Genomic DNA, 72,089 nt, shown 5'->3' on the forward strand with positions numbered 1-72,089 from the left:
AACTACCAGCCAAGCAAGCATTGACAGCATGGATAGGATAAATCACTATTAAGCTTGAGGCTTATCCCACTTGAGGGGCTTGACAACCTCCCAGGTGAAGTCTGGGTCATCCCTTCCAAAGTGTCCATATGCAGCTGTCTTCAAGAACCTGTTGCCTCCCCTCTTGAGGTCTAGGTTGATGGTCATCATTTCAGGTCTAAAGTCGAAGTTCTCTTCCACAATCCTGAGAATCTCTTTGTCAGGAATCTTTCCAGTTCCGTAGGTGTCCACAAAGACGGACAAAGGCTCAGGCAAAGCAATGGCATAGGAGACCTGCACGATACACCTGCGAGCAAGACCATTTGCTACAAGACTCTTGGCCGCCTGCCTAACCATATAAGCACCACTCCTGTCCACCTTTGTTGGGTCCTTCCCTGAAAAAGCACCACCACCATGGGCCCCCCAGCCACCATAGGTGTCTACTATGATCTTGCGTCCAGTTAGTCCTGCATCACCGTGTGGACCACCAATGACAAAACGCCCAGATGGGTTAAGGTGGAAGATGGTCTTCTCATCAAGGTACTTCTCAGGGATGACAGGTTTTATGACATGTTCCTTGAGGTCAGCGGCAATCTCGTCGTTTGTGACAGTTTCATCATGCTGGGTGGAGATGAGGGCAGTGTGGACACGGACTGGGACCATGGCACCATTTTCCTTGTAGTACTCAACAGTAACCTGCGTCTTGCCATCAGGTCTTACCCATGGGCAGATGCCATTCTTCCTAACCTCAGTAAGTCGAGCCCCAAGCTTGGTGGCAAGAACATGGCTCAATGGCATATACTCAGGGGTCTCATCAGTGGCATAACCAAAAACATGGCCTTGGTCACCAGCACCAATCTCTTCTGGACGCTTGGTGAAATGGCCACCAACACACTGAGTAATATCAGGGAACCGCTGCTCAATGTTTACTAGGACCTTGCATTTGTCAGCATCAAGACCAACATCATCTGAAACAAATCCAATGGCGCGACATGCCTCACGAACTATCTTCTCATAGTCTACCTTGGCCTTGGTGGTAATATCTCCCAAGACCATTACCATGTTGGTCTTTGTGCACGTGTCACAGGAAACCTTGCTGTCAGGATCCTGCTCAAGACAGGCATCTAGCACGGCATCAGAGATCTGGTCACAGAGTTTGTCAGGGTGGCCCTCGTTCACAGATTCAGAGGTGAAGAGAAAAGTCTCCATTTCCTTGAGCTGCATATCACAAAGGCAGAAGACACCTTAATAATAAGGATGAAACGCAACCCCGTGAAATCTAAGCTTGCTTAGATGCATAAGCATATAGCACAGAGAACAAAAGCGAACATATTCTCGAGATAAATTTCTTCAAAGTTTAAGAGAAAAGCTTGCATAAGGGAAGAATCTATGAACAAGAAAATTTCTTTTTCATATCTTCAAATTCTGTAGTCCCAAAGGACCAATTAATGAATTACTGAGGGAACAAACACCTAATAGATTCTCATAGCAATGGAATAAGATAAAATCATGGCAGTGAGAAAGAAAATTACTCGAGAATTTTTCTCTAGATAGTGATCATCGTATCAAACAGGAATTTTTCTCTAGACTGCACTCACCTGTTCGAGTGTGAAGTTGAAAACAAAATAACAATAGAACGCATGATTTCTTTAATTAAATATTTATGTAAAATAAATTATTTATAATAATTCAAAACTTTTGATAAATTAATATTATTAAGTAGAAAACGAGAGAATATAAATCAATAAACGTACCATTGTTATTAGTTCAATATCTTTCAAAAAATTCACTTTAGATTTGAAATTTTTTTTATTAATATAATTTATTTTCTGATAGAAACTTATTTATTTCATATCAAACGTATATTATACTATTGATATTGTCACAAGTCCTAAAATATTTGATACTGCAAAATTAAAAAAAAAAAGACTCAATTGATTTTTTATAACTACTTCAATGTTTAAGTCAATATCCAATATATGATTCAGTGTAAATTACATCAAATATTAATAAAATTTTTTAAAATATTCTTTTATTATTATTATGAGTAATTTATTAAAATTTATTGTGTTTTTTCTATTATTAGAAGTTATAATATGTATGTATTAATTAATTATATTTATTATTTTTTGAAAACATTAATTATATTTAGTAATTCTAATAAATTTTTAGTATGCTTTTCCTTTTTTTTTTTTTACTCAAAGCATTACATGGCCCTCATAACATTCCAAGAGCAAATATTGACAACTGAAATAGAAATATTCACAAGCCAATTATTCGGTAATTTATACCTATAGCAGAATTTTGCAAGATGGTGAACCGCTTTAATAAATATGTTTTTCCAACTTAATCATGCACTTGTTTATCTTGCATGGATGTGGATAAGTTTACTTTCGCTTTACATGTGTTTAGTAAGTTCGAGAATTTTCATTGCCGTGGCCTGCTATTGTAGCTGCACATTTCAACATGGACTTACAAGATTTTTAGGCCATGAAAGTGAGAAATTATTAGATGTGTTTAGTGCACATGCACTGTCTCTCATAATAATGTGAGATTCATTCTTTATATTTTTAAGAATGATTCACTTTTCTATGTGTGAGAGTACTATTATTTTTTAATACTATCAGTGTATCTAATAAAGTTGTCCTCTTCCATGCCGTGTTGTGCCCTCAATGCCGTGTTGTGCCTTTCAATGCCATGTTTCAGAAAGGTAGAAGGAAAAAAAAAACATACATACATATATGAGGGTCAGGCATATCCAGGCCGTGAGAAATGGGCGCGCACGGCCTGGCCATGCGCCATGTATGAGCGGGGATTTTCTCCATGTTTTGGTCCAGACTCTTAACTCAGTCGACTCTAGTCTCTAGGTACTACTTAAGGCTAATTTTGCATCTGAAAGGGGTTTTTTGGCTGGTAAGAAACTTTGGAGAACACCATTGAAGAGAAAAATCTTTCTCAGGACCATTAACATGTTGGTCTTAGTGCATGTTTCAGAGGAAACCTTGCTGTCAGGATCTTCTTAAGACAGGCATCTAGCACCGCATCAGAGATCTGGTCACAGAGTTTATGGTGACCTTCGTTCACACATTCAGTGGTGAAGAGAAAAATCTCCATTCCCTAGAGCTGCATAGGCGGATGACGCATTTATAATAATGATGAAAACCAACTCCGTGAAATCTAAGCTTGCTTAGATGCATAAGAATACGGTATAGAAAACAGAAGCGAACATATTATCGACATAAATTTCTCCAAACTTTATGAGAACAGTTTACAAAAGGGAAGAATCTATGTACAAGAAAATTGCTTTTTCATATCTTCAAAGTCGACCAATTTACGAATTATTGAGGGAACAATCTTAGCAGTGGAATAAGATAAAATCATAGCAGTGAGAAAGAAAATTGCTCGAGCATTTCTGTAGAGAATGATCATATCAAAGAGGAATTATGAGAAAAATTATAAAGATTATTGATGCTTCAATACAAAAGAGAGTAATTTAAATTCTTAGAAGAGAAAAGATTTAGAAAGTGTTGTGGCAGAGCCACAACCCAAACAAAAAACAGAAGAGAGGGCGAAGAAAATAGAAGAAAGGGGGAAGAATGGATGAAGCCAGATCAGAGAACGAAGAAGAAGAAGAAGAAGAAGAGACAGCGAGATAAAGAGGGAGAGGGAAATAGAGAGAATTGAATTCTTTGTATTATTTGATTGATATCGAAATTACAACTCAATTTCTATATTTATACTAGCACAACTACAACAATGCTAACATTACCCTCCCCACGAAGATCATCCTTTGTCCTCAAGAATAAACTGAGATTGAAAAACAAAATTCGCAGTCTGCTACTCCATTTCCTCTTTTTTCATAATTGCTGAATCTGAACACTGCAACTTCAAGAAAGGCAACCTAGTCATTTTTCAAACACCCTCATGGCAGAGGTCCTACATTGACAAGATTCATCTTCCTCCTTCGCCTTCTCCACATTTCAAACCCAATGATCATTCAATTGCAATTCCAAATCACATCCGCCACAAGACTGATGGGTTCTTTCACAACTTCCTTTGACAGGTTCATTTCTTCCCTTATTAAGAACAAGCTCGTCAACAAGAAAATAATTCTGATGTAAATTTTCTCGGAGTAAAATCAAATTTATCGAACACTCCATAATTATTCTCAACAATTTCATCAGATTTAAGGGCAAAAATTATATTAATTTTTTTTTCAAGATTCTGTTCATCGACGTCCATGAATCCAGAATCAATATTAGTAGCTTCTTGAATCCCCAGCTTCTCTAACCCCAGAATTTGGTAAAGGCAAAATATCGATAGTTCCATTCACATTCGAATTGGGTTCCAAGATTACCTGAGGAACAGTTGGAAGCACAGGTTCCTTTCTCCTCGACTGCGAAGCTCCAGTCATCTCCAACAATTGATCAAATTTGCAATTCAATTCTTCTCGACTTTTTCGGTTCTTCTCCATTATCAAGTCCTCCAACCTCTTTGTACAACTCTCAAACTTGAAATGCATTTCCTGATTGAGATTACGCATTTCTTGTTTCACATCTTGAAACCTCTGCTCCAAAGATTGCAAGTGGTCCGCAAGAATCTGGATCCTAGGGTCCTCCATGTTTTGCTTTTTCTTCGCCAACTTCAAATTCGCAAACTCTGCGATCGTTGGATCTTGTTGATCTGACACCAATTGTTGTGGCAGAGCCGCAACCCAAAACAGAAAACAGAGGAAAGGGGGAAGGAAATAGAAGAAAGAGGGGAAGAAAGGAAGAAGGAGAAGAGACAAAAAGAGATGCACAGGAAGAGGAAAGGGCAAGAGAGAGAATTTAAAGAGAGATCGAATTCTTTGTATTATTTAACCGACATCCGAATTATTGGGCGTTTAGCTCGTGGAAATCAGTTATAGATGACTGATACATAATTAATATATTTAATAAAAAATTAAATTATAAATATATTTTTATTAAAAAAATAAAAAATATTAAATAAAATTTATAATAAAATTTTTAAAATTAAATAAAAATAATATAATAATTATTTTATTAAATTAATTTATAATTATAAAATTTATAAATATTAAAATAAAAAATTAGATCTTTAATTTATTTTTTTAATTTATAAATTTAAAAATTATTATAAATAAATAAATCTATATATTTTTAAAACTTATTTATAAGTTAAAATTATTATTGTTTTGTTTAAGATTTAAAAAAAAAATCATTTCAGTGCATTTGATTTAAAATTTTTTTTATTATTATAATTTACTATTTAATCCTATTAAAAGTATATCATTGATGGTGCTGAGTCTGGAGTACTTGACAGCTATAAATGAAAAGAATGTCTATGAGTCTTTGATAATTATTCTATACTCAAAGTCAATTTATAGTTTATGATGCGAGGAAAATTACATTACATATTAAATATTAGTAAAAGTTTATAAAATAATTTTTCATTATTATTATTAGTAATTTATTTAATTTTACAGTATTTTTCATTAATTAGCAGTTATTTTATTAATTTTAATAATTTTTAATGAGTTTTTTCAACTTATTTTTTAATTTTTTTATTTTTAAAGATTAGATTATCATGCATGTGTTTTTCTTGCACGGATGTGGATAAGTTTTACTTTGCATGTGCATAATTTTTTTATTTTTTAATATATAAATTATTTTTTATCAAATAAATTACTGAAAATACAGTTCTTGAGAGTTTTGAACAGAAATGAAAAACTATACAGAACCGAAAAATTATACAAAACCGATAAGAACTATGCCGAATTAAAATTATTTTGATACTTTGATTCGATTCTAATTTTTTACTAACAACTGAATCAGAACCGTATCAAAACTGAATTAGAACCATATTAAACTGTAATTAAATCAAAAACTAAATTTATACTTATATTTTTCTATGATTTTTTTAAATGTATTATATATTTTAATATAATTGTATATATTTATATATTTAACGAAATATAATCTAATATTATATTTTTTATATTTTTTAATAATTTTATTTATAAATATATTAAATTACTTTATAATTCTTAATTATAAATGTACTATGATAATTCATAATTATATTTATATCTTATAGTTAAATATTATATAATTAATAAATAATTAAAATATATACTTATATCATTATATTATAAAATATACTTAATTTTAAATTATATATGTACCTTATAGTTAAAAGTTATGTAATTTAAAAATAACTTAGAAATAATTAAAAGTTATATTATATGATATATTATGTATTAATAACTCAATTCAAAATTTAAATGTTAATTCAAAAATAACTTTTTAATAAAATAATTATATAAAATTATTTCAAAAATTAAAAACTAAATCTCAATTATACCAAATTGAATTGAAATCGAAAAGTCGAAAACCGTACCAAATTAAAAATAAAATAATTAAAAACTGAATTAAAATCATATTAAAATTTTAATTTAATTCCAATTCCTTAACAGACTCCAAATCGAACACTCCGAAAATAAATAGAGCCTATATATTATAAATAAATTAATATTAAGATTTTTTTACGAATGTAATAAAAAAATGTTAAAATTATTAACATCCTTTACAAAATATTAAAATAAAATTTTTCATATTTTAAAGAAAATTAAGGGAAAAAAAAAAAGTTTCAGTCGTTCAAATCCAAGATGGACTTCCATCTCAAATCCTTGTTCTCAATTGCCCTTTGCTCATATCTTCTCCTTGATATGTGTGGTGGGTTCGTTTGACTTCTTCTCCAAACGTCTCTTCTTTGCCTTAATTTCTTCTAGTTGTGTCTGCAGTGATAAGATGGAATAAGTTTAATCATATATTCCTTTCATCCACATCGCTTTCCATAATCTCCACCCATTTGAACTATCTCAATGTCGGATTGAGTCACTCATCAGACTTCCAAGAGAGGTAACACAGAGTCGCTCATCGGATGCAACGTCAGATTACTATATTTGCAAAATTAGGGCTGAACCAGTTGCCTATATCGTTCCAAGCACATGGGTCTAGCTTCTCTTCAATCAATTGACGAAAATGGGATGTTGTTTGGCTCTAGCTTCTCTTCAATCAATCCCTACTGCTCTTTTCCTCTTCTAATATAAGGCAAACATATAGGGAAATAGAATTGGTGAATTCAATATTGTAGTTTTAACCACTGTAAAAATTTACCTATATCTAAATTTATTATAAATTTAAAATATAAATATACAAATTTTAATTTTTACTGTATATATTGTATAAGCCGATCATCTTTTTATTTTATTTTATTTTTTAATTTCAATTAATTTGACTAAATTAAAGCATAAGTGAATTAATCAGAGGATAAAGGATATTTAACGTGGTATTTCCATTTGCTCTTAACGACATTATTGACGGTAGAATGTATTGGACAAAACAGAGTTTAATTGATATTTTTTAGTAAAGTGAGAGTGGAATCGCAAAAAATCTTTAAAATCTAGATTTTCTAGGTAATTTCCCCAAATAAAAAAGGCGTAGAGATTTCAATTGATGATGAGTGCACGTACAGCTAACACTTTTGCTCCGTGTAAAAATTTTGGTTTAAGGAAAGAGAATTGTACTCCAATGGTCCCCAAACCTTAGATCTACTGGGCCGCCTATTTCAGAAAATGGGTTGTGAAGATACACACACCAGGCATTCAATGAAGCTATGTTGATGTTCTCAACATACCCTAAAATTAAAATGCTTGTGCCCAACTGTAAAACCAAGGCGAAGGAAGCACCAAGAATATCTAACGTCTTGCCTTCCTTCACTGTGAACGGCTACAGTGGCTTGAAATTGGGCAGGTGAAATAAGCCTCCAGCTTCTGGTCTTCTTTAGTGGTGGTAGTGACTGAAGTCATTGAGGTGGCTCTAATTGTAATGCTCTGAATTTATAGATCGTATTCAGTATATTTCAATGAAAAACTAAATATTGAATATGGTATGTAAATTGGATTAAATAAGAGGTTAAATTGAAAATTTGAAAAAGATACATATGGACTTTGTTACAAAATTAATGAAGTTTCAGAGAGAAAATTAAAAAATTTCAACTTAGCATCTAATTGAGTTTAATTAAGATCATTAAGTGTGATTAATTAAGTTAATTAATCACTAATTAAAGGGGACCAATGGCAAAAAGACATATATAAAGAAATGATATATATATATATATAGACATATAAATGACAAAAATTGATGTCTTCTTCCTTCCATCCTTATCAGCCGAACCTCTCTCTCTCTTTTCCTTCATTTTCTTTCACCCAAACTCAAACACAAACCCTAATTCAATAATCTAAAATGATGTTTTGTGATGAAAATGAAGGAATTGATGATCAAAGCATGAAATCAAAATGAAAGTGAAGAAAGAATTCAATATTGGTGAGCTGATTCGAGGGGGCAGAATTGCTGGGGTGGAACCAAGGCTAAACACTGAATTGGCTTGAGAATTTTTTTTTTTTATGAAAAGTGGTTGCTATTGGGAGTAATTTGCTAAAACTAATGTAACACTCTCACTTTAGCTAGTCCGTGCATTCGACTATTCTGGTAACCAATGGCTGTTAAGAAAGTCAGAATGTCTGGAACTACATGTAAACTAGAGTGAGGAGTCATAAATAGACCAAATAATAGTAAGAAAAATTAAGAAAAAATTTTAGAAATGAAATACAATAAAGTTAAATGAGTTGATACCCCGGTGATGGGTGACCCTAACGGGAAGTTGTTGTCTTCACAGCTAGTATCCCTAAACCCAAGGGAAATTTCGTGAAATAATTTTTGAAACTTCAGAGAAGAGTTACGGAGCCCTAGGTAGCATTAGAATGCCAAGAAAATGCTTCTGGAATTTTATCAATAGTACAGACGATTTTGGCTCAATAAGCCAAACAGAGGACATTTTGATCATTTTTCCTTCAGAGACGATTTTTGACCAACTTGTTCATTTAGGTAAGTGAATTATATGACATAAAATGTGAGTAAATATTGATAGTAATTTAATAAAAATTGATTACAAGAGAAAGAAAAAGAAAAATGAATTTAAACTTAGTTATTACATAAGCATTATGTAAGCTTAATGTAATTAAAACCCGTTAGCTAATCAAAATTTAACAAACACATCTATAAGACATTAAATAAGAAAAAAGAAGTCAAAAATAGCAAAAAGCATTATGCTCTTCACCTTCAACCTCTTGACCGAACCTCCATGGCCATTTTTCTATACCATATTTTCAAGCTTTAAGCTTGAATTTTCTCTTTATCCATCCACCAAAATCTCTAAGCCCCTTTACTAAAATTTATCCCCACATCAAGAGGAACATTTTGATTATCAAAAAGTGAGGAAATTCCAAAGTTTCTACAAGTGCAAGAAGTGGTTAAAGTGAGGTTAGTGCTTACTCTCCCTTCCTTCCTTTATTAAACCATGAATTGAGGTCACGAGGAGTTGATATTGCATGAAAAAAATTAAGAAAACCATGGGTATTGGAAAGACCAAAAATTCGGTAGCCTTGATGACCATAAGAGTTTGATGAATTTTTGAATATAAACTTGCTTAATGATGATGATTGATGACTAAAAGTGTATTAGAAGTTGTATGGGAGGACTTTGTATGAATTAAGATATATTGAATTAGGGTTTTGATCATAAATTGAGGATTTTGTGGTATGCTTGAAATTAATCTTATTGAGGTGATTTGTTGACAATTATAAGTGCCTTAAATACCGATTGAAGTTTGGGAGTTGGGAGAAATTGAATTGGGAGTGTTGTTTATGAGTCCAGTGTGTTTAAATGAACATAAGTAGAGCTAGATAGCTCCAATTGGTGTGAGGCCAATTGGAGATGAAATTTAAGACCTTAAGACACATTTTTTGTGAAGAAGCCATGTTTAGAAAACTAACCTAAGTTGCCCTAATAATTGACCTAATCCGAGTAACATACATACTACCCTGGAAAATTGACCAAATGAACAATGTTTGTTCATTTGGTCATAATTTAATGTAGAAATATCCAAATTGTGGGAGCGAAAGTATGAAAAATATAAGTTTATATATTTGAATTCAAAATTTTTCTTCTAGGGTGTCATGCATCATGCAAGATTCATTGTTTATCTATTTGATTTTAATATTAAACAGTATATTAAAACTCTTTTAATATGTTTTTGGATCTACATTTTTCATTTAAGATTTTAGAATTAACAGATTAATTCATTAGAACCTTAGATTAGATCAAGAACAAGTGCACTAACCTTTTGATGCACTGCAGTTGTGTTTGGCACCTTTGGGATGCGCCTTGTCCCTCTAGCTTGTCCACACCAAGATCACCAATGGCAGCCCCTTGAACAGCTTCTCAAGCCTTTCCAATCAATTAGAAATTCAGGTTTTGCCTTTAGAGAGATTACAGATGCATACAGGACACTAGAAACGATTTCTAGTAATTTTAATTCAAGAGAATATTGGTTATTCTTTTTCAATTAATGAGAGATGAAGAAGAAGAGAGGGGAGAGGCTCTTTGGGTGGCGGCACAAAAGAAAAATAGCAGCTTGTAATTTTTCTTTTCATCATTTCCTTTATATAGCTAGGTCACCACTTAAAACCCTTGCCACATGTTACATTCTGATTAGCTCTTAGTTTCATTGACCTAATCACATTGTGCCAAGTGTCAAACTTAGATTTAATCTTGACTTTGATCATCTTACATGATTAAAAGACAATGGGCAAGCTTATGTGTAGTGCCACATGTCACCCTGTGAAATGACCAAAATATCATTGTGTCTTAATTTTGAGTTCTCAACCCAAAATAATTATTTCTCTTCTTCTAATCGATTTATATCAAATATAAATTAATTAATTAATCTCTATTTATTAATTTCTCATAATTAAATTCATACTTAAACTATACATCCAATAACCTAGATTTGGTTTCAAGCCATGCTAGGGACTTTGTAATCTAATTGCAAACCAAACCTATTTAATTAATCAATTAAACTCTTTAACTAATTAATTAAATCACATTTAACTTGGTGATTACTTGTGTATGTGTGTGACTCACTAGACTCATCACCAATTGGCAATGAGATATGATATCAACCTTTAATATCATCAGAACTCTTTCTTATCATAAATGATTTCTCTAAATCATTTTATGCACCTCATAGACCATGGTTAACACCTAGCATAGCATGCCATGGCCACCCAATTAGTAATAAGGTTTACTTTAAATGAACCTATAATCATATGTTACCATGCACTAGAATCTCTCTGTTACAAAATCCTAATTCTAGCTGGAGTCATGGTTTATGTTAAACCCCATTTGCTATGAATATTATGTTCTCTTTTAATTCCAGTTCTTGATTAAAAAGATTTTCTCATCAGAAACTCTTTTCTGATTAAATCTATCTATCATGGCCAAGAACTTGAAACATCAAGAACAATTAAATAAACATAGGATTTTATCCCTATTTACTTAGGGTAACAAATTCCATGTTGATCAACACCTACCTCCATATATAACTAGTAGAAGCCAACATATGCCCATATACCCATACACAGTACAAGTATGAAAGAAGTATCGAACTCAAACCACCTATATACAAGATAACTATGCTATCTCAGGTCTAAAGATTATATGCACTAATATGATTTATGACAATATATTGACAAGAGTAAACTCCATGTGGTTATCATAAATGTCATTGGTTTGGCCTACTTATCATGCATAAGTGCCTATCATGTTTATTATATGGCATGAGATTCACCATTCCATCTTATTTATATCTCATATAAATACATTGGGAACAAACATAAATACAATCTTTCTGGATAAGTCATGTTCTGTGTGAAGTATCCTCGATTGTGAACCAATTTATAATACTTTGTGCTAGAAATACTGTTACTCATATTCTTAACAACTTAAGAATAGAATTTCTAACAAAATATCAATGGACCTTTTCTATTACACATAAATATATTATGTAAACGGAAAAGTGAAAATATCTTTTAATTAATAAAACATGTACAAGATACATACTAAATAATATGCTCTAGGGCATACTACTAACAATCTCCCACTAGCATTAGAGCCATTCATTACAATACCTTAGACACATCTTCTCAAGATGTCGGTTTAACTGTGCTTGTGACAAAGGCTTAGTGAATGGATCAGCTGGATTTTCAGCTGATGCTATTTTCTGCATGACTACATCGCCTTACCCAACTATCTCTCTGATAATGTGGTAGTGCCTTTCCATGTGTTTAGATTTCTGGTGAGACCGGGGTTCCTAATATCCAAACAGCCTCTTTTGCAGCGTCTGACGCAGCAATGTACTCCTCCTTAGTAGTGGAATCAGCAATCATACTCTGTTTGGAACTCTTTCAACTGACTGCACTTCCATTACAAATGAACACAAACCCAGAGTTAGACTTTTTATCATCAATATCTGATTGGAAATCAGAACCATCCAATTGCAAGTCACCATTTCCATAAATCAAGAATAAATCCTTACTTCTTCTCAAGTGCTCAAAGATGTTCTTGACAGCTATCCAGTTTTCCAAACTTGGATTGGGTTAATACCTGCTAGTCAAACTAACAACATATGTAATATATGGCCTAGTACACAATATTACATACATCAAACTTCCAATAGCCGAAGCATATGGAATCTTGGCCATTTTATCTCTTCTTTGGAGACATCTCTTTAGAAAGGTGGATACAATGTCTCACTAGTGACAATCCTCTCTTGGAATCAAGCATGTTAAACCTCTTTAACACCTTTTCCAAGTATAGACTTTGGGATAAACCAATTATTCTTTTCACTCTATCTCTATAGATGCGAATCCCAAGAATATAGGTTGCCTCTCCTAAGTCTTTCATGGAGAATGTATTTGACAACCATACCTTTACAGTTGTCAACATATCTGTGTCATTACCCATCAGCAGAATATCATCCACATATAAGACAAGGAAAGTGAACAACCCTATCACTAACCTTCTTATATATACATGGTTCATCCTCATTTTTGATAAAACCAAATGACTTAATGGCTTCATCAAAAAGGATGTTCAATCTCCTCGAAGCTTGTTTTTAACCCATAAATAGATCGCTTTAGGTTGCGCACTTTGGAACCATTTTAGGATTCAAAAACACCTAGGTTATTCTATGAAAATGTTTTCTTCAATGTATCCATTGAGAAAAGCTGTTTTGACATCCATCTGCCAAATCTCATAATCATAGTATGCAGCTACTGCTAATAGAATCCTAATTGATTTAACCATGGCAACAGGCGAGAAAGTCTCCTCATAGTCGATTCCTTGCCTTTGGCAAAACCTTTCACTACTAGCCTTGCTTTATAGGTCTTTACATTTCCATCAGAACCAATTTTCTTCTTAAAAACCCATTTGTTCCCTATAGGTACAATACCTTTAGGTGGGTCAACAAGATCCCAAACTTGATTCTTATACATGGAATCAATTTCGGATTTCATAGCATCAATCCATTTTGAAGAGTTTATATCTGATATAGCTTCTTCATAGGTAAGTAGATCATTTCCATGATCTACTTCTTCATGAGTAGACAAGTCTTGTTCTTCTTCATGAAGAAAATCATATCTCACTAGTGGATGAGATATCCTGGTTGATCTACGAGGAACAACTGTAGATCTTTCATCAATAGGTGTAGGTTGACTAGATGGATCTATATCCATCTGATCTATTGGTTGGTCAGAATTCTCCAATTCTAATTCTATTTGCCTTTCTTTGTTTCCTTCTTAAACAAACTGTTGTTCAAAAAATGTGACATATCTACTTACCACAACCTTTTGTGATGTAAGCAAATAAAAATAATATCCAAAACTATCTTTTGGATATCCAACAAATCGACCCTTTTCTGATCTGGTTTCTAATTTATCAGTGTTCAGCATTTTGATATAAGCTGGACAACCCCAAATCTTAACATGCTTAATACTTGATTTTCTTCCATGCCATATCTCATAAGGTGTGGAAGATACTGATTTTGATGGAATCCTATTCAAAATATACAAAGCTGATTCTAACGCAAATCCCCAAAAAGAGATTGGCATATCAGTATAGCTCATCATACTACGTACCATATCCAATAGGGTACGATTTCTCCTTTCAGATACACCATTCAGCTGTGGTGTTCCTGGAGGAGTCAGCTGGGAAATAATGCCACGCTCTTTAAAGTATTCATCAAAATCAGTACTCAAGTATTCACCTCCATGATCTGATCGAAGGGCTTTAATACTTTTTCTTGTTTAATTTTCTACGTCAGATTTAAATTCTTTGAACTTTTCAAAGGATTTATGTTTTGTATTTCATTAAATACAAATACCCAAACCTTGATTTATCATCAGTAAAGGTAATAAAATAATGTAAACCGCCTCTAGCCATTTCTTTAAATGGGCTACATACATCACTATCTATTAACTCCAAAATATTTTCAACTCTTAGTCCTTGTCCAAAAAAGGGTGGTCTAGTCATTTTGCCTTGAAGACAAGATTCACAAGTTGGAGTAAGTTCAGAACCCAATGAGGATAAAATCTCCATTTTCTCTAGCTTTGTAATCCTATCTTCTGCAACATGACCTAATCTTAAGCGCTAAACATATTTTGAATTTGAGTTGATTTTCATCATGACATTGCATTCTTTTAGATTGCTATACTCTGGGCGGTTCCTTTTCTAGTGCCCATCCTGCTGGCAGGGGAAACACTTTCCTTTGCCTCCATCAGCTTTAGTCTTCCCCTTCTGTTTAGCTATCTTCTTGGAAGGACCAGGAATTTGAGGTTTCTTTTTATTATTGCCCTTCTTCTTGTTGGACTTTCCAGCAGAAGAAGATGCAATCAAAGCTACTTATTTTCCTTTATTGCCCGGCATATTCTTTTGGGCAATAACCAGCATGTTGAGTAAACCAGCCAAGGTGCATTCCTATTTAGTCATATGGAAATTTGTCACAAAATTCCCAAATGACTCAGGAAGGGACTGAAGGATCAAATCTGTCTGCAATTGGAAATCCATGTTAAAGTCAAGATGTTCCAACTGCTCAATCAGCCGAAGCATCTTGTGGACATAATCCCCAACATTCTGTCCCTCAGACATCCTTATGCGGAACAACTGTCTAGATATCTCATACCTAGCATTCTTGCTGTGCTCACCATACAACTCTTGTAGGTGAAGGAGGATCTCACTCACACTGTGCATGTTCTCATGCTGCTTCTGTAACTCATTAGTCATAGAAGCAAGCATGTAACACTTGGCTCTCATATCATGCTCCTTCCACTTGTCCAAAGTTTCATGTTCCTCTTGAGTAGCCTCTGAAGGTAAGGGACTAGGAACATTTGAGTCTAAAACATATCCTATATGTTCAAGGTTTAGGATAAGTTTCAAATTTCTTAGCTAATCAGATAGATTAGGTCCTGTCAACCTATTGCAATCAAATATGCTTGTAAGGATATTGGATAGTGGTGGTTGTGATGTGTTCATTATTATCAGAAAATTAACTATAGAAAATAACCAGATTAATTAGTAAATGTATCATGTAATTAACCAAAATGATTATGGTCTTTTAATCAAATTGGTCCTCCCACTAACTTGGCGAATCCTACACTTCCAAAATAGAAAACAGAAATCCTAGTTGGATGGATTTCTAGTGGATGATTGAATTCTTATAATCCTATTGATCATCCTCAGGTACATCCATTATTGGAATTACAATAAACTATAAGTAAGCAACTCCTTGCCCATCACATCTTATGTGAGGTTCAATCCTTTACCTAACTCCTAATGCTCAAAATCTCAGGTACATCCATTGTTGACTTATCTTGCATTAGTTAAGTTGATCTCATTGAGCTAGTAATTATGCAAATAATTTTAATGTCCTCAGGTACATCCAATATTGGCCACCAAACCATTTACATATTTATAACATCTCATGCTTAACAATTATTCTTAAGAAAATCTCTTAAATTAATTGCATCATATGCAAGTATTTAAAATTTTTTAAAATAATTGCCCCAATGGAGGGCCCATGTTATAATTACTTTAATTATACCATTTCCAACTTAATCATTTAATTGGAAGATTTTGTGGTTGTCCTAATTACTATTAAGGTCTCACTTTGCACATTATCCAATTACCATGCATATATCATATACTTGCATACATTTCATACATCTCATGCATTCACGAGTAATAAATATGGTATGATCATGGACTTTCTAAGGGATTCAATTCTGAGCCACCAAGAATTGAATCAAGGCATTCCTAGGTGCATTTCATTCATTCATATTATAAGAGTTGCTAAAGGAGTACATAATCAACACTTGATCTTGAATTCCTCCCACTGGTCTCACCAATGCGGTTGGCCTCCTTGACCTTCTTGCAATCCAATTACATAGTAATCCTTGGCATACCAAGGCGAATTTACAAGAACTAAATAAATGAAATTACAACCTAAAAATATTACAACCTTTATTATACATGCCACCAAAATAAATTAATTAATTTACAACCCAAAGAAATATAAAAGAAATTAATCAAATCACATTGGTCTTTTATTGTTCATGATCATCCATCATGCATATCACTATTTAACAATTAAATAAAACATACATACTTAAATTAAATTGAATATCTCATATTCAACTTAAAAATCCAGATTTGAATATGATTCAAACAAATTTAAAAATTCATATTTGAATCACATTCAAACAAATTTAAAAATTCAGATTTGAATCACATTCAAATAATTTTAAAAATTTAGATTTGAATTAAAATTTAATTGTATGATTAAAACTCCTAATTAAACACTTTAATTAGTCATAGGCCTAATTATGGGCCTTTGAAACCAAGCCCACAAACAAGCCCAAAGCCATGCGCATGGTTGGATGCACCAAACCATGTGCACCAGTGGAGTTTATCTCCATGCCGCCACCTATTCCTTGCAACCAGCAATGAATCAATCATCTCATGATCAAATCACACAATTAAATCATATAATCAACAATCTAAATGGCAAATATAGTGGCTCTGATACCAATTGTAGGAGTGAAAGCATGAAAAACATAAGTTTATATCATTAAATTCAAAATTTTTCTTCTAGGATGTCATGCATCATGCAAGATTCATTGTTTATCTATTTGATTTCAATGTTAAACAACATATTAAAACTCTTTTAATATATTTTTGGATCTACATTTGCCATCTAAGATTTTAGAATTAACAGATTAATTCATTAGAATCCTAGATTAGATCAAGAATAAGTGCACTAACCTTTTGATGCACTGCAGTTGTGTTTGGCACCTTTGGGATGCGCCTAGGATGCCAGATGTTGTCTCTCTAGCTTGTCCACACCAAGAACAATAATGGCAGCCCCTTGAACAGCTTCTCAAGCCTTTCCAATCAATTAGAAATTCAGGTTTTGCCTTTAGAGAGATTACAGATGCATACAGGATACTAGAAATAATTTCTAGTAATTTTAATTCAAGAGAATATTGGTTATTCTCTTTGAATTGGTGAGAGATGAAGAAGAAGAGAGGGGAGAGGCTCTTTGGGTGGCAGCACAAAAGAAAAACAGCAGCTTGTAATTTTTCTTTTCATCCTTTCCTTTATATAGCTAGGTCACCACTTAAAACTCTTGCCACATGTCACTTTCTGATTGGCTCTTAATTTAATTGACCTAATCACATTGTGCCAAGTGTCAAACTTAAATTTAATATTGACTTTGATCATCTTATATGATTAAAAGACAATTGGCAAGTTTATGTGCAGTGCCATGTGTCACCATCTCATGATGCCACATGTCATCCTATGAAATAGCCAAAATACTCTTGTGTCTCAATTTTGAGTTCTCAATCCAAAATAATTATTTCTCTTCTTCTAATCAATTTATATCAAATATAAATTAATTAATTAATCTCTATTAATTAATTTCTCATAATTAAATTCATATTTAAACACTTTAAATATAAATTTAACATAAACTATACATCCAATAACCTAGATTTAGTTTCAAGCCATGCTAGGGACTTTGCAATCTAATTGCAAACCAAACCTAATTAATTAATTAATTAAACTCTTTAACTAATTAATTAAATCACATTTAACTTGGTGATTACTTGTGCATGTGTGTGACTCACTAGACTCATCACTAATTGGATGTATAGTTTAAACTCACTAGAGATTAATTAATTAATCTCTATTAATTAATTTTTCATAATTAAATTCATATTTAAACACTTTAAATATAAATTTAACTTAAACTATATATTCAATAACCTAGATTTGGTTTCAAGTCATGCAAGGTGTAACACCCCAAATTTTTAAATTTATTATTTTGTGAGTAATATTAATATTTTATTTTATTTAAATTTTAGGAAATTATTTGAAATTTTTTGGATTTTAAAAATCGGGTTTGATTTCCCGAAAATATAAAACTTTGATGATTTTTAAAAATTAATTTAAAAACCACGTGGCAAAACTAAAATTATATTTGGAGTCTACGAATATTTTTGAGCTTTCTAGAATTTTTTAGAAATTTTTGGGCTTCGTTTTCGGTCCCAAGGCATAGTAAAAATTCAAAATTTTATATTCTGAATCGGACCGGCGGAATCGAACTGGACCGGATTGGATCGGACCGATCGAATCGGACCGGCCTTTCTTTTCTTCTTCTTTCTTTCCCCGCGCGTCCTGACCTCTCTCCCTCTCTCTCCTCCCTCCTCCCCAAGCCGCGCTGCCATTTCCCCAGCCTCCCCACCTCGCTGGCGCACCGCCTCAGTGCCTCCCCACGGCCGGCTGACGTCCCAGGCGGCCGAAAAACCCGCGCGAACTGCTCCCCTGTGAGTGCGCAACGCCTCACCTTCCCGGCCAAAATCCAGCCGATCCTGCCACCAATTGGGCCGGGTCTTGTGTCAAACACCATCTAAACCTCGAGAGCTTTCCATAGACACCAAGAACACCAAAATCCATCGAGCGGTTTGCCTAATTTTTATCCGGGAAGTTTTAGCCCATTTCGACTTTTGGGCTAGATTTCTCGCAAACCATGAACCCCACAAGAAAACCGAGAGTTCCAGAGTGCTCCACTCGTCGAGAGCTTCGCGGTAATATAAATTTCAAAATTTTTCGACACCATTTTTCGATGGGTCCCGCGAAACTTCGTAGTGTTTTTTCGAGCATTAAATGAGCTTAGAAAATTCCGTAAAAATTATATACTAACCCCCGTATTGTGGGCTTCGTGTAGATACCTTCAATTCGTGGAAATTCGACTATTACCCGGGTCTGTGAAATTCTAGCCAGACAGACCGGCTACCGAAAAAGTCTTGGAATTGAATCGAGATTTTGGCTATCCCACCATTGTCAGATGTTCCAAGCGCGTTTCCGGAGTCAGAATCGGCATAGGTAAACCCGAACCTTGCTTTTTCGTGATTTTCTAGTGCTTAAATTGGATTAAAAATTCATAAAATATTCGTGGTAGCTCAAAAAATTATGATTCTTTTTGCATTAGCATAGAAATATTGCTAAGGACCGCGGGGCAAAGTTTTAAAATTTTTAGCACTCATTTGGGTAGTTTTTGCAAGAGGGTTAAATTATGAGGACTAAACTGCAATTTTACATGTTGTGATTGATTACTGTTTGGATGGGCCCAGGAGGGGTTGTGTGATGTGATTGAGTTGTAGATATATTGTTTGTTGATATAGAAGTGTGTTTTAAGCCTTTTTACAGATTAGGTAGGTCTTTGGTATAGGGAAGACTTTGCCGGATTTTCTGCACGACTTAAGACGTATTTGGTCTTTGGTTTGTATTGAGTCAATTACATTAAATAATTATAATAAAATTGTCAGATGTGCCAGGACAGCCTTCCTCCTCCGCCCAGCCACCACAATGACTTCGATTGAGTCTGTGAGTAAAATATTAATTTTAATTGTTATTTTTATATTATTATATGTTCAAGCATGTCCATGCATCACTTATAAATATGTATCTATGTAGTTAAACACTAGGCACATTTTATGTTGCATTCATAATTGTTAAAGTGCCATGGATGTTGTTGTGGTAATTTGGAGCAGTGTGCGTGAGTTGGCATGCGTGTAGTGTGGTGTTGGCTATGGACAGGACGGATAGACACGGCTTGAGATCTTCGCTAGGACTCGATCCTTCGGGGTAGACACGGCTTGAGTTCTTCGCTGGGACCCCGATTTGGTTTATTAAGTGGAAGTCCAAGCTTGAGTTCTTCGCTGGCACAATTTGGATTAAGAGAGCTGTATAGGGGATCAGCTCCCATATATGTATTGTTTGACATTATCAGGTGTGTGAGTGCTCCAAATTACTTTTTTGCTATTATGATGTGAAAATATTGTTGATGTTGCATTTCACTCTACATGGTGCATTAGCTTTAGATAGTTATAGAGATCATGGTTAAAATTGATATTTTACTCTTTGAGTCGAACGCTCACTCCTGTTTATTATTTTTCCAGGCTACAGGAGGATATTTGTTGTGGTTAACCTACTTTTCTTCTTCGCAGGTCGTCTATTAATGTTTGTATAATTCTGTAAATTCCTACAATTTTTGCATGTATTAGAAATATTCATTTGATTTGGGTCTATAATATAATTACCATGTTGGACCTATAAACTTATTATTATATGCGTGCATGTTGGACTAGATGAGGGAGCTGAGCTCCCATTTATTTTTATGACATATGAGTATGTGGAGGGTGAGCTGAGCTCCCCAATTGATTGTATATTGTGTTTACAAGTCGGGTGAGTAAAAAACTCCCTGTTGAAATGTCCATTTTATGACCGGACTCTGTCTGGTTGAATTCTTGAAATTAAGCCCAAATGGGCCTTAGAGTTGGGTTGAGGAATAGTTAGGCTTACTATGGGCCTCAGGGGCTTTAGGCTGGCCCAGGTCCTAGTGCCGGTCCGGCCCATAGGTTGGGTCATGACACTAGGGACTTTGCAATCTAATTGCAAACCAAACCTATTTAAAGTGTTTAAACTCACTAGAGATTAATTAATTAATCTCTATTAATTAATTTCTCATAATTAAATTCATATTTAAATACTTTAAATATAAATTTAACTTAAACTATACATCTAATAACCTAGATTTGGTTTCAAGCCATGCTAGGGACTTTGCAATCTAATTGCAAACCAAACCTATTTAATTAATTAATTAAACTCTTTAACTAATTAATTAAATCACATTTAACTTGGTGATTACTTGTGTATGTGTGTGACTCACTAGACTCATCACTAATTGGCAATGAGATATAATATCAACCCTTAATATCATCAGAACTCTTTCTTATCATAAATAATTTCTCTAAATCAATTTATGCACCTCATTAACCATGATTAACACCTAGCATAGCATGACATAGCCACCCAATCAATAATAAGGTTTACCCTAAATGAACCTATAATCATATGTTACCATGCACTAGAATCTCTCTGTTACAAAATCCCAATTCTAGCTGGAGTCATGGTTTATGTCAAACTCCATTTGCTATGAATATTATGTTCTCTTTTAATTCCAGTTCTTGATTAAAAAGATTTTCTCATCAGAAACTATTTTCTGATTAAATCGATCTGTCCTGGCCAGGAACTTGAAACATCAAGAATAATTAAATGAACATAGGATTTTATCCCTATTTACTTAGGGTAACAGATTCCATCTTGATCAACACCTACCTCCATATATAACTAGTAGGAGCCAACACATGCCCATATACCCATACACAGTACAAGTATGAAAGCAGTATCAAACTTAAACTACCTATATATAAGATAACTGTGCTATCTCAGGTCTAAAGATTATATGCACTAATATGATTTATGACAATACATTGACAAGAGTAAACTCCATTTGCTTGTCATAAATGTCACTGGTTCGACTTACTTATCATGCATAAGTGCCTATCATGTTTGTTATATGGCATGAGACTCACCATTTCATCTTATTTATATCTCATATAAATACATTGGGAACAAACATGAATATAATCTTTCTGGATAAGTCATGTCCTGTGTAAAGTATCCTCGATTGTGAATCAATTTATGATACTTTGTGCTAGAAATACTGTCACTCATATTCTTAACAACTTAAGAATAGAATTTCTAACAAAATATCAATGGACCTTTTCTATTACACATAAATATATTATATAAACAGAAAAGTAAAAATGCCTTCTAATTAATAAAACATGTACAACATACATACTAAATGATATGCTCTAGGGCATACTACTAATACAAATGACCTGAATTTTATATCAATAGAAAGCTTAGACAATTTAGAACAACTTTCATGAAGAACATAAACTCAAATTCTGAACCTAACCAATTCAAATTGCTAGTCCAAGTTAGGACACCAAATCTGGCAGAACTAAATTGCCCAGAAATTCTGGGTACAGGTCAATCTGGCCAGTTGTGGTGAAATGGCCATAACTTGAGCTACAAAACTCTAAATAGAGTTATTCAAAAAGGAAATTAAAGAAGACACATAAAGGAACAATTTTGAAGAAAAGTTTGCCAAATTCTCACTGTAGCTTAGACCAATAGAACAGTAAACATAAGACATAAAAACTAAAATTTTGAAACTATTTTTAGGAGGCTTTGAATTGCAATTGGCAATCAGTGCCAACAAATTTAGAACCCAAAATGTGGTATAAATATGTATTAAACATTTGTGTACATATTATGAATTAAAAAGTCAACCTTTGAAGGGAAATGGTCAAGTAAATAGTAACTACCAAAAACTTAAGTTGCTAATCGGGTCAATGGTACCCCACTTAAAGGATTTAATGTATACCTAAATTATGAGAATAGGTAGATGGGATGTCTATTCTCATCACAAATAGAACTTATGAGACATTATTAATATAATTTGAAATGTGATATATAAATTACTATAAATGAAATATTAAAGGTGTAAATGATGTACAAATAATATTTGAGACTTGAGTTCCTTTTATGAATACAAATGAATATGTTTGAATCTAGGTACATATAAATGAAATTTGCTTGTATCTAGATACATGTAAATTGGTGTATAAATTAGATAAGAAATTGCAAGTAATAAATAGAGAGTGAGATTGATAAATAGTGAACTATATAAATGAATTATATTAATGTACGAATGAGATAGTAATTCTCATTATTGGAGAAAGGAAATATACTTTGAGTACAATGGGATATAAGGAAAATTGATGTGAATTGCGATCATATGAATGATCAAAATAAATATATAAATTATGATAAATACATGAATTATGTAGAATTATGTTTTAGAAATTTATATTTCTGCTAGAAATAAAAATTGAAATGTTATAAATTATAATTGGAACTTGTAATCAAATAATGAAATAATAAAACAAAATATATTAATACTTAATGGTACTATGTGCCCATGTATTGTCTAGATACGTGTATCAGATTGGATAGATTGGCATGCTGATAGGGTATTGTTTTAGCAGTACTGCGTAAGGCTTTATCCCTATATTCATGGCTTTATGTCCGCATTCATGGGTTTATGTCTGCACTCATAGCTTTATGCCCGCACTTATGGCTTTTATGCTCGATTATATGTTATCATGGCTTTTTAGCCATATTGACTGTATACATGGTTGACGTTTTGCGTCCCATGGTACGACGACCCGAGGCACCGCGGTGTCCAGTGCCAACGACCAGTTATCCAGTTTAGTTAGTCTGTCATAGGTTACCTGGGCAGTGTAAATTATTAAAATTATTTAAGAATATTAGTAATTAAAAAACATTAGAAAGTGTTGAATGAAATGAGAAAAAAGATTAGCAATATAAACATAACAGAATCAAATAGTACAAATGAAATTTTCAGAATTGTAGGAGCCGAAAATACAATACTCCTAGAATTAATTTGTATATCAAATATTATTACTGTATATACTCAGCATTTTCAAAAAGGGACAAAATAGAATATAAGATAGTTGATATTAGAAATATTATACCAAATTTAATTGATACCCGAGGATCTAAATTATACTTCAGTCTTTCATATTTGTATATATTATTTTCTTGTTATATTATTGCACCACTAAGCAGAAATGTTTAGCGCGATGGATTTGTTTCCTTCGCGCAGGTACTGAAGCTAAAACCCAATGGACTTTTGACAGGAATTTTGAGAGTCCAGATCTGCAGAAGTGTTCAAGTTGTCACCTCCTCAGCAATGCATGTAGATAGGAATCACAAAAGTTATTTTATGTATTTATAATTAGTTATTAGTTGTAATGTAAATTATGATATTGTAATTAATTTGTACATCATTTAAATTGTGAATTTATGAAATTAACTTGTAAATCATGTAAATTATAAAGTTTAAGAATTTTGATACATAAATTGAGTATGAATGGATATGTATGCAAATGAGTTGCAAGAATTGAATGTGTGATGAGATGATTATGAAAATAACTGATGAGATTTTATTGTGAAAATATTATTGAAATTTCAAGCAGGTAAATAGTGAAATACACCAAATGGTAATAGAAACAGCGGAAACTCTGTTGGTTTCTCCATAGAAAAATAATTGATATTAAAATGTAACGAGAACAAAATTTTTTAAAGGAATAAAATAAGATAAAATAGGATGCTCCGGCACCGAATGTAGCACACTTTGCTCGGCTACACTGTAGACGGATGAAGGGTGTTACAACTAAGTTGAGGTAAGTGCTTGTCTAAGCTTGTTAGCAAAATTTTTACTTTATGAACCATTGAATGGTAGCTGCCAGGATTAGTGAATCTAGTGAGCAGTCTGTATTAATTTGGTTATAAGTTGAGTTATAGAGCTCCAATTGAGATGTAATTTGTACCAAAATTTTCTTATGACATAGACCTATAATTTTTTTATTTTGACTCAGACTTAATTTTTAGGGTAAAGTGGTTAAAATTTTGGAGTAAATTGGTATTGCAAATATGAAATTTCCTGGAATTTAGCAATTCAGCCCTGTGATCTCCGTGCAGTAAACAGGGCATATCTCCCTCTATACATCTCTAATTGAGGTGCTACAAGATGATTTGGAAACTTAAGACATAAGCATAAAATTTTACTCTAGAGATGTTGCACAAATTCTGGGTGTAAAGTACTTGAATGTTCAGTGCAAACCTGAATTGAAAATCTGGAAACTTGGAATTCTCAGGACAATGCATCCATGAGCAATAGTTGGTAATTTAGCTATAACTCATAATATAGGCCTCCAAATTAGGTGATTCTTGAACCATTAAAAACTTAAAACATGTAGGAACATTTCTTATGAAAACTACTTTGATTGAATCTATAACACCCTCACTTTAAATAGTCCATACATTCTACTATTCCGGTAACTAATATTTATCCAGACAGCCAGAATATCTGAAACTATATTTAAACTAGAGTGAGAAGTCATAAAGAACTCAAATACTGATAAGAAAAATTAAGAAAAATTTTAAGAAATGAAATGAAAAGAGGTTAAATGAGCAGAAGCCACGGCGATGGGTAACTCTAAAGGGAAGCGGTTGCAAAGACAGTTATCGACCCTAGACCCGAGAGGAATCGTGTGAAATAATTTTTAGGACTCTAGTGAAGAGTTATTGAGGCTTAGATGACAATAGAATGCTAAGAAAATGCTAAAAAAAAAAATTTATAAATCGATACAGAAAAATTTACTCGGTAAGCAAAATGAAGGACATTTTGGTCATTTCACCTTTAGAGATGATTTTTTACCAACTTAGCCATTTAAGTAAGTGAGATATATAACAGAAAATATAAATAAATATTAATAAAAATAAACAAAAATAAGTAGGGAAGAGAGAAAAAGGAAATGAAACAAAATGAAATTAAAATGCAATTATGACATCATGCACAAGTAAGAATGATGTCATTAAAATTTTAAAACCAATCAAAATGAAACAAGACCATTAAAAAGGGATAAAAATAAAAGAAAATTCAATTGTCTTCTCCTTTTTTTTTTTTCAGCTGGCTGAAACTCGTTTAAGAGCTTTCCATCATTGATAAACTTGTAAGCTTCATTTTCTTCCTTATCTCACCCCAAAACTTCTAGTTGTCTTCACAAAAATTAATCCTTGCACCTTGAACAAGCACTAGGCAGCAAAAAGAAGTAGAAACAAAGAGATTTAGCACTTGGAATGGGCTCACTTCAAGGTTAGTGTCAATTCTTACATATCTCTCTACCTATGCATGCTTAGGACTTCAAATTGAGCTAGAAATTGTGCAAATTGAACAAAAATATGCATGTTAGGACACCCCTAAATTTTCGGCAGCCATGATTTGAACTTTAATTTGAATGAATAGTGTAAGATTGGTGACTTTGGAGATTAGGGTTTGAGCCAAGTTTAAGGTTTTGCTAAATTGATGATGAATTGTTATTCTACTGGTCATTAGTGACCATTTGAGGTGAATTAACCTTAATTTGGAGTGAATTGTGGCATTGAATGGTGAAATGGTTAAGCTGCCCTATGTGCCAGAAATTCTAGACTTGAGTCCAGTGAGTTTGGGCAGCAGTAAGTTGACTTGTATAGCTTAAATTGGTGTAAGGCTAATTGGAGGTGAAACTAGGGACACAATGCCACATTTCTCATGAAGAGATCCCGCTCAAAAAACTAACTTAAAGTGACCTAAAATTTGCCTAAATCTGGATAACCAAAATCTGGACATGGAAAAAATGACTAAATGAACAGTGTTTGTTCAAATGGCCATAACTTTGTGTAGAGAGGTCCAAATGACCTGAATCTTAAACCCATGGAAAGCTTAGACATAGAAGAACAACTTTCATAAAGAATAAAAACTCAAATTCTGACCATAACATATTCAAATTGCTAACTAAAATTAGCTCACTAAAACTACCAGAACCAAAATTTGCCCAGAAAATCTAGGAATGGACCAATCCGGCCAGTTATGGTAAAAATGCCATAACTTGAGCTACAAAACTCTAAATGGAGTGATTCAAAAAGGGAATTAAAGTAGACACATTAAGAAACAACTTTGATGAAGAAAGTTTAGTCAAATTTTCACTGTAGATTGATCCAATGAAACAGTAAACATAAGTAATGAAATCTGAAAATTTGAAATAACTTCTAATGAGCCTTGAATTGAAATTGGCAACCAATGCCAACAAATGAAAAATAAAAAATGTGGTATTATAGTGTAATTATAACTTATATACCTATTAATTATGAAAAAGTTAACATTTTTGCATAAATAGTAATGTGAATAGTAACCATTATAATATCAAATCCAAAGAACCAAAACTTAATTTTTGTTAATATGCCCTAGTATGCCTAGTATGATTGGTTTAAATAAGTTGACATGCCAATAGAATTTCGGTTGTAGTACTGTCTATGGCTTTATGCCATTTCGTGATTCATGGCTTTAGTGTCATTTTGTGATATTATGGCCTTTGACCATTTTGCTAATCTTTGACATACTTGGCTTTATGCCTGATTGCTATTATGACTTGTTAGCTGTTTTGTTAAAAATTTTCAACTTAGCATCTAATTGAATTTAATTAAGATCATTAAGTGTGATTAATTAAGTTAATTAATCACTAATTAAAGTGGACTAATGGTAAAGAGACATATGTAAAGAAGGGATAAATATCTAAACATATAAAATGATAAAAATTTGTGTCTTCTTTCTTCCATCCTTATCAACCGAACCTCTCTCTCTCTTTTCCTCTATTTTCTTTCACCCAAACTCATATACAAACCCTAATTCAACAATCTAAGATGATGTTTTGTGATGAAAATAAAGGAATTGATGATCAAAGCATAAAATCAAAGTAAAAGTGAAGAAAAAAATTCAAGATTGGTGAGCTGATTCAAGGAGGCAGAATTGTTGGGGTGGAACCAAGGCTAAACATAGAATTGGCTTGGGGATTTTTTTTTTTTTATGAAAAGTGGTTGCTATTGGGAGTAATTTGCTGGAACTAAGTTGAGGTAAGTGCTTTGTCTAAGCTTGTTAGCAAAATTTTTACTTTATAAACCATTGAATGGTGGCTGCCGGGATTAGTGAATCCAGTAAGCAGTCTGTACTAATTTGGCTATAAGTTGAGTTATAGAACTCCAATTGAGATGTAATTTGCACCAAAATTTTCTTAAAACATAGACCTATAATTTTTATGTTTTGAAATGGAGCTAATTTTTAGGGTAAAGTAGTTAAAATTTTAGAGTAATTTGGTATTGCAAATTTAAAATTTTCTGGAATTCAGCAATTCAGCCTTGTGACATTCGTGTAGTAAATAGGGCATATCTCCCTCAGTACATATCCAATTGAGGTGCTACAAGATGATTTGGAAACTTAAGACATAGGCCTAAAATTTTACTTTAGAGGTCTTGTACAAATTCTGAGGGTAAAATACTTGAATATTAAGTGCAAACCTGAATTGCAAATCTGGAGACCTGAAATTCTCAAGACAATGCATCCGTAAACAGTAGTTGGTAATTTAGCTATAACTCATAATATAGGCCTCCAAATTAGGTGATTCTTGAACCATTGGAAACTTAAAACATGTAGGAACATTTCTTATTGTGGGAACCCTTATATATTTATTATTTATTATTATTTTATTTTAATTAGCTTAACAATAATTTAATATATTTATAAAAAATATATATATTTTATTGGATAGTTTGCTTATTTATTTTTAGATATATATATTATTTTTGAAATTAAATATATATCTACAATCTGAACAACCCAGTTCAATAACAACTCTTATCTCATTCTACATCTAATAGAACTCTTGAAATATATATATATATATATATATATATATATATATATATATATATATATATATATACCCTAATCATCTCTTCTGCTAAACTTTGCTCTCAAAACCTGTTTGTCACCTCCTTTTTCTATCAATACTCTCAACAGGTATTTTTATTATCTTTTAAATTATTATTATATATGTACATATATATATATATATATATATATATATATATATATATATATATATATATATATATATATATATAAATTTACTATTTATAATCTGTGCGCAAAGAATCCCTAAATTTTTACTTCTCTATTCATCACATTCGATTCTGTTTTCAAGGTAAAAATTCTCATTCTTTATTCAATAATGGGTGAATTTGATTTTTATTTTCTTCCCTCGATTTGTTACCACTACTCTAGAAATTTATTTTTTTCTTTGATCATTGGTATTGAATTGGGTTGATCATGATTACTGTGAAATAATAACCTTCAATTTAGATTATAAATATATATATATATATATATTAAAATTATTTTATTTTATTATTATTTAATATTTTGCTTTTATATTTTGGATATGTAGGAGATTCAAATATTTATTCTGTTAGCTGAAATTTTCTCTCTTTTATTGAATCTAGCTATTATTTTGGAGGTTCAAGGTGAGTAGTAATTATAGTACATGGCACCGTTTTAGTCCCTTTTAAAATTTCTTAGCATTAAGTTTGTTATTAAATAAAATTTTAAATCAATATTTTAACAATTATTTTATATGTGATTTTCTAGAGTTTTATTTTATTATTGAATTTTATTTCGATTTTGATTAAATAATTAATTTTGTCAACTATCTCTGCATTAGACCCATTAGCATTCCGGGAACAGGCCTTTAATGTATTTATATTGATTGATATTTGACTATAAAATTTATTGATGGGTTATACTGAATTGATTTGAGATTGATTTGATTTTATTGACTCTCTGAAACTATTGAAATACACTATTGGAATTGCACTATCAGTTATTATTTGCTATCTGAAATTTTCTATTGATTTTGATTGATTTGTACAAATTGATTTTCTATTTTGAATTGGTACATGTGCCCAGTATCTGTTTTTGTTATCTGGCCCCGCCGTGTGGACTATCACGGTATTAGGTTGCATTGTCGAGCCATGCATCATTGCAGTTTATGGTTTGCATTAGTAACATATGCATTGATATCTGTGAAGGAGGAGGAAGGTATCTAATATCTGGTAGCGCGCTTACCATCTGGCCTTTGGTGATGTGGGATATCATCACCCTGGTGCACTGTACCATAAAATTTTTATTGAATGAATTTCTTTTATATATATGTTTTATGAAGTTATTTTATTAATGATTTTGACAGTATGAACATGATGTTATTGAATAGAAAATTTATTGTGAAATTAATCAAGCGTCTACCTATTCCTATTCCGTTGTGTGCTATAATTATCATTCACTGAGCATCTAGCTCAAACCACGTTTTCTTTGTCTGTTATCTGTTTCAGATCAGTAGAATTCTGCAGCTGATCCAAATATTCGGTCCATTTTCTGGAGAGGGACATCTTTGATTTGTTCTTATGGTATGCCCGAATTATGTTTTCTCGGGCTAATAATTAGTTTAGTTTATTGAACAGTTTAAGTTTTTATTGAAATCTGTAGAGACTCCGCAGTTTACCTATGGGATATTTATGATGTTTATTCAGCATTTTGTTTATTTGGATTTTGTCTATTTTTGGGATTAGTAAGTGACAATTTATTCATTCAAGATACTCTGATAAGGCTTGCATGATTTAAGAATACTTGAATTATGCGCCGGTCATGGTTCAGAATTTTGGGTCGTGACAAAGTTGGTATCAGAGCCCGATTGAGGTCTAGTAAACTTGCGGAGCATAGGATCCTTAACGTCTTTTCAGTTTATCATTGCTTTAGATGTCTGCGTCTCTCGTACCTTCTCACCTGTCTTAATTTGGCTCACATTTTCAAATTTAATGCTTGTTTATTAAAATGAATAGGTGCCTGGGTTTGTTAGACGTAAGAGGAGAACTAGGGCCAAGGGTCTTAATGGTGTAAACCTTGATCCAACAGGGGAGGTACCACCTCAAACTATTAATCAGACATCTGAACAGATGCTTATGGCTAAGACTGGGGCACAACCATTCCAATTAGCTACTTCAGCTCAAGCACCTAGGGCTGGTCAAGTTATTGTGGCAGATCTAGCAGCGGGATTGCATGCAGTGAATCGTGCTGTTAATACTATAGCTGAGTACCTTACAACTCAACCACAGCAACCAGTGGTTGGCTCTATTTCAGGCCCAGCTCAGGATAGGGCTCGATTCCTTGACTCTACAGACTTTCTCAAGCTAAAACCAAAGGAGTTCATTGAAGATGGCGCATTAGCTGATCCCTTAGATTTTCTAGATGACATAGAGAGGTGTTATGACACTATGGGTTGCAGTAGTGCTAGGATGGTGATGTTGGCAGGAAATCAGCTTAAGGGAGTTACTCGTGAGTGGTATATCTCTAAGAAGAATGGGCGACCTGAAGGTTCTATCCTCTGGCCTGAGTTTCACTCTTTTTTCTTGGAGCGATTTCTCCCTCCTAGTGTTCAAGAGGCTAAGGCTTTAGAGTTTGAAACCTTGAAGCAAGGTAAAATGACAGTTACAGAGTATGAGATGAAGTTTATCAAATTATCCCGCTTTGGTAAACACTTGATCCCAAATGAGGAGAAAAAGGCTCGTAGGTTTGAAAGGGGCTTACGAGACAGGCTAATTGATCGTGTAGCTCCTTTACGACTATCTAAATATGAGGAGGTGGTTGATCGGGCTAGACAGATGGAGATGTATGATGATGAACGTTGGGCTCGTGAGCAGCGCAAGCAATTTAAGAAAGATAGTCAAGGTAATCAATTTAACAGAGGACAGAGTCATCAGGGTTCTTATCAGGATAATAAGTAGGATTCTCAGTCTACAGTTGGGAATAGGGCACATCAATCTGGAGTTGGTCAGGGACGTGAGCAGAGGACACATGTAGGGAATGCTCGGTATAACCAGATTAGCACTGAGCCTATTACCACTCCTTGTCAGCATTGTGGTAAGCCACATAAGGGCACTTGTCATTAGGTCACTAGAGCATGCTTTGGTTGTGGACAGCTGGGACACCATAGACAGAACTGTCCTACTAGTGAGACAACTCAAGGTGCTGGTCAAGCAACACATTCTGCTCCCTCTCAAGTTCAACCAGTTTCACAGTATACTGGTAGAAGTCAGGGTTTTGGTGGTCGTGGTCAAGGTGGTAGAGGTTCTGGTGGTAGAGGATTTGCTCAAACTCAAGGACAGGCATCTGGTGGTAGAGGTCAAGCTAGGGTTTTTGCTTTGACTCAACAAGATGCTCAGTCGTCTAATGCAGTAGTGACAGGTACACTTCCTATTTGCTCATTTGATGCTAGAGTACTGGTTGATCCTGGTTCCAGTCACTCCTTTGTTTCTCCATACTTTTCCATGAGATTTAGTACACCACCTACTTTGTTAGAGTATCCTTTATCTGTATCAACAGCTATGGGGGATCCAATAGACACTGATATGGTGTATAGGGGATGTATAGTTCACATTGGAGATAGGGAATTAGCTGCAGATCTTATTTCTTTGGATATGTTTGAGTTTGATGTGATTTTAGGCATGGATTGGTTAGCCACTTATCACGTTTCATTGGATTGTCATAATAAAGTTGTACTCTTTAAAATTCCTGGAGAGGCAGAATTTCAATTTCAGGGAGATCACAGTATAGCCTCTAGTAATCTTATCTCCGTAGTGAGTGCTAGGTGATTATTGCGAAAGATGTGTAAAGAGTTTCTAGCTTATGTTAGAGATGTTCAGGTAGAAGGTGTAGGTTTGGAGAATGTTACAGTGGTTAAGGAGTTTCCTGATATGTTTCCAGAAGATTTATCAGGTTTACCCCCGGAGCGAGAGGTAGAGTTTGGTATAGACTTAGTTCCTGGAACTGAGCCCATATCTATGCCACCTTATCGTATGGCACCCGCAGAACTTAAGGAGTTGAAGGAGCAACTACAAGACCTACTAGATAAGGGGTTTATTCGCCCTAATGTTTCTCCATGGGGTGCTCCTGTGTTATTTGTACGGAAGAAGGATGGGTCTTTGAGAATGTGCATTGATTATAAGCAATTGAATAAGGTAACTGTGCGTAATAAGTATCCTCTTCCACGCATAGATGACCTATTTGACCAACTTCAAGGTGCAAAGTATTTTTCCAAGATTGATCTTCGTTCTGGGTATCATCAATTGAGGGTCAAGAAAGAAAACATACTCAAGACGGCCTTTAGGACTAGGTATGGACACTATGAATTTCTTGTAATGTCTTTTGGTCTTACCAATGCTCCGGCCACTTTTATGGATCTCATAAATAGAGTTTTCAAGCCTTTCTTAGATCAATTTGTTATAGTGTTCATCGATAACATTCTAGTGTACTCAAAGAGTAAGGAGGAACATGAGCAGCATTTGAGAATTGTCCTTCAGACCTTACAAGAACACAAACTATATGCCAAGTTCTCAAAATGTGACTTCTAGTTAGATAGTGTGGCTTTCCTAGGCCATACAGTATCGAAGGATGGGGTGTGCATTGATAAGAAGAAAGTTGAGGCAGTGCTTCATTGGCCTAGACCCACAACTGTGTCAGAGATTCGTAGTTTCTTGGGTTTAGCAGGGTATTATAGACGGTTTGTTCAAGACTTGTCTCGTATTGCAGCACCTTTAACTAAGTTGACACAGAAAAATGTGAAATTTCAGTGGTATGAGGCTTGTGAAAAAAGTTTTCAGGAGCTTAAGACTTGTTTAACTACAGCACCAGTGTTAGCCCTTCCATCCGGATCAGGGGGTTATGTAGTATATTGTGATGCTTCTAGGATTGGTTTAGGATGTGTTTTGATGCAACATGGATGGGTTATTGCATATGCTTCTCGTCGGTTGAAAAGGCACGAGCAGAATTATCCAACTCATGATTTGGAAATGGCTGCAGTAATTTTTGCTTTGAAAATCTGGAGGCACTATCTGTATGGTGAGACTTGTGAAATCTTCACTGATCACAAAAGTCTCAAATACATTTTTGACCAACGTGATCTTAATCTTAGGCAAAGGAGATGGGTAGAATTGATGAAGGATTATGATTGCACCATACAGTATCACCCTGGAAAAGCTAATGTAGTGGCTGATGCTCTAAGCAGGAAGTCTTCTGGTAGTTTAGCCCATATATCTACCAAGATGAGGCCTCTGATTGGTGAATTACATGGGTTGCTAGATCAGGAAGTAGAGTTTGAAATCATAGCTAGATCATTCTTAGCACATTTTCGAGTTAGGCCTATCTTAATTGATAGAATTAAGGCTGCTCAGAAGAGGGACTCTCAGCTATGTGTGATTATAGATAGTATTCATCAAGGCCAAGCTCAAGGGTTCATGTTAAATGATGGTGGAGTTCTTCGTTATGGCACTAGAATTTGTGTCCCCAATGTTGATGAGTTGAGAAGAGAAATCATGGAGTAGGCACACCATTCTGCTTACATAGTACACTCAGGTTCAACTAAGATGTATCGTGATTTAAGGGAGCATTATTGGTGGGGTGGCATGAAGAGGGATGTTGCAGACTTTGTTGCTAAACGTTTGACTTGTCAGCAGGTTAAGGCAGAACATCAGAGACCATCTGGGTTACTTCAGCCATTGCCTATTCCCGAGTGTAAGTGGGAGCATATTGCCATGGACTTTGTTGTGGGTTTACCTAGTACACGAGGTGGTTACAATGCAATCTGGGTGATAGTAAACAGAATGACAAAATCTGCTCATTTCCTTCCTGTGGAGACTACATATGACTTTGCTAAACTTGCACAGTTGTATATAAACAAGATTATTGTCTTCATGGAGTTCCAGTTTCCATTGTCTCTGATCATGGTACTCAGTTTACTTCTCGATTTTGGAAGAAATTCAAAGAAGCTTTAGGAACACGAGTAGACTTTAGTACTGCTTTTCACCCTCAGACGGATGGACAGTCAGAAAGGACCATACAGATATTAGAGGACATGCTTCGTGCATGCGTTATAGATTTTGGTGGTGGTTGGGATCATCATTTTCCTTTAGTGGAGTTTGCTTATAATAACAGTTATCAGGCAAGTATAGAGATGGCTCAATATGAGGCATTATATGGTCGAAAGTGTAGGTCACCAGTTTGTTGGGATGAAGTTGGAGAAAGAAGGCTTACTAGACCAGAGTTGATACAATTAACTTCAGAAAAGGTTCGACTAATTCGTGATCGACTTTTGACTGCTCAAAGTCGACAGAGAAGTTATGCCGACCCTAAGCATAAAGATGTAGAATTTATGATTGGTGATCATATATTTCTGAGAGTTTCCCCTATGAAAGGAATCATGAGGTTTGGGAAGAAAGGGAAGCTTAGCCCTCGTTTTATTGGTCCATTTGAAATTTTGGAGAGAATTGGAGCAGTTGCTTACCGTTTAGCCCTTCCACCTGGTTTTGCACATGTACATCCAGTTTTTCATATTTCTATGCTTAGGAAGTATGTACCAGATCCCTTTCATGTTTTACAACCTCAAACAATGCAATTTAGGAATGATATGTCATATGAGGAGCAACCAGTAAAGATTTTAGATCGACAAATTAGGAAACTCCGATCTAAGGAAGTGGCTTTGATCAAAGTCTTGTGGCATAATCACTCAAGTAGTGAGGCCACATGGGAGGCAGAATCTAAAATGCGAGCCAAATATCTTCACTTATTTGATTCTTCAGGTTAGAATTTTGTCTATTCAAATTCGGGGACCAAATTTTTTTAAGGGGGGAAGTATGTGGGAACCCATATATATTTATTATTTATTATTATTTTATTTTAATTAGCTTAACAATAATTTAATATATTTATAAAAAATATATATATTTTATTGGATGGTTTGCTTATTTATTTTTAGATATATATATTATTTTTGAAATTAAATATATATCTGCAATCTGAACAACCCACTTCAATAATAACTCTTATCCCATTCTACACTTAATAGAACTATTGAAATATATATATATACCCTAATCATCTCTTTTGCTAAACTTTACTCTCAAAACCTGTTTGTCACCTCATTTTTCTATTAATACTCTCAACAGGTATTTTCATTATCTTTTAAATTATTATTATTATTATTATTATTATTATTATTATTATTATTATTATTATATATAAATTTATTATTTATAATCTGATGTGCACAGAGAATCCCTAAATTTTTACTTCTCTAATCATCACCTTCGATTATGTTTTCAAGGTAAAAATTCTCATTCTTTATTCAATAATGGGTGAATTTGATTTTTATTTTCTTTCCTCGATTTGTTACAACTACTCTAGAAATTTATTTTTTTTTCTTTGATCATTGGTATTGAATTGGGTTGATCATGATTACTGTGAGATAATAACCTTCAATTTAGATTATATATATATATTAAAATTATTTTATTTTATTATTATTTAATATTTTACTTTTATATTTTGGATATGTAGGAGATTTAAATATTTATTCTGTCAGCTGAAATTTTCTCTCTTTTATTGAATCTAGCTATTATTTTGGAGGTTCAAGGTGAGTAGTAATTATAATACATGGCACCGTTTTAGTCCCTTTTAAAATTTCTTAGCATTAAGTTTGTTATTAAATAAAATTTTAAATCAATATTTTAACAATTATTTTATATGTGATTTTCTAGAGCTTTATTTTATTATTGAATTTTATTTCGATTTTGATTAAATAATTGATTTTGTCAACTATCTCTGCATTAGACCCATTAGGATTCTGGGAATAGGCCTTTAATGTATTTATATTGATTGATATTTGACTATAAAATTTATTGATGGGTTATACTGAATTGATTTGAGATTGATTTGATTTTATTGACTCTCTGAAACTATTGAAATACACTATTGAAATTGCACTATCAGTTATTATTTGCTATCTGAAATTTTTTATTGATTTTGATTGATTTGTACAAATTGATTTTTTATTTTGAATTGGTACCTGTGCCTAGTATCTGTTTCTGTTATCTGGCCACGCCGTGTGGACTATCACGGTATTAGGTTGCATTGTCAAGTCATGCATCATTGCAGTTTATGATTTGCATTAGTATCATATGCATTGATATCTGTGAAGGAGGAGGAATGTATCTAATATCTGGTAGCGCGCTTACCATTTGGCCTTTGGTGATGTGGGGTATCGTCACCCTGGTGCACTATACCATAAAATTTTTATTGAATGAATATTTTTTATATATATATTTTATGAAGTTATTTTATTAATGATTTTGACAGCATGAGCATGATGTTATTGAATAGAAAATTTATTGTGAAATTCATCAAGCGTTTGCCTGTTCTTATTCCGTTGTGTGCTATAATTATCATTCACTGAGCATCTAGCTCAAACCACGTTTTCTCTGTTTGTTATCTGTTTCAGATCAGTAGAATTCTGTAGCTGATCCAAATATTCGTTCCATTTTCTGGAGAGGGACAACTTTGATTTGTTCTCATGGTATGCCCGAATTCATGTTTTCTGGGACTAATAATTAGTTTAGTTTATTAAACAGTTTAAGTTTTTATTGAAATCTGTAGAGACTCCGCAGTTTACCTATAGGATATTTATGATGTTTATTCAGCATTTTGTTTATTTGGATTTGGTCTATTTTTGGGATTAGTGACAATATATCCATTCAAGATACTTTGATAAGGCTTGCATGATTTAAGAATACTTGAATTATGCGCCGGTCACGGTTCAGAATTTTGGGTTGTGACACTTATGAAGACTACTTTGATGGAATCTGTCTTTAAAACGGTCAAATAGGCCTATGAACAAGAACCATGAATTCTTATTGTAGCTAGACCTGGTCAAATAAAAGCTGAACAGTATGTAGAAAAATAAGCAAAACTTGAGATCTAGACCTTGAAATGGAGTGATTCTTAATTTAAATGAAAGATAAGACACCAAGCTACAAATTGTGTGAAGACCATAGCAGCAAATTCTTTATTTGTAAATGATTCATTTTGTATAAGTTATATAAATAACTAATGATGGAAAAGTTGTATCTAAGTAAATGATATGATATGTAAAGTTTGTATTTTGTTTATGTGATATATGATGGAATAGTCATATGCAATTGAGATATAATTCTTATTACAGATTATGAAAATTATAGGTAATGCTCTAGTTCAGCTGTTATGCCGTCAAATTAGGGGTTATTACACTAATAATGAAAATTAGGCATTCTTCAATTGTTGGGAACTGAATGGAAGGCGAAATGTTGAGAATTCGAGCCATAATTTCTTTCGTTGGATCAACAATAGAAGTAGAACCAGAAGTGTTGCAGGAAAGTGACAAGCCATAGAAGAAGTGAGTGGGAGGATAACAAATAGCAGAGGATAATAATGTTAATTTTGGGATAATTCAGTCCATTTAAAAAATTACAAAGATTTGTTTGATTATAATTTTTTTTTCAGGTGCTAAAATTACTATTAGGTATAATATTAAAGGTCAAAATATGGGCAATAACAAATTAATATTATTCAAAAGGAAGCTTGAAATTTGTTGCCCTAGCTTTAATTTTCCTAGTCAAATCTTCCATGCCTAACTAAAGTTAAGGTCTTCTCCTACCATATATTCCCATCCTGTACTTTTCAAACTAACTTAACAATTGTTTATCATGGCATCATAATCAATTTTAATTACCATCTTATTAACACTTGAGTTTCTCATTTTTTATAAAATAGTAAATTTAGTTCTTGACGTTAGTTCATCCGTCCTTTTTTTTTTTTAAATATATTCCAGAGGCATTCCAACAATCAAACAATTCATATGGAAATTTTTTTTTTCCTGATAATACCTTCTATCCCTTTGTCCCCCTTCTCTCCCTCTCGCTTTTCTCTCTCTCTCTCTCTCTCTCTCTCTCTCTCTCTCTCTCTCCCTTTCCATCTCAGTTGTTGTTTCTGCCCCTCCATTCCTAAACTCCAAAATCCAATACATTAATTAAATATATTAGTTAAAAAGTAATAAAAAATAATTTAAAATTAAATTTAATAAATTTTAATTATTAAAACACTAAAATAATAATTTTTTTAAAATTAATTTTTTTCAATAACATCTAAAATAACTTTTCTTTTTCTTGAAAAACAATTTTAGTCCTCTAACCTCAATGTCAAACGAACACAAAGAAATCCACCATCCACCGGAATAAAACATAGCCCATTCTTCCCATTCAACCCTTATCATCTTTACTTTGCTTTCAATGGACATCCTTCCCAGCAACCTTGCCTATGTCGACCAACTAAGTAGGGAACGAGACTCACTAAGTTGAGAAACCGTTGGATTTTGGGATATGACTAAGTGTGCGATACCAGTACTCATGTTAGCCCAACCACGGAGGCACCATTGGCAAGCCTAATGACACATTCAGGACAGTAATGAAAAAGAAGAGAAAGTGTGAAGTTAAAACGAGGCCTCACGATATTGTAGACATATCCCATGGCAAGGCGAGAGAAGATGGAGTTAAGAAAGCAAGTAATGATCGCACTTCTTATGTAAGATTAAAGTTGTCCCTTATTAAAAGCAATTAAGGAGGATTAAAAAAGGTGGAGAAAGAGAGAACTATGATAAGCGAAAGGCAAGCATATGAGATGACAAAAATGAGAATGGATGGAATTTGGTGGCTTTATGTCCATCTACAAGAAGAGAGAAAGGATGTTTCATGGAGGATTTGAAAATTAATGGATAAAGAAAAATGCAGTTGATTTGTTGTATAGCGTGCAATGTGTATACATATAAAACGAAGAAAGTGGAAAGGACAAGAAACAAAAGTAGTTGTCAATGAGGTGCTTTTCAAGGGTATTCCGCTCTTTTTCCACTAATCTAATGATAAATTGGCTCTAAAATGGATGTGGGTACTAATATATCGACGAAACCAAATACTAGGCTCAATTTGTTTTTAACAAAAATGTTTTTTAAAAAAGTATTTTTTGCATATTTTTAATATTTGAGACATTCAGAAATTTAAAAGCAAACTAAGTTATTTTTAAAAAGAAAAAGTTTTTTTTTTTTTTAAGACTTTGATAATCTAATGACCTGATGATGGATGAATGGTGGGTTGAGCAAGAGTAGCTCACCTTGCGGAAGGAAGAAAGAGAGTTTCCCAGGAGTAAAAGGCGGGAGAGAATGAGCAGGAGAGGAGGAGAGAGGGAACAGGAGAAGGATAATGAATTTGGAGAAGGGTATTTATTATTATTATTATTTACCAACTGTACGATTGTTGCATATCATGAAAATTATTTAACAGTTTTTTTTTTCCTTATTTATATCACCATTGAATATCTATTAACAAAAAATCAATGGTGATATAAATAAAAAAAAATTGTTTAATTAGCCAATATAATTGGGCAGTAATTATAATACTCCCACATTAACAGTTTAACATTACAGCAACTCACTCATCGCCAACAGACTCAAATTCTTCATTAATCAAAGCCAAGTCATTCTGTTCTTCTCTATTATTTTAGTTCATTATCAACTATTCTAGTCAAAAGCTGAAATTCCTATGAATTTAAATAATAATTCCTTTGACGGGTCAAAATACACTTCACAAAACCATATCACATGAAAAATGTATAAAATTTTTTAAACGCACTAAAACACAAGAATAAATAATATAAATGTTTTTGCTATTTTTTAAAATATTAACAATGAATTCTTGTATGTGAAATAAATGCATAATTTTTAAGAATACTGATTAATTTCTTCAATCACATAACTATATTAAATATATACAAATATTCATTCAGTTCGTAACCAACACATTATTTAAAAACATGATAAAATCTTATTTAAAAAAATGATAAATCTTATTTTAAATTATGTTGTGCTAACTTGCAATTGGCTAGGTGTATAAACTTAAGCAAGAAAAGATTTTCTATTAGTTGAATGTGAAATTTAATGACAGGTAAAAGAAAACAGAGGCAATGGAATAATATCATGAATAGAATGATCCTTGCTATCTATAGCCAATAATAAGGAAGATGAGTTGCATTTTTCACAAATTTTGGTAAAAAATCAATTGGTTCATAAGTCTCTTACCATCAAGGTTTAGTGAAGAATGGAACTCCACATCCTCCCTGACATGGCTTGATATTACTTTCATCATTTGCAATTCACAATAACGGAGTCCTGTGATGGGTATTACAAATAAAAATCATGCCACTTGATAAAGAAAGAACAATGATTAATTTGTTCCAAGATGACAGGTAGTAAGAAATGATAATCCACGTCTCTCTTGAATTACAAAGGGGGAGATAGGAGGGAATGGAAATCAACCTGAGAATCCATAACTCATGTAAATTATTATTCTATCAGGCAACAAATCAATCAACTTGAGTTGGACAAATATATTGAGTTCCCATTGATGCGAAAGAACTATGAAATTTCTCTAAAATGAAAGACTACCCAAGTTGCATTGCATGTTCAAAAAGGTGCATTTGTTATAACAATGTCAGAAGATGTAGAAACAGCACAAAATCCTAAATATGCACCATTAGAAACCGACGTAAGTAGTGCAGAAAACTGTATAAGAAATTTAAAGCACCTTTATATGAATAATAGATGCAGATTTCAATACTTCAAATTCTAGGTTGTGCCAAATCTGGCTATTTTTAAATCATCTAGATCCATGGAACAGATTTCTAAAGCAATCAAAGTATGCACACAAACTAGATGAGGATCATGTGAATAAAAACTAATTCCCCAGGTAGACTTTGTCAGTGCGTAATTGTTTCTGTTGTCCTGATTGCAGATTCATGGACAATCGTGGACTAGTCACCTATGGCAAGAAATACAACTCCATGATAACATATCATAATGCAGAGATTTGGGTTCTACTACAGTTCTACAATGACTCTATAAACAGCAACAAACTGGAATACTACATGAAATTTCATAAAGTTGGCCACCAAGCCAATATGCAGAAACAAACTCTATTTTCCTGAAGAAATCAGAACATAACTGGATATGTCCGTACTCTGCACTGAACTCTCATTGAAATCACACTTTGCTCTATTCCACAGAACACATCCATTTGATCCATGTAAAGACATCAAGTAAAAGTGCGAAAGAAATGAAAAATACTTCCTGATTTACACTGAAACACTAACCGCCTAGCATCAATAAAACACTAAAAGAAAGCTCATAACATCACATACATTAATCTTTCCTTCATCCTTATCAACTAGAACGCCAGCCTACCATTTCAACAGAAAGACACAAGAAATGAGCTCCAAAAGTCATACAAATACCAGAAATAGATGAATTACAATCCACCTGTGAAACTTTACAAATAACATTTAACTGTCAGGACAGAGCAGCATATGTAAAAAATATCAATAATAGTACAACATAATTCTTTTATCTTTTATGCCAGCTTGTCCAAGTTTGGATCTGTGCTAGCTTTGCTGAACAACTGTTGAAGACCAAAAAATATACCAGATTAATTAATAAACATAAAGCATGGCTCAAAGCTACTCTTTTTTTCCCATAGTGGACTTAGTATTGATTCATCCTAGTAGACCAAAGTTCACAGAGAATAAAGAAGCTTGTTTATGCGAATAACTTTCCAATCTCAGATTCCACTCCTAGCTAAACATTTTCATGCATCTTCAGCCTAGCTGAAAGTATAAGAGACTCTGATAATAGATGTTACAAAATTCCAATCCATGAAAACATGCAAATTCTTGAGAAATTAAACTGTGCGATTCAGAGGCATCATTCAAAGAACCTCACCACATTCTAAAGCTTTAGGAGATACCTAAAATGCGCTTGCAAGACCATATTTATTATGAAAACAGGAATATTCACATCTTCAGCAAACAAAAAAAATTAGAAGAGAAAAAGTCAATGTAAACCACAAATGACAAAAAAATCTTCAAGTTAATATGACCCAGTGTAGTCAAAAGCGCAGTGACAAATAGGAAACACTTTTTCATATGCTAAGCAAAGTGCATTTAATGAAGCCACGGCTTTTTACACTTAAGCACAAGGAAAAAAAAGAAAAAGCGCAAAGCACAAAGAGCCTCAACTTCAAGGCCAACATTGGAATATATTGAGACTGATTTAGATAAAGATTTTGATGAAAATTGATCTTATTTTGGAGATGAAGATGAAAGTGTTGAGAACTTTGATGGAAAATCTAGTGAGGATCTCTAGGCTATGACTATGAATTTGAATGCTAAAACTTTTGAATATTTGACGATTTCTTAAGAATTTAAATTTCATACAAATAATTGTATTTTCTTTACACATTATATTATTAGTTAATTTTTTAATAATTTTGCACTTCCTTCAATGAAGCAATGATGCTGTTCTTGGATTTTTTTCTACAGGCATGGACCTGCAAGACAAAAGAACGCCAGGTGGATTGGCTTGGCCAACCTCAAGCCATCCTCTCCAATACTTAAGTTAGTATGGGTAAAGAGAACAGCATACTTAAATATGAAGGCTTGAGCTCCTTATATAGGAATCCTTAAGACTGCTATTAGGAATATGATTTTATATTTAAAATAGAATTTCTATTTTGAAAGAAATCTAATTAGAGTAGGATTCATAATCTCTAATACAGTGGAATAATGTATACTGCACCAAATATCAAGTGAGTACATTACACTTTAAGCAATAAGGGTGATGCATCACTCTGAGTGATGCATTATGCTTTTAACTACCTTTATATGACCCATAAGGCATTGACTAGATCATTATTAAGTGTTAAATGGCACTGTTCTAATCAAAGAACCTAGACTAGACAACAATACTAAAAAGAACATCAAAATTCACAAACCACAAATCAAAATATGGAGTCATCATGTTGCACCTAACATTGTCTTTATCCTTGCATATTTTAAGAAGGATCATGATTTGATCAAATTACTCTTTGAGAAGAATAACAAAGAAATCATTTGCAACCACTCAACCTCTGAATTAACAATTAGAAAAATTTAAGTGGAAAATGCATCAAATCAGAAGCATTTGACCTCATCAACAATTTGACTTGAAGAATCTCAATTGAATGGAGGAAAGGACTTCCAGAACAAGGAAGCAAGCAGTGCCTCGAATCAGAAATTATGTACTGAATTAAGTTTTGAAACAAACAAAAAGCTTGCTACTCTGCTTCCCAACGATGTAGGGAAGCCTGCCAAAAATAGCAAGCAATCAACATATTAGATACCTGACAAACAAATACAACAAAATCGCCAAAAACTCCAAACCATCTAAAATGAAAGGCAATTAAATTCTCTATTCATCTGTCTTTGTTCAATGTTTTACATCTTAAAATTACCACAGAAAAGGAAAAAATAGACTAAACTAGGTCCCTTCATCATATCCCAAAGAGCAACACGAAATGATAACCTGAGAATTTTGATATCAATTTCTCACATTTCTTCCTTCTATTTGGATTACAACCTCTGTATTTTTACAGACTCCCTTATAATACCTCAAATTGAGGAAGAGTAGCACTTCAAACGTTCCAGAAACCTCAAATATCTGATGATCCTTAGTAGTATTTACCTCTGCATAAAAATATTGAAGTCTCAGTTAACACATGAAAAAGAATCCCAAAAGTGAAAAGTTCAGAAATTTGGATACAATATCCGCCTATAAAAAATGGATAAAAGAGACATTCTTTAAACTGAGAAAGTGAGAATCAAGTTGCTGTTTACATACTATCCAGCATATCGAGGGATGGATGGTGGATTGAAGGAAATTTTCGCTTAAAAATTGGGGAAAAGATCTACAATCTTCACATAGATATATTTGTCCTAATACGTACAACTATATGTGGAGAAAGAAAGATGATCACGGACCTTCATCGGAGGATCGGCAACTCTATAAGAATCAGCTGTAGTTCCCACCAACCACGACCCAGGAAAAAAATTCTACAAAAACAAATCATAATTATTAGCATCACAAAAGAGGAAGAAGAAGAAGAACAAGAAACCAAAATCAGAAGGGAAAAAAATGAGACGAGATAACTTACATCAAGCACTTTCTGCACGTTCTTGGGTCGTTTCATGGGCCTCCTAGCAGGTCTCGACCCAGTCAAAGCGAAAATATCCTCCTCAATCTCTTCTCTTGATAGAGCTATCCAGAACTTCCTCTTCTCCTTCTTCTCCAAGCAGACCCCCCCGCCTCCTCCTGCAGACTCTACCAATCCCCTCAATCTCATCGATTTCGGCTGAAGCTGCGGCGTAGTCTCCCTCTCCCTCTGCTCATTTACATGCAGCATCACCGCTTCCTTTAATTCCCCTCCATTCTTAGCCGCCAAAATCCCTTTTCTTGGCCTCAATTTCCACGGCCTCGAATTCCCTTCTTCCTCTGCTTGCTTTTGTTTCTCCTCCTCCTCCTCCTCCTCCTCCTCCTCCTCTTCTTCGTCTTCAGCGTCCGCTCCGTTGTTTTCCAAAACCGTGACTTGCTTCTGTGTCTTTTCAGCGACTTCCAAAACCGTTGTTTGTTTCTGCAGATTTTCCGTCGATGAATTTTTTAGTTTTGGGATAAGGGAGGAGGAGCAAGAGGTAAAGGAGAAGCGGTGGACGCGAGCAGAGCGCGATCCGACACGGGGAGGATGCCGGATTGTCGTTAGTTCCGGGTCAGATTCGGTCTCAGAGTCGGGTGCAAGCGCGGACGTGAGACGGCCGCTACTGCTACTCCGATGTTGGTGGTTGGTCGGGGCAGAAAGCACGGTTGTCTGTCCCCATTTTAGAGACAGCGGGAAGTTATGCAGAGGCTGAGGCTTCACTGGTGGTGCTGCCATCACAGCCAGCACTTGCATATACAAAGGTCTATATATATATATATATATATATAGAGAGAGAGAGAGAGAGAGAGAGAGAGAGAGGTGGAAGATTGTGTTGGCTTTTAAGAGATGTTAACGAGAGCCAAAGATAACCCTAGAGAAATAGAGGCAGATAGAAAGTAGAGAAGCAGACGGTGGCGTTGTGTAGCAGAGGACGAGAGAGAGAGAGAGAGAGAGAGAGAGAGTATGGTGCCTTATGTATGGGGGTGTATGTGTTTCTCTATATAATGTAACAGCTGCAGTCTGCAGCAACCTAATTTCCTATTTTTTCTTTTTTCTTAATTTAAGAATTATTTTTTATTTTTTTACTTTTAATGAAAAAATAAATTAAAAAATCTATAACTTAAAAAATGGTTTCAATAATATTAACTTAAAATTTGTTAATATTTATTTTAATCTTATTGGAAATTTTTTATTTCAATTTATTTACTATTTTTAACATCATAATAATTTAATTCATTCCTTTTAAGATTTCTGTTTGTTCAATTTGATTTATAAAACAGTTGAAATTTTCTATCTATTATATATGTTGTGAATGTGAAAATAGACAAAATCTTATTAACAATAAAATTTAGTTCTTACCACGAATTCTATACATTCGAATTATATGCTCTCACTTTCATATAAATATGAGACTTACATTTTATAATTTAAGAAATAATTAATTTAATGAGTGTAACATTACATTTATTAAAATATTTTAAATACGTTTTTTTATTACTTCTTATGTCCCATTTTAAATAATATTTAAAAATTGATTCATTTTACCTTTTTTTACAATTATATTGTCAATTTTTTTTTTACAACAAATACACAATGAACTTATTAATGAATTAATAGGTCATATTTTAAAGTTATCAATGTAAATCTGATTGAGTTGTTGAGAGGGACATTAATAGAGAGTGAGGTTGAATCTTCATCACAACATTATTGGGTTGGGCAAAAGTGACTGTCGCAAAAGTAATGTGTTATCAAGGTGATAAAGGATAATTGAGAGAAATGTTATATGCTCTAATGTGGTAGGGAGGAATAAGTATATTGGTTGGTGATAAAGTAAGTAAATGTTGCATATTAGCGTCGAATGGCTTTATGAGATATGAAGTTTGAAGGAAGCTAATGGTTGAGAAGTAGGGAGGTGGAAGAACCTCTATTTTCTTGGTAGAATTTATGTCGTTTTGCTAAAAAATTTTCGTTTTTTCTTTTATTGAAAATTATGTTTAATTAGTATCAAATTGGAGGATTATAAGTGCTAATGAGACACTTCTATTAATATTTAATAAGATAATTAATGGTGTAGTTTAATTGTAATGAAATTCAAAATTTAGGATATATTTATTAAAAAGATAATTTAGGATACAATTATTAAAAAAAATTAAAGTTTGGAATTTTTTTAGAATTTTTTCCTATTATTAAACATGCTAATATGTTCCATTTTTTTATGAGGGAACATTTAATATAAAGTCGATTTCATGCAAGAATGAGTTTCATAATTATTAGACTAATTATTTGTATAGAGAATTATACAGAATTAATTAAAGTGTGTCTTTTCTAAAAAAAGTGTGTATAATGAATATATGAATTTATATTTAAAAATCTAATATAATATTTGTTAAACTCGTTCTTGTATCGGATAGAGCTTATAATAACCTTACATTTCTCATAATAAAAACAATAAATCTTATGATAAATAAGTGTGCATTTAATATAATATCGACTTTAAGTAAAAATAAATTTATTAGGTTAAATATTTGTATCAAGATGTGTGTAAAACTAGTCGAAAGTGTTTATAATAAATGTATGAATATATATGTAAATATATTTAATCACATGATTATTAAACTTATTCTCATATAAGTAAATCTCATAATAAATAAGGGTGAACTTAATATAAGCTCGATTTCATATAAAAATAAACTTAATAATTATTAGATTCAATATTTGTATCAAGATGTATAGAATTTTTTTTCTTGTCAAAGTTAAATTTCATTAATAATCAAATGAGAAAGTATAGAGGCTTGATTGCAAGAGAGTAGTATAAGGCCTATGAGCTTAATCCATCCCGTAGCCAACCCACCACCCCGAGCCCAATAAGATACCTATACTGCATAACAAGAAGCCTAAGGATGTCCGGTATTTGATTCACATTCTACAACCTGGCAATGGAAAAGGTTTTGAAACATCATGACGCCGCCTACATCAACTAGCACATCTAACACCCATTAAGACAACTTCAACAACGGCAAGAGCAAATCTATGGAGGCCTTTGCTGTTAGTAGCCATTCATGGTAGAAAAACCAAGACCTAGAGAAAGTTCCACTTTTAGATTATTGTTCCCAATGCCTCAAAGGTTGAACCAAGTTCAAGCTATAAGCAAAGTGATATTCAGAGGGAATGAGAGGCAGCGCTTCTCAGCATCTCATTTGGCCTTGAGGGTTGACCACCATAAGCAAGGTTGGTTCTTAAAGACCCTGGAGATACCTCCATCAAAGACTTCAGTAGGGCCCCTCCGAAGCACTAAACTACCTCAAGCATGTTGAAGCCCAAAATAAGTAGGTCAAAACGCAACTCATCTCCTAACACAATTGGACTTGCACAACAAAACCAACAAAAAAAAAATGTTATTTATAGCCTGAACTTAGAGGCAAGGAGGAAAGACCCACGCTGCAAGGTTAGAAAGAAAGTTGTCCCCTGCTTGGATGGGGCAGGGAAAGGCTATAGATAGGTGTAAAAATAAATATTAATAGATAATAACAATCATAAGTATAATGTGAATCATAAACGTAAGATTCAACCGTCACCCTAATAATGGATCTTGAACAAATAAATTCTCACAGATCTAGAAAGCGTACCTGATGTGGAGGTTAATTGAGTCATGCTAATAATTGAGAGAGACCTTTAATTTAATAAACCGATTTTTCACTCTTGACCTTTCTTGATTCACACATAAGAATTTAGCGATGGAAGACTTTCTTGAGATGAACCTATTATCTCTGACTTTATGAAAGAGAATATGCGTGACCTTATGGGTAGAGAGAGGACTAGCTCATATATATATATATATATATATATATATATATATATATATATATATATATATATATATATATATATATATCCGAGACTTAATCTAGTACGTCCATCAAGTATCATTATACAATTACAATTAGGATTTACTTCAAATAAAGTAATCCTTGTATAATTATGATTTGTATTAATTAAAGTAAATATCAATTAATATTTGGCCATATTAAAGGAATTGATTTTGGTCCATATAGTAATATTAATTACCGGATAAAATCTTATATTTTCTTACTTGGCATAATAATTAAGAGATATAAACTTTACTAACATAAATATTAGACGCGCATAAAATAAACAAATCATTTCCATAATGTACTTCATAATTACCTTCCTATAACAAATTATTAAGTATGGGTTATGGCGGTTGTATATTGTTTAATCACATACTTCCTTCCATATGCCACAACACTAGTAACTTACCATAGTAGGTACATAATAGATATATGTTTATCACATCACGGTCCACAATAATGTCTCAAAAGACTTTTTCTATTATCATTCACTCAAAATATTATGTGTATACAATCATGAGAAACAGGAAATACTTTAATATATATCAGAAATACATCAATGAGCTCAGAGTGTCAAAGCCAATACATCATCAATTAATACAACCAAGACCCATTCTAAGCACATATTCTTTAAATGTCTTAGGTTGTAAGCCTTTAGTCAATGGATCTGCAATCATGAGATCAGTATTAATGTGCTCAATAGACACTCTTCGTTTCTGAATTTCCTTCTTAACGGCAAAATACTTTAATTCCATATGTTTGGCACCCTTCGAATATTTGTCGTTCTTGGAGAAAAATACTGCTGTGGAATTGTCGCAAGGGATTTTGCGGTCGCCTGAACGAACCCTCACCGAAGTGGGAAAGAGTGAGGAGTCACCACCTTAGTTTTAAGGGAAACTAAAGAAAACCATTTGTGAAAATAAATTGAAATGGAACCACTTCAAGGCAGAGATTCTAGGTTCGGGGTCCGTAAACGGGTGGGGAAGGTGTTAGGCACCCCACCTCGTCCCTTAATAAGGGTAAGTAGATTTAATTTTGCATTAATTAGGAGGGCTTGAATGGATATGTTGATCCTTTTGACTAAAGGAGCATTTGATTTTTCACTAAATTTGGATCACCCAGATACATAAGTAAATGAGACAACCTTAGTGAGTTACTGGTGCATGTTAATCTTATCTAAAAGAACTATTTTATTAAAATTTAATTTAAGAATTGTATAAGAACTCTTCTCCGAACTCTTTAATACTTATTAAAATTTTGAGTTGAGATCGGATAAGAACTCTCCTCCGATCTCTATTAAATCATTAAAAATTTTGAGTTGAGAACGGATAAGAATTCTCCTCCGATCTCTATTTAATGCTTATTAAAATTTTGAGTTGAGACCGGATAAGGACTCTCTTCCGATCTCTATTAAATATTTATTAAAATTTTGATTTGAGACCGGATAAGAACTCTCCTCCGGTCTCTATTAAGTATTTATTTAAAATTTTGAGTTGAGACCGGATAAGAACTCCCCTCCGATCTCTATTAAGTATTTATTTAAAATTTTGATTTGAGACCGGATAAGGACTCTCCTCCGATCTCTATTTAGTATTTATTTAAAATTTTGATTTGAGACCGGATAAGAACTCTCCTCCGATCTCTATTTAATTAAAGTTTTGAGTTGAGAATCGGATAAGAACTCTCTTCCGATCTCTATTTAATTAACAGGAACCTGAATGGGATCTTTCCGATCTCCCGAATTTTAATTTCAGCTACATGTCATAAGGTCCTAAAGCTAAAGATTCTGACGTTCTAAGGTGTTGGGGGGGGGGGGGGGGTAAGGCTTCTAATTGATATTTTGTGACTAAATAAGAGAAGCTGGACTGAATTTTGCTGACTTCCCCTAAGGTCACTTTACCAGTACCTATTAATGTCATATATATTCTGTTTCGTTTACTTTGATTTTGTTCCACTTTATGGCATCTTGCCGAATTGCCGTTTTCGTCAGCCTAATAGTTTTGCTATTTTCCTGACGTGTTATTCAGGCTCTCTCTCTTAAAAGAGACCCGTAAGTTGCAGTTATCTACATTTTACCTAACCACTTACACACTACTAGGAACTAGAAAATTTGCATTCAGAAACGACGAAGGTTAATAAAATGATAGACTGATCACTAAAGAAATAAACTCAAGAGTAACATTCTTTAAGGTTCTTTGGCACTAAATGAACTTGGAGAAAATCACATGCATAAAGAGGCAAAGAAAATGCGAAAAGTAAACGCAAACACTTAACAAAACGGCAATATGAGCTCTTACCTGTAAGGAGCTAAATCTATTGAAATGACCACGGGGTGACAAATAGTAATAAGACAATGATCGATTAGCTTGAGGGTGGCGTTCGTTGTGGTCAAGGGTGCTTAGCTAAAATGCAATCAAATTAAGATAAAAACCGAGTGAAATGAAGTTGAGCTTGGATAATGGGAATGAAGACAGAGATGATAAAGGGCTGAAAGTGAGAGTGTGACCAGATAATGAACAAACTGAAAATGTAGAGTTTCAGTATTCAGAATCCTTTTCAAGAAAACACTTCAGAAAACTAGTTTCAAAAGTCTTTCTAATCAAAACTTCAAAGTAGCAGAGTAACAAACTGAATCGAGTTTCAGAGTTCTTCCGCTATAATAACTACCTCTCTTTTTTGCCCGTCCTTTGAACAGTTTTTCATGCAGGTATTTATAGGAATCGGGTGCTCCCCATGAAGGGTCAGGATTTATTTTGAGGGAGATGGAGGGTCTGGATTTTGAAGGACATGATCGGATGTTCAGGAATTAAAGAGAATCAAAATGAATGGCTGAGATCATTCTTCAGAATATTTGTCCTTTTCTTCTTTTAATCTGACGGTCCCAAATCTTCTTGTCCGGAACGATCTGAGGGCTAAGAGCGAAAGACGCTGGTATTGTCGTCTTCTCTCTTGATCCAAGGGTTCCGGGTTTGTCCTTACCAGTGAGATCAACGGTGGGGATTGGGATGTACAGGACTGTCATGACATACCCCGGCACTGTCAAGATTAAGGCGATTCTTAGGCGTGCGGTGGAGATCTCGTCTGCAACGCTTTAACTACCTCGGCTCTGATTCTGACGACGGTTATTGGGATTTGTCTTATTCTTTTTGCCTTCCGATCTTCCCTCTTTCTGATCTCTTTTACATGCTCTTTTCCGATCTTTCATGCTGGTCTCCCATCTTCCGATCTATTATTCAGATCTTTCCCTTTCTCAGGTCCGGTCTGGTCAAAGCATTAATTTCCCCTCGATTCCCGAAGCGTTCGCTTCGTTTTCTGCTCAGCAATAAATGCCCGTTTTCCCCTATATATACCCCTGACGAAAGAGACATTTCCTTCATCTGATTTTCCTCTCTTCCTTCTTTCTTTTCCATTCTAATGCTCGTCGTTCCGCCATGATTGTGGTTTTTGATCCCTCTCTGATGGACTTCCTTATTCCTCGACTGAAATTTATGACCCCGGTGATCGCATAACCTTGTCTGATGATGGTGAGAGGACTGGGTTAATTGACCGATCTGGATTGCGGACCTCGGCCGTCCGATCCCGGAGTTGTTCAACCGCATGATCGACAAACCGATTTTGGTGAGCAAATTGCCGATGCTCCACGACCCTTGGCGGTTGCTTCCTCAAGTTCATTCGGCTTCTCATCACATTGAGTGTTCCGAAATGGTTTCCTTCCACATTGGGTGTTCCGAACGGATTAAGCTCGATCGGCGACACCTTTGGGATCGATTATAAACACAGGACTCTTTAGATAGGATGTTCCACCGGTCTCTAGAGATCGCCCAAATGATGTAATCCTTCAATGTAATCAGATCTCTAGAGATCGCCCAAATGGTGTAGTTAGACCTTCATTGTAATCCGATCCCTAGAGATCGCCCAAATGATGTAATCCGATCTTTTGGAAATAAAAATCTTGTTTCTCCAATTATTATCTTATTGATTATTTTCCGATCTCTGATATATTTGTCCGATCTGGTTCCTAACAAAACGACTCTTAACTAATCCTTCATTCAAAATATTCAACTTATTATGCCGATCTCCATTTAACCGATCTCCTTGGAATGTTCGAGAGACGTGTCAGAACAGCTGGCGAATCTCGTTAACCGATGCACTGCCTAGAACCTCGTGAGCATTAAATGCTCGGACAAGTATAAATAGGGGTGAGGGGTTAGCCATTTGCTCCTGTATGTCATTTTCAATCTCTCACTCACAACCTCAAAGTTCTCTCGTTTGCTCAAGTTCTTCCGACGCCGATCAGACTCCGGTAAGGGCTTTGATCTTCTTTTTAGTTTAAGTTCTTTGTTTTCTTTGAAAATGAGCGGTCTTAGGGTCAAAGAGCGGCGAGTCCTCCTTCCATTCAATTCTCGTGGTCGGCGAAGAAGAGGTGGTCGGGCCAAACGCGCAAATGAACCTCCTAGGGCCTCTGTTCCAGCTCGGGGGCGGATCGGACCATCAAGGCACGTACCTTCTTCAGGGAGGGAGAATCTCCCTATGGACGAGCTGCCATCGATCTTACAAGAGTCCGATCTACAATCGTTTAGCCAAGAGTACAATATTCGCCCGATTAAATGCATTTAACTTATCCGATTACACGGCGATCACCGAGCCGATCACTTCTTTGAAGAGAATGACCGGTTATGGTATATGAGGAACGATTAAAGGCGGTCTTGATTTTCTGGATGACTTCTTCAAGGAGGTCCTAAAACTTCACCGGGTGTGCATTGCTCAAGTTCATCCTAACTCGTGGCGGATCTTAGTAGCCTTTCAAGGTCTATGCCGAGCTAAGGGAATCAAACCTACGGCTAAGGTGTTCGCCGAACTGCACAGGCTAACTCACCGAAAGGACGACGAGCACTGGTTCTTTCAGGCGAAGCCTCATTGCGGGCTCTTCACCGATCTGCCCTCCTCCCTTAAAAATTGGAAGAACCGCTTCTTCATTCTGAGGAGCAAAAATCCGACCTGCTTTGAGGACTTCCCCGTGGTGGTGGCACCGGGGGCCCTGCTCGGCGCATTAACCTGAACCAGGAGGAGAGCTTAATAGTGATGGATCTGAAGAATCAGGCTGCCACTCAAAAGTATTCCTGTTTAGATGCAATGACCGCCGAGCTGCACCATTGGACCCTACAGCTGCTCACCGGCCAAGATCGCGAACTTCCGCTCTCTGACCTCGGCACTGGTATTTTCTAAATCTCAGATCTCAGGACCTTAGCGATCTCACTGACCTCTTCTTTGTGCAGGTATGGCGGGTGATGAGGGTTCTAGAAAGCGGAAGAAAGAAAGAGAGATCTCCCGGAAAGTAAAGGAGATGAAGCGTTCAGAAATGCTTCGAACTCCCGGCCATGAACCAGGGGAGACGCAGGGAGGCCCGTCCCGACCTTCGGGGCCGCCGATCACTGAAGCTGCCCGATCTCCTCCTCAACAGGAAGAGCTGGCTCCACCTCCTCCAGCTGCTCCAAGCACAGAAAGGGGGCCTTCTCAATCTTTCGTGAGAGCCTCTTCTCGTGGCGCTCAAACGTTGATCGAGTCCCTGAAGAATAACCGGACTGTTCGGGAGAACCCCGGTTTTGCCAAAGTCTTAGGGTCTTCCATCTGCCTTAGGGAGGATCGGGACAGGCTATCCCCGGACAGCCTTGAAGATATCTTGACTCGCGCCATGAGCCTGAACGTGGAGTGCCTGGTGAACCAGACCATAGTTCGGGAAAAGGCTCATCGCCTGGGCAAGGAGGTTGAGAAGAAGAATCAGGAAATGGCTTCCCTCCGATCCCAACTCGCATCCGCTCAGGATTACATATCTCAAGTTGAGGGGCGGGCGAAGTTCTATGAAGATAGGGTGGCCGAACAGAATCATGTTCTGGCTGAAAGGGATCGTGCTCTCGGGGAAGTCCAGGCGCTCCGGGCCAACGATGCTTCTCAGGTCGCCCAACTTATCGAGGAGCTTAAGGCGAAAGACGAAGAAATGGTGACAGGGATAGCTGGTGCCTATGTGAATGCTCATAAGGACCTCTTGGCCGAACTCCAGAAGCGTTACCCAGAAGAGGACTTCTCTTGGATGGCCGACCTGGCTCCCGGGGGCGAGGGTGAGGATAGTGAAGAGGAGGGAGAGGATGAGCGAAATGTAGATCAGGCTGGGGGTGATCCCCCAGCCGAATAACTTGTACAAATTTTGCAATGAAATGAAATGAAATGACTCTTTTGTTCAATGAATGGTTGTGATCGGAAAATTTCTAAACACTTGATTGTCTGAGTATATTGAAATAACTGAAAGCGATTATTATCCTAAGTGTGAGAGATCGGAAAACACGACATGCATGAGACTGGTAAGGAACCAACGCTAAACGGAACTTAATTGAAAATTTGAACATCTAAGATCGGGATCTTCATTAAACCGGATTGGAACCTTAGCTTGATTATTCCTAAACTTTTAAAAGGGAGGTCGACCATGAATACTGGCAGCAAGGCTCTAGTGTTAATTTAATCTCGTCTGACAAGAGAGATCGGGAATATAATTAACCGGTCAGGATATTTGACAATGGGCTTGAGAGATTGGTGAATGATTGAGAGACCGGTAAGGCTTAGCATTGACTCAATTCTCTGTGAAGAGAGATCGGAACTGTGGTTAAATGGCAAGGAGAGACTTAGTGCTAGGGATCGGTTTCAAGGTTTATTGATTCTGGGGATCGGCCAAAATATGGTGTCGACAGGAATTATCACAATAAATTCTCAACAGCTTGCTAATGGTGTCGACTACCCCAAGTCCTGAGATAAAGTTCTGCATCCATAATAAATGAATTGTGGCTTCAAAACATGCCACAAATTCTGCTTTCATAATGGATGAAGCAATAATAGATTGTTTAACACTTTTCCATGATACTGCCCCTTCAACTAATAGGAACATATAGCTAAAAGTAGATTTTCTACTGTCAACACATCCACCAAAATCTAAATCTGAGTATCCAACCACTTCTAAATGATTAGATCTCCTATATGTGAGCATGTGATTCTTAGTTCCTTGTAGGTATCGTAAAACTTTCTTTGCAGCTTTCCAGTGATGGATTCCAAGATTGCTTTGATATCTACCAAGCATTCCAACGGCAAAGCTAATGTTGGGTCTTGTGCAGGTTTGAGCATACATCAAACTGTCCACAACTGAAGCATAAGGAATTGATTCCATTTCTTTACATTCTACATCATTCTTTGGACATTGATTGAGACTAAATTTGTCCCCTTTTTGTATGGGAACAATTCCTGCAAAACATTTATGCATATTAAATCTCTCTAGAATCCTATCAATATAGGCTTTCTGAGATAATCCTAACAGTCCTTATGATCTATTACGGAATATTTCTATTCCAATCACAAAGGATGCCTCTCCCATATCTTTTATTTCAAAATTTATTGAGAGAAAATCTTTAGTCTCACGTAATATGCCCAAATCATTTGGAGCAAGCAAGATATCATCAACATACAAAATTAAGAAAATAAATTTACTCCCACTGATCTTTTGCTATATACATCGATCAATGACGTTTTCCTTAAAATCAAAAGACTTTATGGTATTATTGAACTTAATATACCATTGGCGGGAAGCTTGCTTAAGTCCATATATTGACTTCTTAAGTTTATATGTCACACCTTATCCCTCCTTAAGGTATAACATGATCTCGTAGTATACTTAATGAAACACCAAACTTCGTTTACCGATAATTCATTAAATACACTACAAGGGATTTTAAACCATTTCAATTCATTTTAATTGGTAAAATAATGTTAAAGCATTATTTAAAAGCCCTTAATTGGAGTTTAAATATTAAGTGAGAAATTTGATAAATTTTGTTTTCAACAAATTTTATAAAATTTCTGCAGAGTGCCGTCTATAATTGAGAAAAATAGTTCTTCTAACACCTATAAAAACACTCCCAATAAATTTATTTCAACCCCAAACTCCAATATAATCTCATTTCAATATAATTCAACACAATCTCAAAACAGTTTAGTAAAACTCATCATTATTTCATTTAAGTTAATTTACATAAACAAGTCTCCATTAACAAAAAAGAAAATAAAAAATAATATTATTATAGACTTTAATGTACAACTGCTCAATTAACTACATAGATACATATGAATAAAATAATATTTACATCAAACTAATTTACAAGGGTATAAAATAATACCCGTACAAAAATCCTCCAAGTAGCTCCCTGACAACTTAGCAACTCACTCTGCTGCCTTATCTTTTCTCTTATCTGCGACAGCAATTAAAAGTTATCGCTAAGTAATTTATACTCAGTGGTACACAATAAAAATTTAAAGTTGCTAAAAATAAAACATACATCAATAAACACATTTTTAACCCATTGCACAATCATAATTCACGAAATTGATAAACACATTTTTTAATTCCATTCAAAAAACATTTCATGAAATTGAAGTCCACTTTTATAATACCATTTCACCAAAATAATTTGCAAATCACAGTGTTGCCAATCCATACACAACTTAGGCCATGACACAAAATTTTCGATCAATGTCGTGTTGTACACCACGATAAAGCAATCTCAACCCCACTGATCGAAATCAATGAGGGAGGTGGCTAGCTAGCTATATGAGTACTCATCCGATATCTACCTCGACTAGTAAGCCAGAGAGGGAGGAATATAGTCTATTCAACCCCATAAATAGAGGAGAAATACAATGATACTGTCATGCTAAATGTGAATCCAAAATCAATTCCAAAATCATGTTATTCAAATATTTCATGCAAGGCAATAACCAATTTCATTTCAAATTTCAATTTATAAAATAGGGAACACAATAATTATCAAAGCATTATTCAACATAAATTATTCCAAAAATGCAGTCAATTAAATTTTCTAATAGTAAACCAAAAGTGAAAATTTATTGTGCACAAACTTCGTATGAGTCACCTCTAGGCCTTGACTCACTTTATCCTTATCTTTACTAGTTCCTTTCTCTACTGAAATACACAATTTACAGTGTTTCAGTATCATGTCTCATAATTTATCCAACAATTAATTTCATACATACTTGATTGTACCCCTAAATTTGCTTAAAATAGAATTCTTTGTATTTGGCATTTTGGGGTTACTATTCATTGCACTATTTAAGTTAAAATATTGACTTTTTCAAGCTTAACGGGTATGTTAATTCTTATTATACCCACACACCATATTTTTTGTCACAAATATGTTGGCATTGATTGCCAATTGCCATTCAAAGTCTATTAAAGTTAAATCATAAAATTTCAGTTTTGGGTCACCAGTTTGTACTATTCCATTGGTCTGTTTACATTAGAAATTTGGCCAACTTTCCTTCATCAAAGTTGTTTCTTATTGTCTTAGCTTTAATTCCCTTTTTAAATCACTCCATTTAGAGTTTTTTAGCTCAAGTTATGTTAATTTCAAGGTGGCTGGCTGGATTGGTTTTAACCCATAATTTTGGGTACCAATTCTGTTCTGGCAATTTTGGTGTGCTGACTGTGGCTCACTTTTCGAATGGGTTATGATCAGAATTTGAGTTTGTGTTCTTCATAAAAGTTGTAGTGCTATGTCTCAGCTTTCTATCGGTATAAAATTCAGGTTATTTGGACCTTCCTAGTCCATGTTATGACCATTTGAACAAGTACTATTTATATGGCCAGTTTTGTGCAGGGTAGTGTGCCTAAATCTAGATTTGACCTAACTTTTCACCAATTTGTATTTGGATTTAGGGCAAGGTTTCTTCACCAAAATTGTAGCTTTGGGTCTTAATTTTCATCTTTAATTAACCTCACACTAATTGGAGCAATCAATTTTTAGTTATGCTCTCTCGAGTTGACCAAGGTCAAACTGCCCAATTGAGGCAGCATCACATTCACCATTTCAATCCCATTCCAACCATTCAAACACATTTTAAATGACTCCAATTGACCATTTCAAACCTAAATTAGGTCCAATTGCATCAATTCCTAAAATTCCTAACTTTTTTCCTAAAATTCAATGGTTCAAGAACCCTAATTTCACTAAATTGCATAATACATGAAATTAAATTATTCTAATCACATCTACTACCTCCATTGAACTTGCATACATAATCTATTATCCAAAACATATCATTTCCGCTCAAATCCCATGGCTGCCGAATTTACTCCCTCATCATACCAATTGATTTCTTTCATTATTTTGAATTAAATTTCCTCCTAATAATTCAATTTCTGAGATCACATAACTAATCAAGATGAAAGAGAAGTTTACCTTATGGAGCTTTTCAACTCTTCTCAATTTCTTCAATCTTTCCTTTTCTTTCTTGTTCCGAGCTTCTCTTCAATACTCAAAGACAAGATTTAATTAAGGAGACTATGGGATTTATGGCTAAACTAGAGGGTTGCTCAAGCTCAAAATTGAGCTTTAATGGAGTTTTGGTGAGAGAAATGAGAGAAATGAGAGAGAGATGAGAGAGATATGAGAGAGGAGAGGGACCACAGCAATGAGGAAGAAGAGAAGACAAAAATAAATTTTTTTTTTTCATTTATTGTCTTTTATACTTATCTTTATGTAATTTAATTAAATTAAATTATTTATAATGTCATGCTTATGTCATAAAGTTTATTTAATTTTTTTTCCTTTTTTCTTTTCGCATAATCACCTCTTCATTTCTAATAGATATTTCATAAATTTAATTTTCTATATTTTAATAGACAGTTAGGCCAACAGTCACCTTTAAGGGTGAATTGACCATTTTACCCCTCGCCCGTCTGATTCGATTTATCAATAATTCTATATTTCTTCTGGAATGTTGATCTAATTATTGGACCTTGTTCTCAACTCTTTTCTGTGCTTTTCACAATTTTCCTAGCTTCACAATAATTCTTAGGACTGCGGTGTCACAATGTGTCGTACAGAATTAGAGTTACAACTAACCTCGCAGTCACTTCCCGGTACGGTCACCCATCATTGTGACCCCCGGCTCATTTAACCTTTTATACTTTATTTTCTAAGTTTTCATTTTATCATTATATAATGGCTATTTATTTTCATTCATGGCTTTTCTAGATGACTTAAACATGGTCCTAAGCCTTTTGACTGTCTGGACCGACACTGGTCACAGGAATAGTAAAATACACAAGACTAAGCATGTAGAGTGTTACAATTCTCTCCCGCTTAAAATAAATTTCATCCCAAAATTTTGCCTAGTCTTAGTCTCTGAACAGCTGTGGGTACTGCTTCCTCATATCCTCCTCGCGTTCTCAAGTAGCTTCCTAACCTGAATGATGGTTCCACAACACTTTTACTAATGGTATCTGCTTGTTTCTCAGCTGCTTCACCTCATATGCCAGAATCTCAATAGGCTCATCCTTATAAGTGAGGTTTGGATTCACCTCAATCTCTTCTACTAGTAGCACATGAGATGGATCTGTTCTATACCTCCTCAATATGGACACATGGAAGACATTATGTATCTTCTCTAGCTCTGGAGGTAGTGTTAATCTATATGCCAAGGGACCTACTCTCCCCATAACCTCGTAAGGTCCAATAAAGCGAGGACTCAGTTTCCCCTTTCTGCCAAATCTCACAATCCTTTTCCAAGGGAAAACTTTGAGGAATACCTTGTCACCCACTGTATACTCAATATCTCTTCTTTTCAAATCAACATAGGACTTTTATCGGTCTGATGCAGCCTTTAGTCTATCTCTGATTAGCTTAATCTTCTTCTCTATCTGCTGAACAATCTCTAGGCCTATTAGCTTCCTTTCACCTATTTCATCCTAACACAGAGGAGTTCTGCACTTCTTGCCATACAGAGCTTCATATGGAGGCATTCCAATGCTTGATTGGTAGTTATTGTTGTAAGCAAACTCAATCAAAGGCAAGTGTGTATCCCAACTACCTTCAAATTCCATCACACAAGCTCGTAGCATATCCTCTAAGATCTAAATTATCCTCTCAGACTGGCCATCTGTCTGTGGGTGGAATGCCGTATTGAAGTTCAATCTAGTTCCTGTGGCTCTCTGAAGACTACCCCAGAATCTAGAAGTGAACCTTGGATCTCTATCTAACACAATCGACACTGGCACTCCATGCAGTCTCACAATCTCATTAATATACAGCTTAGCCAATTTGTCTAGACTATAGTCCATCCTTACTGGTAGAAAGTGAGCAGATTTGGTTAATCTGTCTACTATGACCCATACTGCATCATGACTCTTCTGTGTTCGCGAAAGTCCCATCACAAAATCCATTGTTATCCTTTCCCATTTCCACTCAGGCACTGGCAATGGATGTAGCAAACCAACTGGCACTTGATGCTCTGCCTTCACTTATTGACAAGTTAGGCATTTAGACACGTACTCAACTATGTCCTTCTTCATCCCATTCCACCAATTATGTTCTTTTACCCCTCTGTACATCTTAGTGCCACCAGGGTGCATAGCAAAAGGAGAATCATTTGCTTCCTTCATAATGATTTGTCTCAATTCAACATCATTAGGAGTGCAAATTCTGCCCTAGTGTAGCAATAACCCATCATCATTCACAGAAAATTCAAATTTCTTGCCATCTCGAGTTCCTTTCATTAATTTCTGATATTTCTCATCAGTTTGTGCAGCTATTTTAATCTGATCAATCAATACTAGTTTTATTTGTCATGCAACTGTCATTTGCCCCTCATCATCAACCTCCAAGTTAGCATGTAGTGCTTTCAACTCATGTACCATGGACAAGGGAGAAACTTTCAAACTAGCCATGGTTTTACGGCTTAGAGCTTCGGCAACCACATTAGCTTTCTCTGGCTAGTAGTCTATTAGATAATCATAGTCTTTAATCAGTTCTAACCACCTCCTCTATCTCAAATTCAACTCTGCTCAAGTACTTCAAACTCTTGTGATCTGTGTAGATATAACACTTCTCCCCATACAGATAATGTCTCCAGATCTTCAGAGCGAATACAATAGCTGCAAGCTCTAAGTCATGTGTAGGGTAGTTTCTCTCATGTGGTTTCAACTGGCGTAATGCATAAGTAATGAAATTTCAATCTTACATCAGTACACAGCCTAACCCATTATGAGAAACATCACTGTAGACAGTGTATTCTTTACCCGGTGTAGGTAAAGTAAGGACTGGAGCTTCAGTCAAACACCTCTTCAATTCATCAAAACTTTGCTAACATTTATCAGTCCACTGAAATTTCACATCTTTCAGAAGCAGTTTGGTTAGTGGAGATGCCAACATAGAAAATCCCTTCACAAACTAACAGTAGTATCCAGCTAAACCTAGAAAACTACGAACTTCTGTAACATTCCTGGGTGGCTTCCAATAAAGGATGGCTTTAATCTTACTGAGATCTATCTTAATACCATCTGCTGATATTATGTGCCCCAAGAAAACAATTTCTTTCAGCCAAAATTCACATTTCAACAATTTGGCATATAGTTGTTTTTCTCTTAAAGTCTGCAGCACAATCCTCAAGTGCCTATCATGCTCCTCTGTATTTCTTGAATACACCAAAATATCATCAATAAACACAACCACAAATTAGTCGAGGTATAATCTGAAGATAGTGTTAATCAAATCCATAAAAGCAGCTGGAGCGTTAGTTAATCCGAATGGCATAACCAAAAACTCGTAGTGACCATATCGAGTTCTAAAAGCATTTTTTAGAATACTCTACTCTTGCACCCTCAACTGATAATAGCCCAATCTCAAATCAATTTTGGAGAACACAGCTGCACCTTTCAACTGATCAAACAAATCATCTATGCGGGGCAACAGATATCTATTTTTTATTGTCACCTTATTCAACTGTCGGTAGTCGATACACAAATGGAGAGTGTCATATTTCTTCTTAACAAACAACACTGGCGCTCTCCAAGGCACACTAGGGTAGATGAAGCCCTTATCAAGCAATTCTTGCAATTGCACCTTCAACTCCTTCAATTCAGCAGGTGCCATTCTGTAAGGTGTTATTGAGATTGGGTCCACACCAGGCATCACCTCTATTTTAAACTGCACTTCTCTTTCTGGAGGTAATCCTGGCAATTCATCAGGAAACACATCTAGAAAGTCACATACTGTAGGGATGTCCCTCAATGCTAGACTCCTCACTTGGGTGTCTGCCACATGGGTATGCTTCACACCCCTTTCTGATCATTTTCTTAGCTAGTGCAGCTGAAATGAGATTTGATGGCAGTAACTGCCTCTCCCCATGTATTACAACATCACTGTACTGAGGGAGACTAAAAGTGATCGTCTTCCATCTACAGTCAATCATGGCATGATGCCTGGCTAACCAATCCATGCCCAAGATAATATCATAATCTTTGAAGGGCATTTCTATCAAATCAGACAGAAAAGTATGTCTTTGGATCACCAAAGGACAATCCTGTACATTCTGTTAACCCTAACCTCTTGTCCTAATGGACTAGTTACCAGTACCTTAAAATCCATTTTCATGCACGGAACAGTAGTAAGACAAGCAATACTGGTACTAACATATGAATGTGTAGACCCTAGGTCAAACAAGACATATACATCTTGATTAAAGATTGAGAAAGTACCAGCAATAATATCAGAAGTCTCAGCCTCTTCTCTCTGTTTCATTGTATACACTCTGGCTGAAGTACCACCTTGTATTAGTTGATTCATAGTACTCTGACTTCCAGGTGTACTACCCCTACCTCTGCTCTGCCTCTGCCAACTGATGGAGAACCTCTCGAGGTAGAAACTTGAGCTGATCCCTCGAATGTAGCAGATAGTCCAAAACAACGTGCACTTGTACAGTCCTTGGCAAAATGACAGGTCCCTCCATTGTTAAAACATGCTCCTGTGGCTCTATAGCATACTCAACTGTGTGTTCTACCACATGTCTCACATAGACAGACCGATAGTGCACCTCTAGGTGTTTGTTGGGTTTGCTGACCAGATCGGGGTGGCCTCTTTCCTAAGAATCTACCTTTACTAGACTTGCGTCAGTTAGATCCTCCAAATTGCTTTCTCTTTCCTGACCCACTATCAGGAGCTTGATCAGTACTCTTTCCAGTTTTCTCTTTCTCTTCCGAACTCTTTTTAGGTGCCCCTTCCATTTCAATTCTTTCTAGTTCTAATGCTTGAGATATCAGTTCAGAGAAGTTTTCATGTCTGAATCCCACTACTTGCATCCTCAAACTGGACTTCAGACCGGCCTCAAATCGCTTACATCGATCTCTGGTCGTAGTAAGCAAGTCCCCTGCATAGTAACTTAATCTGGAGAAGTCTCTCTCATACTCAGCCATAGATTTATTCCCTTACTTCAAGCTAAAAAACTCTTGCAATTTCATATCAACATAGGCATCAGGGAGCCATTTCTGACCAGGTGAGAACTGGGGGCTTTACCAGACTGTGGGGGATGGTCTTTCGCCATTCATAAGCATCCACTTGAAGCAAAGAAATAGAGTACTCAAATTTTAGTTCTTCTGTGCAGTGTAACTTCTTGAATACTCTTTCCATTCTCTCTAATCACTGTTCTGCTTCAAGCGAATCAACAGTCCCTTTAAACTCTGTCGCCCCAAACTTCATTAACTTTTCATATTGTCTGGCTGGAGGCTGTGGTTATACTGTGGGTGCTTGAGTTTGAGCTTGTATTGGCAGATTCCTAGCCATCTGCTGAAACAGTGCAACCATCTGCTGAGCAAACTGAGCAGGAAACTACAGCATTGGAGGAGCTGGAGTGGCTGACCCACTCACATTCTGGAGAGGTGGGGCTTCCTCTTGTGCCTCAATCTTAACAGATTGCTCGATAGAATGATCTCCTTCTTTCATTCCGATTTCAAATTATTGATCTACTCCCTGATAACAAACATAAAGAGGTTTATCTCCATTAGTTTATATTCATGATGTAAATATATCATATGTATCAAGTAAAGACACTTGAGCAGTTGTTTTTATCAAAGGAAATATGCTAATTCATAGTCAAAACTCATTTCAAAATATGGCTCTGATATCACTAAAACATGTCATACTTTACCTCTCTGTAAGGCATAACATGATCTCATAGTATACTCAATGAATCACTAAACTTCGTTTACCGATAATTCATTAAATACACTACAAGGGATTTTAAACCATTTCAATTCATTTTAATTGGTAAAATAATATTAAAGCATTATTTAAAAGCCTTTAATTGGAGTTTAAATACTAAGTGAAAAATTTGATAAATTTTGTTTTCCACAAATTTTATAAAATTTCGGCAGAGTGTCGTCTATAATTGAGAAAAATAGTTCTTCTAACACCTGTAAAAACACTCTCAATAAATTTATTTCAACCCCAAACTCCAATATAATCTCATTTCAACATAATTCAGCACAATCTCAAGACAGTTAAGTAAAACTCATTATCATTTCATTTAACTTAATTTACATATACAAGTCTCCATTTACAAAAAATAAAATAAAAAATAATATTATTACAGACTTTAATGTACAACTGCTCAATTAACTACAAAGATACATATGAACAAAATATTATTTACATCAAACTAATTTACAATGGTATAAAATAATACCAGTACAAAAATCCTTAAAGTAGCTCCCCTGACAACTTAGCAGCTCACTCTGCTACCTTATCTTTTCCCTTATTTGCAACAACAATTAAAAGCTATCGATGAGTAATTTATACTCAGTGGTACACAATAAAAATTTAAAGTTGCTAAAAATAAAACATACATCAATAAACACATTTTTAACTCATTGCACAATCATAATTCATGAAATTGATAAACATATTTTTGAATTCCATTCATAAAACATTTCATGAAATTGAAGTCCACTTTTATAATACCATTTCGCCAAAATAATTTGCAAATCACAGTGTTGCCAATCCATACACAACTTAGACCATGACACAAAATTTTCGATCAATACCGTGTTGTACACAATGACAAAGCAATCTCAACCCCACTAATCGAAATCAATAAGGGAGGTGGCTAGCTAGCTATATGAGTAGTCATCCGATCTCTACCTCGACTGGCAAGCCAGAGAGGGAGGAATATAGTCTATCTGAACCTCATAAATGGAGGAGGAATATAGTGATACTATCATGCTAAGTGTGAATCCAAAATCAATTCCAAAATCATGTTACTCAAACATTTCATGCAAGGCAATAACCAATTTCATTTCAAATTTCAATTTACAAAATAGGCAACACAACAATTATCAAAGCATTATTCAACATAAATTATTCCAAAAATGCATTCAATTAAATTTTCTAATAGTAAACCAAAAGTGAAAATTTATTGTGCATAAACCTCGTATGAGTTGCCTCTAAGCCTTGACTCACTTTATCCTTATCTTTTCCAGTTCCTTTCTCTACTAAAATACACAATTTATAGTGTTTCAGTATCATGTCTCATAATTAATCCAACAATTAATTTTATGCATACTTGATTGTACCCCTAAATTTGCTTAAAATCAAATTCTTTGTATTTGGCATTTTGGGGTTACTATTCATTGCACTATTCAAGTCAAAATATTGACTTTTTCAAGCTTAATAGGTATGTTAATTCTAATAACACCCACACACCATATTTTTTATCACAAATATGTTGGCATTGATTGCCAATTGCCATTCAAAGTCTATTAAAGTTAAATGCTAAAATTTCAGTTTTGGGTCACTAGTTTTTACTATTCAATTAGTTTGTTTACAGTGGAAATTTGGCCAACTTTCCTTCACCAAAGTTGTTCCTTATTGTCTTAGCTTTAATTCTCTTTTTGAATCACTCCATTTGGAGTTTTGTAGCTCAAGTTATGTTAATTTCAAGGTGGCTGGCCGGATTGGTTTTAACCCAGAATTCTGGGTACGAATTCTGTTCTAGTAGTTTTAGTGTGCTGACTGCAGCTCACTTTTTGGATGGGTTATGGTCATAATTTGGGTTTGTGTTCTTCATGAAAGTTGTAGTGCTATATCTCAGCTTTCCATCGGTATAAAATTTAGGTCATTTGAACCTTCCTAGTCCAAGTTATAACCATTTGAATAAGTACTGTTCATATAGTCAGTTTTGTGCAGGGCAGTGTGCCTAAATCCGGATTTGACCTAACTTTTCACCAATTTGTGTTTGGATTTAGGGCAAGGTTTCTTCTCCAAAATTATAGCTTTGGGTCTTAATTTTCATCTTCAATTAGCTTCACACTAATTAGAGTAACCAATTTTTAGTTATGCCCTCTCGAGTTGACCAAGGTCAAACTGCCTAATTGAGGCAGCATCACATTCACCATTTTAATCATATTCTAACCATTCAAACACATTCTAAATGACTCCAATTGACCATTTAAAACATTAATTAGGTCTAATTGCATCAATTCCTAAAATTCCTAATTTTTTCCCAAAATTCAATGGTTTAAGAACTCTAATTTCACTAAATTGAATAATACATGAAATTAAATTATTATAATCACATCTATTACCTCCATTGAACTTGTATACATAATCTATTAACTAAAACATATCATTTCCACTCAAACCCCATGGCTGCCGAATTTAGTCCCTCGTCATACCAATTGATTTCTTTCATTATTTTGAATTAAATTTGTATACATAATCTATTAACTAAAACATATCATTTTCACTCAAATCACATGGCTGCCGAATTTACTTCCTCATCATACCAATTGATTTCTTTCATTATTTTGAATTAAATTTGCACCTAACAACTCAATTTCTGAGATCACATAACTAACAAAGATGAAAGAGAAGTTTACCGTATGGAGCTTTTCAACTCTTCTCAATTTCTTCAATCTTTCTTTTTCTTTCTTGTTCCAAGCTTCTCTTCAAGACTCAATGCCAAGATTTAATTAAGGAGACTATGGGATTTATAGCTAAACTAGAGGGTTGCTCAAGCTCAAAATTGAGCTTTAATGGAGTTTTGGTGAGAGAGATGAGAGAGATGAGAGAGATATGAGAGAGGAGAGGGACCACGGTAATGAGGAAGAAAAGAAGGAAAAAAAATTTTTTTTTTCATTTATTGTCTTTTATGCTTATCTTTATGTAATTTAATTAAATTAAATTATTTATAATGTCATGCTTATGTCATAAAGTTTATTTAATTTTTTTCCTTTTTTCTTTTCATATAATCACCTCTTCATTTCTAATAGATATTTCACAAATTTAATTTTCTACATTTTAATGGACAGTTAGGCCAACAGTTACCTCTAAGGGTGAATTGACTATTTTGCCCCTTATCCATCTGATCCTGTTTACCAATAATTCTGTATTTCTTTCAGAATCCTGATCTAATTGTTTGACCTTGTTCTCAACTCTTTTTTGTGGTTTTCACAATTTTCCTAGCTTCACAATAATTCTTAGGACTACGGTGTCACAATGTCTCGTACGAAATTAGAGTTACAACTGACCTTGGAGTCACTTCTCGGTACGGTCACCCATTCGTACGAAATCAGAATCCTGATCTAATTGTTTGACCTTGTTCTCAACTCTTTTTTGTGGTTTTCACAATTTTCCTAGCTTCACAATAATTCTTAAGACTACGGTGTCACAATGTCTCGTACGAAATTAAAGTTACAACTGACCTTGGAGTCACTTCTCGGTACGGTCACCCATTGTTGTGACCCCCGGCTCATTTAACCTTTTATGCTTTGTTTTCTAAGTTTTATTTTATCATCATATAATGGCTATTTATTTTTATTCATGACTTTTCTAGATGACTTAAATATGGTCCTAAACCTCTTGACTGTCCGGACCGACACCGGTCACCGGAACAGTAAAATACACAGGACTATGCATGTCGGGGTGTTACATTACACACCTTATGGCCTTTTCCTTCAACTGAGAAACCTTCAGGTTGGTCCATATATACTGTCTCTTCAAGTTCTCCATTTAGAAAGGCTGTTTTCACATTCATTTGGTGCAACTCTAAGTCATAATGAGTCACCAATGCCATGATAATTTTTAATGAGTCTTTCTTTGAGACTGGTGAAAATGTTTTTTTATAGTCAACACCATTCTTCTGAGTATAATCCTTAGTAATAAGTCTTGCTTTATATCGTTCGATTTTGCCATTCGAGTCATGCTTGGTCTTAAAGACCCAGTTACACCCAACTCCTTTAGATCTTTTAGGCAATTCGACGAGATCCCATACTTTGTTTTGTTCCATAAATTTTAACTCATCTTTCATAGCATCTAACCACTTATCAGACTCATCACTTTCTATAGCTTGTGAAAAGGAAACTAGATCTTTATTAATTCCTATGTCAAAATCTGACCCTTGCAAGTAAACCACGTAATCATTAGCAATTGCCGATCTCCTTTCTCTTTGAGATCTTCTTAATGGCATTTCTTATGGTTTACCTTCATTAGTTCTTTATGGGTTAGCTTCTTCAGGATTTGTTTCATCATTATGTTGTGTAGCATTGTTAGGTCCTTCAACATCTGCTGGAACAACATGTGGAGTAGGAGTGGACATTAAAACTTTAATAGGCACATGAAAATCAACTTTATTTTCTTGTGTATCCACATCCTGTCTCTCAACACTCCCACTAACTTCACCATTCTCACAGAATCTTGCATTACCAATTTCCACAATTCTTGGACTATGGTTTGGAACATAAAACCTATATCCTTTAGATTTCTCTAGATAACCAATAAACTATCCACCTATTGTTCGAGAATCTAATTTCTTTTCATGTGGATTATAAATTCTTGCTTCCGCTTGGCAACCCCAAACATGCAGGTGCCTTAAATTAGGTTTCCTTCCAGTCCATAATTCATAAGGTGTCTTTGATACTGCCTTACTAGGAATCCTATTTAACAAGTATACAATGGTTTTAAGTGCATACATCCACAAAGATATAGGTAAAGAAGAGTTACTCATCATACTCCTAACCATATCCATTAAAGTCCGATTTCGCCTTTCCGCCACCTCATTTTGTTGAGAAGTACCTGGCATAGTATACTGTGCACATATGCCACGACTTTCTAAGAACTTTGCAAATGGACCAGGACATTGTCCCATTTCAGTGTGTTTTCCATAGTATTCACCACCTCTATCTGACCTTACTATTTTCACTTTTCTATCTAATTATCTTTCAACCTCATTTATGTACACTTCAAGTGCATTTGTTGATTGAGATTTTTCATTAAGCAAATAAATATGTCCATAACGTGAAAAATCATCAATAAAAGTAATAAAGTACTTTTCTCCACTAAAAGATGGATCATTAAAAGGCCTACATTTATCAGTGAGTACAATTTCAATAAGCTGACTCTTTTTGTGGCTCTTTTCTTATTGTATTTGGTTTGCTTTCCCTTAATGCAATCCACACACACATCAAGATCAGTAAAATCTAGATTCGGTAGAATCTCATTCTTTACCAACCTCTCTAATCTTTCTTTGGATATGTGACCCAAACACTTATACCACAAAAAAGTAAAATCTTCATTCAGTCTACTATGCTTAATTCCAATATTGCTAAAAGTGATAAGCAAGGATTCAGCAAAATTATCATCAAGTTTCAGCCTATATAAACCATCAATAAGAATTCTATAACCAATAATGGAATTATTATTAAACAAACTGAAACATCAATATCCAAACTTAACATTAAACCCAGATTCATCAAGTTTTGAAATAGAAATAACATTCCTAGAAACTGAAGGTACATAGAGAGTATGTAAAAGATCTAAGTGATAACCATTGTCCAAGATCAAACGGTAAGTCCCTATGCCTTCAATTGGGGCCTTCATTCGATTCCCCATAAATAGGAAGTCTTTAGTTGGGTTAGTGGTTTGGATCGTAAGAAATCCCTGTATCAAGTTGGATACATAGTAGTAGCGCCAGAATCAAGCCACCAAGTATTATTAGAAACTTTAATTAAGTTTGATTCAAAACATACATAAGCATAAGGATTACCTTTCTTTTTGAACCAAGCTTTATGTTTCAGGTAATCTTTCTGATAGTATCCTACTTTCTTATAGAAGCGACACTTTTCGTTCATTAGTTCCCCTTTTTCAGTTTGAGAAGCATTTGAAGATCCTTTCTGTTATAATAAGCACGCAAATCTAAGGCACACACACAAATTACACAATCACACAGTATTGAAAAAAGAAGAAGAATAACACAAGATTTAACATGGTTCAACCGTAAGGTCTACGTCCACGAGCAAGATAAAAGAAAAAAGTTTCACTATGATAAAAAGAGCAAGATACAATTAATCAGAACTCTCAAACTCTAACCCTAGTATGCTTTCCGAATATCTCACAACTCTACCACAAAGGGTAGAATATTATAATATTTATATTGGTCCATACAGTGAAGGCGTTGCCCCCGTACCCCCAAGGAGATCAATGGTGGGCTTCGGGCCTGGGCCTATCGGCCCGTGCCCTTTGTTACCACCACAGATCTCACTTTTAATCCCAATTGGATCGCAGAGCGAAACTTTCGGATTGGGTCCATGAAAAAATATATCCAAAATTCAAGCCACAAAAATAGCAATTCTTCCCCTTGGCTTGAATTCCCTTTATCATTAACAAAATAACCACAAAAATACTCTGTCTTGCCATATGCCCTCGCAAGGGCATTACTGAGCACTATAAATACCAACCAAGTCTAGGCAATACCTAAACTTGCTGACTGGGACTCCTTTGGTCATCATATTTACTGGATTATCATGTGTAGAGACTTTTTGCACAACTACAGTCCCCTGAGATACAATGTCCCGAATGAAGTGATATCTAACATCAATGTGCTTAGTTCACTTGTGGTACATCTGATTCTTTGTGAGAAATATTACACTCTAGCTATCACAAAATATTGTTGCCTTGTTCTTTATCAATCCAAGATTACCCACCAAACCTTATAACCATAAAACTTCCTTTACTGCCTCTGCTAAGGCCATATATTCAGCCTCTGTGGTAGACAAAGCAACTATAGCTTGCAATATTGCCTTCCAATTGATAGAACTTCCAGAAAGAGTAAACAAATAACATGTCAAAGATCTCCTCTTGTCTAAGTCCCCTGCAAAATCTGAATCCACATAGCCAACAACTGAATCATTCATCTTGGCCCTGTCAAATGTCAGACCAACATTTGTAGTACCCTTCAAATACCTCAAAATCCATTTCACTGCCTGCCAATGCTCTTTTCCAGGACACACCATGTATCTACTCATAATATTAGCTGCATGTGAAATGTCAGGTCAGGTGCATACCATACCATACATGATGCTACCAATAGCACTCGAATAGGAAACACTGAACATGTGCTC

The 72,089-nt window shown here is 34.5% G+C and overlaps 2 protein-coding genes across 2 annotated transcripts in view; both read right to left on the reverse strand.

Annotated features, from left to right (window-relative positions):
- The window catches only part of LOC110661411 (S-adenosylmethionine synthase 1), a 4,988-nt gene extending 97 nt beyond the window's left edge, over nucleotides 1-4,891 (reverse strand). The window contains exons 1-2 of the mRNA XM_021820034.2: nucleotides 4,376-4,891; nucleotides 1-1,236 (exon numbers count right to left, since the gene is read on the reverse strand). The exon at nucleotides 1-1,236 is cut by the window's left edge and continues 97 nt beyond it. Coding sequence (XP_021675726.2) covers nucleotides 49-1,236; nucleotides 4,376-4,639 — 1,452 coding nt within the window. The 5' untranslated portion in view covers nucleotides 4,640-4,891 and the 3' untranslated portion in view covers nucleotides 1-48. The remainder of the gene's footprint in view (nucleotides 1,237-4,375) is intronic.
- Nucleotides 4,892-44,134: 39,243 nt separating this feature from the next.
- Nucleotides 44,135-45,909, reverse strand: LOC110664854 (uncharacterized). The gene is made up of 3 exons (XM_021824728.2): nucleotides 44,901-45,909; nucleotides 44,728-44,799; nucleotides 44,135-44,433 (listed from the first exon to the last, which is right to left on the reverse strand). Exons 1-3 carry the CDS (start codon nucleotides 45,690-45,692, stop codon nucleotides 44,428-44,430), a joined length of 870 nt encoding a protein of 289 aa, XP_021680420.2. The 5' UTR covers nucleotides 45,693-45,909; the 3' UTR covers nucleotides 44,135-44,427.
- Nucleotides 45,910-72,089: the final 26,180 nt, after the last annotated feature.

The sequence above is a fragment of the Hevea brasiliensis genome, chromosome 9, assembly GCF_030052815.1.
Source record: "Hevea brasiliensis isolate MT/VB/25A 57/8 chromosome 9, ASM3005281v1, whole genome shotgun sequence".
NCBI lineage: Eukaryota > Viridiplantae > Streptophyta > Magnoliopsida > Malpighiales > Euphorbiaceae > Hevea > Hevea brasiliensis.

Bases quoted from the DNA above. Each gene is read 5' to 3' on its own strand.
- LOC110664854 (XM_021824728.2), bottom strand. From the start codon at position 45,692: ATGCAAGTGCTGGCTGTGATGGCAGCACCACCAGTGAAGCCTCAGCCT. The intron at 44,800-44,900 runs GTAAGTTATCTC...TTGTTTTTGTAG, and splicing joins ACGTGCAGAAAGTGCTTGAT to AATTTTTTTCCTGGGTCGTG.